This window comes from Lactuca sativa, chromosome 5, assembly GCF_002870075.4.
Source record: "Lactuca sativa cultivar Salinas chromosome 5, Lsat_Salinas_v11, whole genome shotgun sequence".
Classification (NCBI taxonomy): Eukaryota; Viridiplantae; Streptophyta; class Magnoliopsida; order Asterales; family Asteraceae; genus Lactuca; species Lactuca sativa.
The window spans coordinates 360,407,206-360,479,294 of NC_056627.2; the positions used below are offsets into that span (position 1 = coordinate 360,407,206).

The 72,089-nt window shown below is 37.5% G+C and overlaps 1 protein-coding gene and 1 non-coding gene across 2 annotated transcripts; one reads left to right on the plus strand and one right to left on the minus strand.

Moving 5' to 3' along the window:
- Window positions 1-33,013: 33,013 nt before the first annotated feature.
- Window positions 33,014-34,856, plus strand: LOC111902484 (bet1-like SNARE 1-1). Its single transcript, XM_023898312.3, has 6 exons — window positions 33,014-33,107; window positions 33,262-33,323; window positions 34,045-34,195; window positions 34,291-34,347; window positions 34,420-34,479; window positions 34,551-34,856. Exons 2-6 carry the CDS (start codon window positions 33,310-33,312, stop codon window positions 34,638-34,640), a joined length of 372 nt encoding a protein of 123 aa, XP_023754080.1. The 5' UTR covers window positions 33,014-33,107; window positions 33,262-33,309; the 3' UTR covers window positions 34,641-34,856.
- Window positions 34,857-34,946: 90 nt separating this feature from the next.
- Window positions 34,947-35,017, minus strand: TRNAG-GCC (transfer RNA glycine (anticodon GCC)). Its single transcript has one exon. It is a non-coding gene; the product is annotated as a tRNA-Gly (tRNA).
- Between the last annotated feature and the right edge of the window lie 37,072 nt (window positions 35,018-72,089).

Consider the following 72,089-nt stretch of genomic DNA (forward strand, 5'->3'; position numbering starts at 1 on the left):
GATTGCTTAAGAATATGTAACAACATAGTTTTTAAGTTGGATTGCATTGTAAGGACAAATTTTTCCGCAATAAAATAAATTTTGATTTTATATTATTTATTTATCCTTGCAATGACGTGTATGAAACATTGATGTTTGTAAGTTTCTATTATTAGCAATAATGGATTTGATTCTTAATTATGTTATTTGTGGAAAGGTCGAGAATTTACCAGATAAGGAAAGTTTCTCATCGCCCAAGTTTCAATTGGACTGAAACTTGGAATCATACAACTTGGTTGCATGATGAATGAGAAATTTCATATTTGGAAATTAGACTAATTCGTTGACAAAGTGTCAAGTGAAGGACTAGGAGATCGAATACACAAGGTTGTGTGTTGATCAAGTCCACCACAAGAGTGAAAAAGATATTCATCATGATTTACTAAAGGTTTAGTAAATATGATTATACTTATAAGATTAAGTGTAATTCTGAGTTGATTGAAAGAGTTTAAATCAATAGCAGAACGAATAAGAAGAATCAAGTAGGCAGAAAGATAAAAGTTTCTCTATTCTAAGAAGAAGGGAGAGTACTTTTATTATGTTTTATGATAGGTCTTAATGATTAAGAACCATATCTCAATTGATCCTCTAAGTGAGTCTTGGTGAAATTGTATGTCTGAGAAGAGGAATCAAGAATTGAAGAAATGGTTAAATCAAGAAGTTAATCATACTTCGTTCCAAAATAAAGTCTTAGAATCGTACTCCAAGATTGTGAATTGAGTGACACGCATTCATCAAATGTGAAGTAGAAAATTGTTTTCCTACTCTTACGCATTTGAATTTGGTATGTTGTGATGTCTTGAAGAAGCCAAAGACCAACTAAGACCAAATGTGTGTAATGTTTTGTCTTGATATAGACACACACTAAGTCTTGGATATTTGTTTTTCAAGAAATGCTCTTGATAAGAGAATCTAATATGTCAAGAGGTTAGTGGGAGTCTGAAGATCTTGAAAGGATTCAAGAATTAATCAAGAGTAAACACTAGCACACGACTTGAGGTTTGTAACCTATCGTGTTGACAAAATTCTATTTATGTGCCAATCCAGTTGAGTGATTATGCATATGAGTTCTACGAGTTCTCAATAGACTGCATAAGGCAAACACCTTGTTCAATGAAAGTACATTGACTGGCATAGGTAAGGTGCTAGATAACTTGGAAGCAATGGTGGGACCCTTGATGGCAAGAAATTAAGAATGAACAAGTTCTGTCCATATGAGTTTGGATTTGTCGCAAAATTTGGTTTTGACAAATTCGCATGGATATGAACACATACACCATTAAAATCTAAGTGTCATAAGATTCCCTCCTTCATGAAAATGACTGTGAGGAAATGCTTTCGCTAAGAGATATTTTAAGAAGATAGTGATTATGAAAATTGTATTCTCGAATTCGATTATGTCGGTATCCCTTTCCATAATTCGAATTGTGAGATTTGGCAATTAGTCTGAATTGTTTAAGACACACATATGAGCTATCTAAGGCAAAGGTGTATAAGTTTGAGAAACTTAGATAAAGGATTATCAAAGCATTAACTATTAGAAATATGAACTTAAGAAATTCAATAGGTATTGTTTTCTGGAAGTTAAGTTGTTTTCTAAAACATGTCAAAGCTAGTGGGAGCATAAGTGTTATGCTTATATGATAATAATCATCATGATAGTGTGAGCATAAATGTTGTGCTTGTATGATTATTAAGGCAGGTATTCCAAGTTAGCAATATTAATTATAGAAAACAAGAGTTATACTTTGTAAAGTCGTAAGGGTTGAAAAGTTGTTTTGCTATAATTAAGGGAGAGAATATTGTACTTCATTTCAAAATCTAAAGCTTAGATTGAGAAATTTTAATAAATTTAGTCAAAGGATACATAGTGTGTTCTTAAATTTCGATTATGATTACGGTATCCCTCTTCATAGTTCGAATTGTAAGAACGAGACACATAAAATATTATGGCAGAAGATTGATAAAGTATCATATCTTTATTGCCAGTGCTATTATATTTGACCATTCTAAAATTTTCCAAATGTCTAGCGCATTTAGAGGGAAAAATGACTAGAATTGGTTTTGACTAAAATAATTAAACAACTATCAAAGGACGATCCAAACCTCGCTGAGGATTGGTCGCTTGTGAGTAGTTGGAAGTATGGTATTGGATGACATTATTATGAATAGATAAGATTCTATTAAGAATGATATATCATATGGAAAATATGGAAATGTTTCCATATTGGGAGTTGGATATTGAGAATCTATATCTAGATTAGAAACTTTTATGCAAGAAGGATGTTCAAAGGAATGTACTTTGAGTGAGAGACATCATTGATGGGTTTTGGCTATAAGAACATCCTATGTGCTCATACAAACCCTAATGCTTGGATCTAGGTTTCTCTATTGTACATGCAAGTTATCCAAGACTATAAACCCTAATTCTAGCATACAAGTAATCATAATAACATGAGAATGGGTTTAAGATATTACATTGATTGTTATGTAGCAATAACAATCTAATTCCTCCTTGTATTGACTTTAGAAAGCTTAGAGTCACAAATGTCACTCCTCTAATGGTTCACAAACACCATAAGCAAGAGGATGAAGAGGAGAGAGGAAGGAGGCTGCCCTAAAACGTGTGAAACCCTAGAAGGATGGTTAGTCACGTTTTTGGGTCATAAGGGATCTATATATATAGGAGGCAATTAGGGTTATCTAACAAGGAAACCCTAATTTGGATGCTTAAGCCCTAAGCAACCCACAGATTCCTTTAATTAAGGCCTTGGACGATTTCCCCATGGGTTTCCCATAGAATTCGTCCACTCTTTAATTTAAGACAATCCATAGCCCATATTGCAATTATCTTATAATTACAATTCCAGTCCCTTAAGTTTAATTAATCTCTTTTAGTCACAAAACTAATTACCAATTAATTCTTGACTAATATTAATTAAACAATATGATTTCTCCTTTAATATATTATTCTCATAATATATTAATAAATCATATTTAATCCTTTCTCTCCATAATTCATCCTATCAAGTTGCTTTGGTGAAGGCAACCCAAAAGGACCATGCACCATTGGGTCAAGTACATACCAAAATAGTTATGGACTTAGACACTAATCCAACAATCATATCTATAGAATTGTTTCTGATAGAGATTGGCCAAGTCTTGATGATTTTGAGCTATGACTTTACGAAAGGATCATTGCATAAAATGTTAGAATCTAGCATATTCTATAAGTGGCAAGAATTTGATATTCTTATGCTTATGACAAGGATTGAGAGTTGTGAAATGAGTATGATTGGAAATGTGTTCATTTGATCTATTTCACAAAGTAATGACCATAAGTAAACATTGTGTGCATGCTAACAGCATAGGACAATTGTTGTTATAATTCAAGTAAGAAGTTGATTACCCGAAACAACAAATAATGAGTAATCAATATGGTGATTAAATAAAATGTTTTATTTATACCCAGAGTTTGGGGCCATATGGGATTAGTATTGTTCTTGTGTTTCACTTTGCATGTTTTGACTTCCCGAATAATTAAATTGGTTCAGAACAATCAAATTATTCGAACAGACCACAGTCGTTTATATGTTGGAAGTAGGTATGAATGAAGATTGTCGTGAATTGGTGTGTGGATTGTCTAAAGTGTATTAGACATAAGCAAATGTTTGTTGCAACGTTCATGAGTGCTTATGAATATGATTTGAGCATTGGATTAAACCCACGTTCACTTGGATCACTTCATGGATTTTATCACGAGTGATTGGTGAGACGATAATATTTTATATTTTTGAAACCGAGATGTGTGAGTTGTATCTTGCAAGTTGGTTACACATTGATAATATGTAAACGCACCGGTAACTTGGTGTCATAAAACATATTGTTGTGTGTGATTCGGTGAGTGAGTGCAAGCAAGCATTGAATCAAAGTTTATCCTTTCCTTTTATCCAAAGTGGGATGAAAGCGATATCTTTGGGCCTCTCGATGATTTAGTGATGGCACCTAAGCGCTTGGCCAAGCCGGGACTAATTTGATGTGTTCAATTGTAGTCTGTTGTCAGTTGTCGTAAATCGGAAATCGGGAAACAACACATAGATAGAGAGAATGATTTAAATCCATGTCTCAAGTGTATACGATATCTAGAATGGAGGAATATATGATCCCTTATCTAAAGGACACGCTTCTGAGAGGATCAGAGTTGACAGTGGTTTTTGAAAGCTACGATTGCAGATAAGGATCTGAAGTCATACGCAGAATAGTTATTAGACTTATCCAAGTGGGAGACTGTTGGATTAGTGTCTAAGTCCATAACTATTTTGGTATGTACTTGACCCGATGGTGCATGGTCCTTTTGGGTTGCCTTCATCAAAGCAACTTGATAGGATGAATTATGGAGAGAGAGGAGTAACTATGATTTATTAATATATTATGAGAATAATATATTAAAGGAGAAATCATATTGTTTAATTAATATTAGTCAATAATTAATAAGAATTAATTTTGTGGCTAAAAGAGATTAATTAAATAAAGGGGACTAGAACTGTCAATTGTGTGATAGTTGAATATTAGGCTAATGGACTCCATAGAGGATGGAGTGGACAAATTCTATGGGGAAACCCATTAGAAATCGTCCAAGGCCTATAAGGAGGGAGTCCATGGGTTGCTTAGGGCCTAAGCAGTCAAATTGGGGTTTCCTTGTTAGATAACCCTAATAGCCTCACTATTTAAGGATCCCTAGAGCACCAAAAAACGGAGAGAAGAGTTTCCTTAGGGTTTCTACATGTTTTTGGGTGCCTCCTCTCTTATCATTCTTCATCCTCTTGCTCTTGGTGTTTGTGAGCCATTAGAGGAGTGACACTTGTGACTCTAAGCTTTCTAAAGCCATTACAAGGAGGATTTGAGATTGTTATTGCTACATAACAATCAAGGTAAGATCTAAACCCAATTCTTATGTTAATATGATTAATTGTATGCTAGAACTAGGGTTTATATCTTTGGATATTCAATTGCATGTTCATTAGACTAACTAGATCCAAAAGCTATTAGGGTTTGCATGTACACCATAGGAATGATGTTTTGCTCATAACCCATCAAAACCCTCATGATACACTCAAATCCTGAAAATGACTTCAATATGGCCCAAAAGTAACAAAATACAACCCTAAATGAAGATCTAAGCAATAGAAAGCCAAGGTATAAACTTTATATCTCAAGTGAGTAAGAAATTCAGATTAACCTCTGGATCTACTGGCTTCCCTTTGAATCCTTGAGCTTCTCCTTCCTTCTCAAGCTTCAAAATCACAAAGAACACACAACAATGGATCAAGAACACTCAAAAGTGGATTATGGTTTCGTGGCTAGGGTTTGGGGTGATGGAGGCTGCAAATGAGACCAACCTTTGGAGGTTAAGGTGCTTAAATAGGGTGAAAAACCCTGAAATTAGGGTTTCACTTTGGCAGCCCTACTCGTCGAGTTGAGGCTCTCAACTCGTCGCGTAGACTTCAAGTCCCGCATCCAAATTTCATTCCTACTCGACGAGTTTGGGGCGTCCAAATCGTCGATTCCCTTTACAAAAATGAATAATTTGGTTTAAAATGTATTCCAGGATACGGGCGTTACAAATCTCCCCCACTTATTTTATACTTCGTCCTCGAAGTCTGCCGCATCTGGGAATAACTCGGGGTAGTGCTCCCCCATCTCGTCCTCCGGCTCCCAAGTCTATTCTAAGCCCTTACAGTGTTGTCATTCCACCTTCACCAACTCAACCCTTTTGTTTCCCAGATCCTTCTTCTTCCTATCGAGGATTGCTACCGGTCGCTCGTTGTAGTTTAGGCTATCATCCACCTGAATATCCTATAGAGGCACCATTGTAGAGTCATCTACCAAGAACTTCCGCATCTAGGAGACATGAAAGGTGTTGTGGATCTAACTAGGCTCGGATAGCAGATCCAGCCTATACACCACCTTTCCCTCTCGGGCTATAACCCTAAAAGGACCAATGTACCTCGGGCCCAAATTGCCCCGCTTCCTAAACCGGGTGACACCTTTCCAAGGTGACACCTTCAGGAGAACCATATATCCTACCTGAAACTTCATGTCTGAACGGTGCTTGTTGGCGTAACTTTTCAGCCAACTCTGAGCAGTTTGAAGCCTGCTCCAGACCTGCTGGATCCTCTCCATCGTCTTGAATACCACTTCGGTACTCCCCATGACCCTCTGCCCAACCTCACCCCCAACATATCGGGGTTCTGCACTTCCTTCCATATAACATCTCGAAGGGAGGACGGTCGATGCTGCATGGTAGCTATTATTATAGGAAAACTCTGCCAAAGGAAGGTAGGTGTCCCAACTAGCACCGAAGTCTAATACACATGCCCACAACATGTCCTCCAAGGTATGGAAGGTCCACTCACTCTGACCATCCGTCTAGGGTGAAAAGTCGTGCTAAAATGTAGACGAGTACCCAATTTGTCATGAAATTTATTCCAGAATTTGGAAGTAAATCGCACGTCTTGGTCAGGAATCACGAAAACTGGCACTCTAAGTCGAGCTACTACCTCTCTGATGTAGATGTCAGTCAGCTTCTCGACCGAAATGATCTCCTGGATCGGGATGAAATGGTCACTCTTGGTTAAGCAATCCACAATGACCCAAATCGAATCCACTCCCCGTGAGGTCCTGGGAAGCTTTGTGATGAAATCCATAGTGATATCCTTCCATTTCCACACAGGGATATCCAACGGTTGCGTCTTGCCATGAGGTATCTGGTGCTCGGCCTTGACCTTCCTACAGGTCAAGTACCTCTCAACGTACCAGTCTACATCCCGCTCATGCAGGGCCACCAATAATCAGGACGAAGATCTTTATACATCTTCTTCGCCCTGGGATGAATGGGAAACCTAGACTTGTGCGCCTCCTCTATCAGAATTTGGCGCACACCACCTGCGTACGAAACCCACACTTTGTGTTGTAGTGTCAACGGCCTGCAGCTATCATAGTAGAAGGAGGAGATATGGCTCACTATACGCTCACTCTTCCAGTGTTCCTCCTTCATAGCCTCCTGCTGGGCCTCCCGGACCTTCTCTAGAAGCGGAGTCACCACCGTCACCTCAAGCAAATGTCTCTGATTGGGGCTGCCTTGTGGCTAAGTGCATTGGCCATAACATTCTCCTTCCCCGTGTGGTAGAGGACCTCACAGTCGTAATCCTTCACCACCTCTAGCCACCGACGCTGCCTCATGTTTAGATTTGGTTGATCCATGAGGTACCTCAAGCTCTTGTGGTCCGTGTAAATGGTACATCAGACCCCATAGAGGTAGTGTCTCCAAATTTAGAGGATGAAAATAACTACCCCCAACTCCAAGCTGTGTGTTGGGTAGTTTGCCTCGTGAGGCTTCAGCTGCCTCGAGGCGTAGGCGATGACGTGCCCCCTCTGCATCAATATCGCGCCCAAACCTGAGATGGATGCATCACAATACACTATAAAATCCTCCACGCCTTATGGCAGGGCTAAGACCAGCGCCTCGCACAACCTCTGCCTCAAGATCTCGAACGCTGCCTGCTGCTTAGGCCCCTAGCGAAATACAACGACATTCTTCGTCAGTCGTGTCAAGGGTACTGCTATTTTGGAGAAGTCCTGTATGAATCTCCGGTAATAGCCTGCTAACCCGAGGAAACTCCGAATCTCAGATGGAGACTTCGGGACCTCCCATCTCATCACGGCCTCCACTTTGGCCGGGTCAACCAAAATACCGTTCTGGTTGACAAGGTGCCCCAGAAACTTGTCACACCCCGAAAACCAAAGGCGGAAACGTTCCTGGGGTTGACTCCATGTTGTGTATCAAATCCAATGTACATAGTAATCACAGTAAACAACCATTACATTACATATATATATATATGAAAGTTTACATTTGGTTCAAAAGTAAATTGTACAAAAGTTATACATATATCATATGAACAAAAGAGACGAGTCTTCGGAGCACTCCATCTTCACCAAAAGATATCGCCGGGTACCTGTCTAACTTGGACCTGAGAATACAAGCGGTTTGAAAATCAGCATAAAGCTGGTGAGTTCATAAGCGGTTTTGTTTTGTGAAAATGTATCGATTTCCTTTAGTGTTCTGAAAAGATTTGATATCCAAGAAAATCCCATATTTTCTTATGTAAAGTAGTTAAGATATCTTTCATTACAGTTCTATAAGTTAACCCCAGGAAAATCCCATATTTTCCTAATTGTAAGATTGATTTGATAACACATAGTATAGTTTAATTCACAAAACTATAATTTAGACGAACTGTAAATAGAAAGTATTTTGAAAACCTTGGGACTACATCCCGAACCAGTTATAAAATAATTCGATAAAAACCATGGGATCACTAACCCGAAACTAGATATAAGATAACTTGATAAACCATGGGATCACTATCCCGAAACTAGATATAAGATAGTTTGATAAAATCATGGGATTATCATCCCGTATAAGAATTAGTTTCAAAACCATGGGATTGCCATCCCGAACGAAATATAGACTCAAGATCATGGGATTATCATCCCGAACGAGATATAGACATAAAACCATGGGATTACCATCCCGAACGAGATATAGATTACAAGACCATGGGATTACCATCCCGAACGAGATATAGATTCTAAACGGATCCTAGCTGTGAATAAGTTTATATTAATACGTATTGTGAGTCGGGTAACCATACTGATACGACAACGAGACCTCCTTGACGTTAGTCAGACGTCAAATGATATCCAGAATTTGTCACCCCAGGCGTGCCCGCCTAACTGTAGCTAGCAGTTAAGGTGTGGGATTGTCAGTCCCGAATAGATCTATTCACAAACTCTTCGCTCTCCCTCCAGGAGACTCTGGTTACACTTCCGGAGAGGATTTACTTGATCATCCATAAAGGGTAGTGACTATCTTACAAACTAGTATTAAACTATTCACAGGATTCTCATACGATAACAAACATATAAAGACTTTAAAACATGATATAGTGAAAATAGTTACATTCAATGAGACTATCTGGCAAAACATTCGAATGGTATAGAGATAAACTGAACCAGACATAGTTTATCTAATAACTTAATACAGGTATCAATACTTGATATAAAAAGTAACATAGAACCCCAAATTATTCCCATAATAATTTGATTAGATTGTTTATTTTCTTAACTAAAATCCATTTAGTTGTAATTGAAAATCATTCCTTATGCTCAACATAATACATAAGGAGTAAAAGAATTTGTAAGGTTGCAAGATATTATTTATAATACATAAAAGTTATGATTTGAAAGCAGTTTTGGTTTGCTTGTATTCCCCCCTGAAAACAGTTAAAAATAGTGAAAAAGGCGTAGGGGTATGAACTCACCGGACGAGAAGTATGACGATTTGGATGCTAAGAGTTGATCCGGGGCTTGTAAATACACAAGGTTCCTAATTATAATGTAAAGATACACATTTGTATCTAATTAGGACTTAAATTAATTGTTGGATAGGGACAATTGCTTCAAGTCGCGAAAACACTCCGATACAAGTGTTTGGAGGGACCCGGGTGGCGTTTAAGGATGTGAAATGACACTAGGGACTTGGGACTTGAGTTTACTCCCCATGAGTAGACTTTTAAATGAGTTTACAACCACAAAACACACACATACATGAGTTTACGGCCATAAACTCATGTGGGTGTGGTTTTGGGTGTTTAAATGGCTTAAATGGCTTATATGGACATGGGAAAATGATTCTAGGCTTTGTTCTAAATGCATGGAATGGATTAAAATCACTAGAATGATTAATTTATGGGAGTTTACGGCCTAGCATAGGCTCCTGGCCGTAAACTCCTAATTACTCAAGGAAATGGTGCTAAATGGTGCTAGAACAAATCACATGTGATTGGTAAAATTTATCCAAGGCCTAACATGAGTTTGCATGGGATTTTTGGGGGATTTGTGGAGTTTACGGCCCATGAAACCCCCTTCATGGCCGTAAACTCTTGTGTGTGGTGTTCCAAGGTGTTTCAAGGTCTAGAACATGCATGAAAGGACTTCTAAAATTCATCTAAGGGCCTTAGGGGTGTGTAGTTTGCATTCTAACACCAAAAATTTTGGAGTTTACGGCCCAAGAACATGTCTTGGCCATAAACCCTTAGAAACCCCATAAATGTTGTGTTTTAGGCCCTCAAAGTATTTTTGGTTGGTCCCTTGATTTATTCCAAGACTTTTGGTGGTGTTGGATGGCTTTCTAACACCTTAGAATGAGATTTATGCCAAGTTTTGTGGAGTTTACGGCCCAAGAACTCTCCTTGGCCGTAAACTCATCTAAGTCCCTCAAAATTAATGTTTCAAGTGTCCAAATGCAAGAATCAAAGTCCTATAATTCATATCTAAGCTGTAGGGGTGATTTGGAAGGGTTTAAAGGCATGAAAAACACCATTTTCATGAGTTTACGGCCCAAGCTTATGCCTTGGCCGTAAACTCCTTCAAAGTCCACAAAATTATAGTTTTAGGTGTTCTAAGTCCATATCTTGAAGTCCCTTAGCCATATCTAAAGTCCATTTGAGTCTAGGGAGGAGTTTAAGGGCTAAAAACCCTTCAAAATGGTGTTTACGGCCTAGGCTGCCTCCTGGGCCGTAAACTCACATATATGGTTCAATTTCATGATTAAGTGACTAATTTGGAAGCTAAACATGCTATAGATTAAGGCTAGGAAGGTACCTTAAGGATTTGAAGCCTTAAATTTGAGTTTTGGACACTTAATCTTTGCATTTAGGAGAGAGGTTAGAGAGAGAGTAGAGAGAGAAGGAAAAAGCTTCAAATGAGTGCTTAAACATGTTTATATAGTCCCTAAAATTTGGACACGGTGGAATTCTACCCGATACCGGCCTTAAACGATGCTTTAGGTCGCACCCGATTGAGTTTTCGTCACCCGACGAGGATATTTCTAAAACTTATAAAATAAATGTCTTGGGCTAATTTCATGAGTTCCTAAATGATTTGGACCCTCATTGAATGAAAATAAATATATAATTTTGGATAACTATGCCCAAAAATGATAACGGAACATTTCGATTTCCGACGAGTTATTCGGGTAGAACGGGTTTTCGGCGATGAACAACTTCGGGTTGTTACAAAACTGCACCTCACGCAACCAGAACTCGCACTTGAAGAACTTGGCATACAAGCTCTCCCTCCTCAAGGTATCCAACACCTCCCACAAGTGCTCCTCGTGTTGTTCCTGTGTCTTGGAGTAAACCAAGATGTCATCAATAAAGACTATCATATACCGATCCAACATCGGTCTGCATACGTGGTTCGTGAGGTCCATGAACACGGAAGGGGCATTGGTGAGCCCAGAGGGCATCACCGCGAACTCGTAATGGCCATAGCGAGTCCGTAAAGCAGTCTTCTGCACATCCTCATCTCTGACTCGCATCTGGTGGTAGCTTGAATACAAATCTATATTGGAAAACCAAGATGACCCTGTAGTTGGTCGAAGAGATCATCAATCCTTGGGATTAGGTAACAGTTCTTCACCGTTACCTTGTTCAGCTCCCGGTAATCTGTACACATCCGATGCGACCCGTCCTTCTTCTTCACAAACAGGATTGGGGCTCCCCAAGTCGAACTGCTTGGCCAAATGAATCCCTTGCCTAACAGCTCCTGCAGTTGTGTAAACAACTTCTGCATCTCCGGAGGAGCCAAACGATATGGTGCCTTGGCTATTAGAGCCGCATCAGGGACTAGGTCGGTCCTGAACTCTACCTGTCTCTCTAGAGGTATCCCAGGCAACTCCTCTGGGAATACGTCCGAGTAGTCTCGAACCAATGACACATTTCTCACGGTCGCCTCACCCGCCTCCGGGGTATCCATGACGTAGGCGACATAACCCGCGCAACCTTGCTGAAGGTAGCACCTAGCCCTTGCTGCCGAACACAAAGTCGGTCCATGTTGCGGCCTCTCGCCTTGAATCACTAGATCTCCTCCACTTGGGGTCCTGACACATACCAACTGTTGTGCACAGTCGATCACCGCCCCATTAGGGCTAAGCCAATCCATGTCGATAATAACTTTGTTCCCACACAATGGGATGGGAACCAAATCCATGAGGTAATGCTTGTCATATAACCTGAAAATGCGATCTTTGAAAACCTCTGACGCCCAGACAGATCGGTCGTCAGCAATCTCGACCTCTAAGGGACAATCCAACATCCTCGAAGACTTATAAAACCTCTTGCTAAGTGCAAGTGAGACAAATGATCGAGTAGCCCCCGAGTCTAATAACACTTGTACTGGGATACCGTTCACATGGAACGATCCTAAGCATAACACATAAAACATAGAACATAAATATCATAACTAACATGCAATAAGAGTTATGGAGAATAAAACATATTCGTCACCACATCCGTTGTGGCACGCGCCTCGTCGGCGGTCAACTTGAAGGCTTGGCTCCTCACCAGTGGAGCATCTATCTTGCCCTATCGGCCATATGTGATCCACAAGGTCGCTGGAGCTGTCGCCGCCACTGGTTCTCCTGATGTCAATCTCGGGCAGTTGGCCTTTTTTATGGCCCTTCTGATTGCAATGAAAGCAAATCAGGTCTGATGTCTGTAGGGTGGGGTAGGGGCATTACAATCCCTGCCAAAATGTCCAAGATTGCCACACTTATAGCAGCCCGATGACCCTAGTCTACAAACTCCCTCATACGTCTTGCCGCATGATGTGCACGAAAGTACCCACTAATTTTAATATTTATAACCTAACAAACTTAGACTAACTATGCACTTATAGGCAGTGTACCTAGTCAGATTACAGTATAGCTTGGGTAAGTTGGGTGTCGATCACATGGAACGATGTTGTTAATTTATTTATTCACTACTAAATTAATCTAATTATTAATAGGCTAAAAGGGTTTGTATCTAATTTTTCAAGTTAAGATAAACTTAATTCTTTAACAAAACTCAATCAATAAACAAAATACTTCTGTTAGTTCGAATCCACTTTCACTCAATGGTTATACATTAGTCAAGACTATTACCGTTGGTTACCAATTTAAGAAGTATTAGCAGTTTAGTTCTAAACCTACTAATTATTAATCAATTCATGTAAATCTATGTATAGTCACACAATAGTTAACACATAATCAATTATTAAGTAAGATTGGAGCTATGAAGATTGATTAATCAAAACACAATTACAGTCATAATATGAGTTCTCTAACACAGCTTAATTCAATGATTCAATTACTTATCTAAGATTGGTTTGATCTTAGCTCTAATAAACTAGTGTTCACTTTGTTATTAGGTATTCATATTCATGCAGATTTGTGTTCACTAACTACACAGAACAAGAATCTAAAGCAATTAAATAATTAACTAAACATGCTAGGTAAAATCAATCAACACAAGCATATAACCAACAAATAAAGTCTAATCTAATGCATTCAAACCATGAGTTCTAGCTTCATCTAGCTAACAGAAGTATCTAGATTTAGCTGGACATATTAACAACTAAACAATCAAAAGCTATAATCAAACACGTGATAAGTGTACCAAGTTTATAAAGCAATTTATGAACTTTCTCTTCTTTAGTGTTGAAAACCATTTCCAGATCTCTTTTTCCTCTGAAATTCGCCTTCTGGAATCTCTCTCTTCTGCCAAAAGTCTCCTCAATTCGTAATGGTCAAGGATATATATATAGTTTCCTGATTTTAATAATTCACGTCGTGAATAGTAAAATATTCACGTCGTGAATATTTAAGATAACCGTGCTCGGCAAGGATTCCTTCACCCGCGTACATATCTTCTAGAACTTAAACTCACGTCGTGAATCGTCCAGTTCTCACGACGTGAGAACGCGTTCTCCTGATTTTCTTCTCCTTTAATCTTTTAACTCCCAAAGTTTCTTCCTTTAACGTTTTTAGTCCTTTTTCTTCGAAATGTCTTCTTTTTGGCTGCAAATAACATTTAAACTCATAAGTACAATTATTCTAATCAAATTACCAAATTATATACAAAAACGTACTTAAATATTGCCTAAAAATAGGTATAAATACGACAATATCACCGCATTTCCCACAACGGCTACGACCCTGCTGGCCCTTCGACCTAGTCTCGGATCCCTTGGGTTTCTTCCCCGAAACCCTAGTCATATGCCCAGCCTCCGCCTTCCTTTTCCGGATGTGCTCTATATCAATCTCCCGCTCTCTCGCCCTGGTTATCATGTCCTCCAAAGTCGGGCATGTTGAGTAGCTAACATGTTTCCGTATGTCAGCTCTCAACATATCATAGTACCGGGTCTTCCTCATCTCCTCATCACCCGCGTACCGAGGCACCAATAAGGCCCTCTTCCTGAACTTTGTAGTAATATCCGCCACCGACTTAGTCGTCTGTCTCAAATCAAGAAACTCCCTGGCCAGCTGCTGAATCTCCACAGCTGGCGCAAACTCAGCCATAAACCTGGTCACAAAGTCTGACCACATCATAGCCTCAATGGTAGGGGCTCCCAACGAGTCACTGACCGCCTCCCACCAGTATCTAGCTTTGTCTCTAAAAAAACCCGCAACATACTGGACCTTCGACCCCTTAGGACAGAAGCTCGTCAACTGTACATAATCGATGTTTGCAATCCACCTCCTGGCCACAATGGGGTCCTTCACCCCATGAAAGTCTGGCGCACCACATCCTCTAAAATCCTTGAAGGAGAGTGTGTGCGTCCCTGACTGGCCAGATGTCATGTCGCTCCTGAACGCCATGAGACGCTCCTCCATCAGCTTGATGATCCTTTCCTTGATTGACCCGAAAATCACTGGGGTCGCCTCAAGGATGCCTCTCGTAATCTCGGACGCGATGGACTCGCGTAACCCGTCATCAACCGACTCGAAACCTACACTTGAACCTGAACCCGACCCAGACCTAGACCCTGAACCTCCTGCTCCGTGATGTGTCACCACCATTCTGAAACAAAACACATAATCATCAGGGTCATACATAATCTCAAGAGGTCTCATACACTCAACAATTTCCCTGGTTCTATCTCAACCCTCCTTGACTCGAGTACGGATCCTCTGCTTTCAGTAGTACGGGCCCATACCACCTTTCACATCTATCTGTACTTTCTTCAAGGATTTCCTTGACTTCACCAATTCCCTTTCACTACTATTGCTTGTTGCACTAATCTCATCCTAGGCTTACCCTAGGGTAACTCTTCGATCTACTCTCCACCATCAGCTACATAAGAAATCTCTGCTACCTTTACCTAACTAGCTCGCGAATACCATTACATATCACTAAGACCAGATAATTCTTCGAATGAGAGATCCTACCCTACAACGGTTGGACTCAGACAAGAGCTGCGAAATAGGGCTAAACCTAACCTTATGAAATTATTTAGTCCTCGTAATATGTAACTTAACATATTAGTTTACTAATTACTTAAAGATAACTAGAACTCCTAAAAGCACAAAGCAAGCAGCATTCGGGCATTGAGTAACCAAACCAAGCATATCCTATTCAGGCCATCATATCATTGACTAATCATTTCTAGCATGTAATTCAATAAGCACATATAGCAGGCACACAAGGCATCTTCTTAGATCCTTAGCCCTAATCTAGCATGCAGTTCTCATACACATATAGTAGGTATATAAGGCATCCTTCCTAGATCCTTAGCATTAATTGAGCATACAGTCCTCATAATCATATCATATATCAGAACAAACATTTATGGGTATCTTGGGGGAAAACTTACTTGAGCTCGGCCGATTGCACGCATCACACACCTTGTTCTTTCTCAAAACTCTTTATTTTTAATTTTTGAAAAAATTATTTTCTTGTAAAAATCTTTCAAACCCTCGATTTGAGTCCAGACACCCCCGAAGGTGTGTCCGAATCCCTCAAAGCAAGGCTCTGATACCAACTTGTAACATCCCGAGATTTAAGACCAAAAATTTCATTTTCGATTTAACAATTTATAAAACAAATCATAGAAAACATCATCGAGTTATCTCATTTCATAAAAACCATATATCATGTGTTAAAAGCATGTCATAAGATAATAATAATGTCAGGGTAAAAATTCCAAGAATCTCATATGCAGAAAATCGTGTGTGTAATGCGTTGTTACCGTACCGACTCCTTTCCCTTCGAAGAAGAAGGACCTGAAACAAAACTGAAAATTGTAATCACATAGCTTAATGAGTTCCCCCATCATACCACATCCATACAATAAACAAATTCTCTAACATATCCGGGTACTGGACTACCCCTTCGGTCTCTTTCAACCGGTAACTACCTAGCATATCAGGGTGTTGGCCTACCCCTTCGGCCCTGTCAACCGATACCTCGCCTAGCATATCAGGGTGTTGGCCTACCCCTTCCATCCTTTCTACCGGTACCTTGCCAAGCATATCAGGGTGCTGGCCTACCCCTTTGGTCCTTTCGACCGGTACCAAGGACTATTTCACCCCCTACTTCTACCACATAACATCCTAGTACATAAACACACTAGGTGTGAGACCCGTGTACTACACGAGTTTATAAAAAATAAAAACTTAATATTAATAATTAAACATTAAATATTTTATAAAATAATATTTTTAGATAACATAATGTAATCTTTTGGAACATTTATAAAAGAAATCAAATATTCTTTAGAACATTTATGAGACTTTATTATCAAATTAATAGAATGATTCTCTTTCCTTACAAAACTCATTAGAATTTTGTGGAATTTTATTTTTAAAAAAATGAAAATTCCCTAAAAATGACAAGTGGAAAATAATAGTTCTAAAACTCCCACAAAATTACATGTGGCAAAACTCTTGAGAAATTGACAAGTGACAAAAAACCCTTCATTTATTAGAGAGGATAAGTCATCTACTGCCTAGCTTATTAGGGTGTTGGCATACCCCTTCGACCCTTTCGACCGGTATTGGGGTCTATCTTACCCATCCTACCACTATCACATAGCATCATAGCATACTAGCACATAAAGCATAACTGATAGTGACATACCAGATAATTATCACAAAGACAATCATCTCTCTACTATAGCTCTTACTAGTAGGTCGGCATTGGTGCCTTCGACCCACTTCAACTGGAAGGTAACTCCTATCAAACTCCTACACATAAAAATTTCCTTTAATTACCCTTTCATACTCATAACCCCTTTAAGGGTTAACTCTGGTCAAAGTCCAAGACAAAATCAACCTCATGGTGAAACTCAACATCTTGGTTGACTCAACTCGCCGAGTTGGTCCCTCAACTCGTCTTGCGCTTAAAGTGCACCAAAAACTCTGCCCATCTCAGCTGTAGTGGCTAATTGGGGCTTATGGTGTTCCCCAGAGTGTTCCACCAGCTAACAACGCCACATCTGAACTGACGCACTGCAAATGTGGTTTGTAGCCTGCCTTTGCAACCACATGTCATGAAGGCTAATTCCATCTCCGAGATCCAATCCATTGTTAGGTTATATACAAACAATCCTATGTGTGCATGCAACCCTAGTTGGATCTATGTTTTCACTATGAGACATACAACATTATGAACACAAAATAAACCCTGGCATGTTTCTATAATTTTCGAAAATTACATAGAAGTGTAGTAGACATACCTTTGTTGTTATATAGCAATAACAACTAGTTCCCTTGATCTCTTGAACTCTCTTGAACTCTTGAAAGCAAGCACCACAATTGTAGTGCCTCTAATGGCTCACAAACACCTTGAAGCAAGAAGGCAACTAAGAGAGAGAAGGAATGATGCTAATTTCGGCCCTAGGGTTTCCTTGGAATCAAGTGGCCTTAAATTGAAGCATAGGGCATGTATTTATACTATGGGGTGCTAGGGTTTTAGTCTAAACCCTAATGGACAGCTTAGCCACCAAGCAGCCCAATGAAACTTATGGAATGAGGCCTTGGACGAAAATATGATGATCCTTCATCATAATTTCGTTCCCCCTTAGTCCATTAGGTTTCCTAGCCCAAAACTCAACTATCACACATTTGACAGTTTATACCCTTTTATTTAATTAATCTCTTTTAGTCACCAAATTAATTCCTAATTAATTTATGACTAATACTAATTAAATAAATATGATTTCTCTTTTAATATATTATTCTTATAATATATTAATAAATCATAATATCTCCTCTCTCATATCAAATTACCTTGTCAAGTTGCTTTGGTGAAGGCAACCCAAAAGGACCATGCACACTCGGGTCAAGTATATACCAAATATGGTTACTGACTTAGACACAAATCCAACAGTCTCCCACTTGGATAAGTCTAGTAACTATGTCTCACGTATAACTTCCGTACCCGATAGCAATCGTAGCTTTCAATAGCCGCTGTCAACTTTGACCAATAATCTGTCCTTTAGATAAGGGATCGTATAATCCTCTGTTCTAGATATCATGCTAACAATACTTATTGTCTAGCATTCTATTTCTTGATTTCTGATTTGTTCGACATAGAACTCAGTTGAACACATCAACTTTATCCTGACCGGGCCCGGCACATAAGTCAAACCAAATCATCAAGTGGCCGAGATATCGCTTTTATCCTCATAGAATAAAAGGAACAGAAAACGTTGACTAATATGCCTTTATCATTTACTAGTTAAACCACACACAATAATACGTTTTATAACATCAAGTTACTGATGTGTTTTCGCATTATCAATGTATAATCAACTAGCAAACAATAACCATATCTCTAGGTTTAAAGATTATATGATATTATCATCTTGCGATCACTTGTGATAACATTCATGAAGTAATACCAGCAAGTGTGGGTCTATTTCAATGCTCAATACAAATTTCATAAGCACTCATAAACTTTGCAGCAAACCTTTGCTATGTCTAAAACTTTTCAGACAATCTACAAACAAATTTATGACAATCTTCCTTCATATCTACTTCCAACATATGAGCGATTGTGAACTGTTCGAATAATCTTATTATTCAGGAAGTCAAAACATGCAAAATCGACACAATAGATAAATAATCAACACAAGATAGAAACTTTCTTATAAATAACACACCTTTATTTAATCATCATTTGTTGAATATGACATTATCTATTACAAGATTTTTACCTATCTAATCTAAACTAATATCGTCCTTCAGCCCTACGCTCCTAGCGTGCTGCAAATGCTTGACCCTACTCAGTCCCTTTGTAAGGGGATCTGCTGGGTTATCTTCTGACGATACCCTCTTCACAACGAGGAGTCCCTCTTCTACCCGATGTCTAATAAAGTGGTATTTCCTGTCGATATGTCGAGATCTGCCATGATCCCTTGGTTCCTTGGTTAAGGCAACCGCTCCTTCATTATCACAGAAAATTTCCACGGGCTCCTTTATGGATGGCACAACTCCAAGGTCTCCAATGAAGTTCTTCAACCATATAACCTCCTTTGACGCTTCGCTCGCCGCAATATACTCTGATTCGCACGTTGAATCAGCTACGGTCTCTTGCTTGGAACTTTTCCAAGTCACTGCTCCTCCATTTAGGGTAAAGACCCAGCCTGACTGCGATCGGAAGTTATCCCGATCCGTCTGAAAACTAGCATCACTGTACCCTCGTACCCTTAAGTCATCACTCCCACCGAGGACTAGAAACCATTCCTTGGTCCTCCGAAGATACTTAAGAATATTCTTAACTGCAATCCAATGTGCTCTACCAGGATTCCCTTGATATCTGCTGACCATGCTCAAAGCGAAGGCCACATCAGGGCGAGTACAAGTCATAGCGTACATGATAGAGCCTACTGCGGAAGCGTAAGGTACTCGGCTCATATCAGCTATCTCTGTCTCTGTACTCGGGCTCTGAGTCTTACTCAGCTTGGCATTGCTTTGGATTGGCAACTCCCCTTTCTTGGAATTTTCCATACTAAAACGCTTTAGTACCTTTTCCAAGTATGTATCCTGACTAAGTCCTATCAGTCTCTTTTCCCTGTTTCTTACTATTCTTATTCCCAGAATATAAGCGGCTTCTCCGAGGTCCTTCATAGTGAAGCATTTCCCAAGCCAGGACTTGACTTCCTGCAAGGTTGGGACATCGTTTCCTATGAGTAGTATGTCGTCGACATACAATACGAGGAAGCTTACTATACTCCCACTGGCTTTGACATACACACAAGATTCATCTTCGCTTCGCAGAAAGCCAAACTCTTTAACCTTCTCGTCAAAACAAAGATTCCATCTGCGAGATGCTTGTTTCAATCCATAAATAGATTTTTCAAGCTTGCATACTCTATTTGGATGCTTCACATCGACAAAACCCTCTGGCTGATTCATGTAGACATCCTCAGCCAATTTTCCATTGAGGAAAGCGGTTTTCACGTCCATCTGCCATATTTCATAATTATGAAACGCAGCTATGGAAAGCATCACCCTAATAGACTTTATCTTCGCAACTGGTGAGAAGGTCTCATCATAGTCAACTCCGGGAGTTTGAGTAAAGCCCTTCGCAACCAATCGTGCTTTATAAGTATGCACTTTCCCATCCATGTCCGGCTTCTTCTTGAAGATCCACTTGCACCCGACTGTCTTACGACCCGGTACATTATCAACCAAATTCCAAACTTGGTTGTCGTACATGGACTGAATCTCGCTGTCCATAGCCTCTTTCCATTTTGCAGACTCCGGGCCTGCCATGGCTTCCTTATAGCTGCTAGGTTCATCCAAATTTACTAGTATACTGTCACTAATAAATGTATCCCCTTCAGTAGTAATATGAAAACCATAAAACTGGGGTGGAACGCTAGCCCTAGTGGAACGTCGAAGAGGTAGGGACTCGTCAATATGTTCAACAGGAGTTTCCTCCTCAAGTTGAGTGCCAGTGTCCGAGGTTCCTTCATCGCTTTGATCTTGAATTTCTTCAAGTTCAATTTGCCTCCCACTGTCTTCTTGGCTTATTAATTCCCTTTCTCGGAAAACCCCTCTTCTAGCAACGAAGACAACATTGTCACTCGGTCTATAGAAAAGGTAGCCAAAAGACTTCTGCGGATAGCCGATGAAATAACACTTCTCACTGCGAGGTTCTAGTTTGTCGTGAGTCTCTCGTCTTACGAAAGCCTCACAACCCCAAACCTTGATATGTGCCAACGAGGGAGCCTTCCCTGTCCATATATCGTGAGGAGTCTTGGAAACCTTCTTAGTGGGAACTAAGTTAAGTATACGGGCGGCAGTCTCTAAGGCATACCCCCAGAAAGCTATTGGTAACGAAGTCCGACTCATCATAGAACGAACCATGTCCAACAAGGTCCGATTACGTCTCTCAGCCACACCATTCAATTGTGGCGTTCTCGGAGGCGTCAATTGCGAAACGATTCCACATTCTTTTAGATAGTTGTGAAATTCAAGACTTAGGTACTCTCCTCCTCGGTCTGACCGAAGCATCTTGATTTTCCTGCCCAGTTGATTCTCCACTTCATTCTTAAACTCTTTGAATTTTTCAAAGGTTTCCGACTTTTGCTTGATCAAGTAGATATATCCATATCTGCTATAATCATCTGTAAAAGTCACGTAGAAGCGGCAAGCATCCCTTGTGGTGGATCTAAAGGGCCCACACACATCGGTGTGTATGAGATCCAATAAACCCTCACCCCTTTCACAAGTGCCAGTAAAGGGTGACTTGGTCATCTTCCCAAGTAAACAAGACTCACACGTGTCATCGTCCCTAAGGTCGAATGACTCCAACACTCCATCCTTTTGGAGTTGGGCTATGCGTTTCTTGTTGACATGGCCAAGACGACAATGCCACAAGCATGCTTTGTCTAGACTAGTAGACGAATCAATATTCAAAACATTATTTCCAAAATTATCAACAATCATCACTGATTCATAAATCCCATTACAAGGTAATGCATTGAAATAAAAGACACCATTCAAATAAACATTAATAGAACCATTACTATTATCAAAAGAATATCTGAAACCTTGTCTAAACAACCCATGAAAAGAAATAATGTTTCTTGCCATATCTGGCGAATAACAGCAATTCTCTAAATCTATTCCTAACCCATTACTTAACACTAAAGAATAAACACCGACTTTGGTCACAGGCGACGATCTTCTGTTTCCCATAATCAGGTTCATCTTCCCATGCTCCATCTCCCTACTTCCTTTTAGGCCCTGCAAATCAGAACAAATGTGGTAACCACATCCTGTATCAAGAACCCATGAAGTAGCAAATGATGAGTTATTAGATTTAATAGAATACATACCTGCAAATGTGGGCTTGATCTTCCCATCTCTTATGTCTTGCAGATATTGTGGGCAGCTTCGCTTCCAGTGGCCCTTTTGGTGGCAATAGAAGCACTCTGCTTCTTTAGGATCGGAAGAGGGTTTAATGGGGCCTGCTTTGGTCCCACTTGACGACGAACCATCACGGGGTTTCCCCTTATGGTGGCTCTTACATGGAGCCTTCCTCTTTTTACCCTTTCCTTGACCTATCGCCATCACGGGAGCGGCCACAGCAGGTGACGGTGCAACGGATTTGTCTTTGAGGTTGCTCTCAGCAGTCCTCAAGGGTCCTTGGAGCTTGCTCAAGGAGACCTCCTCTTTGTTCATATGGTAGGTCATCCTAAACTGATTGTAGCAGGAGGGCAAGGAGTGGAGTATTATGTCGATAGCCAAATCCTCATCAAACTTAACATTAAGTTTGAGAAGACGATCAACATACCTCTGCATTTTCTGCAAATGAGAGGTTAGGGATTCTCCACTCCCCATCTTAGCGGTGATCATGTTAGTAATGATCTCATAGCGCTCTTGCCTCGCGCTCTGGTGATACCTGTCCAGCAAATCCTGATGCATTTCATATGGATACATGTCCTCATAGGACTTTTGGAGTTCGAGGTTCATGGTGGCCAGCATGATGCAGTGAACTTTCGTGGCATCACGCTCGTGGGCCTCAAAGGCGGCCAGTTCCTCAGGAGTAGCAACATCTGGGATGATCTTCTCAAGCTTTTCATCGAGGACATATTCTTTGTCCTCGTAGCGTGTGATCATGCGAATGTATCTCATCCACTCGTTGAAGTTTGAACCATCAAATGTCACTTTCTGACACAAGTTCATCAACGAGAATGACCCAGAAGCGTTGTTGTTGTTGTTGTTAGCAGACATCTGAAAAAGAAAGGGACAAAGCTTGATTAGAAATGAATCCCTAATTAAACACCCAAATGAGAAATTAGGGCTAGGATCCAACAACATTATTTACAACTTAGAAAGGGATGCCGTACTCTAAAAGTAAATAACTTGAAGGTAAGTGAATGACGATTCACTAATTCTCACCATGAAAAACGAAAAAGCAATTTAGGTTTTAAATGTATTGAAAACTCCTAGATCTTTGAGATTCATTGAACTTTTCAATGGCATGTTTAAATCTCGATATGCATTTCACATTTGCGACTGGGATGCCGAGGATCGCAAACAAATTTGTGAATAACCATGCGAATTAACGTGGTGCACTCAAAGTCACTATCACCTAATCAATGTGCCGGTAAACCACACACGCTCCATTGATCTATGACAAACGTCGAGTCACCCTTCGCTACCTATGTCATCCCCAAATTGATGTGCCGGTTAACCACACGCGCTCCATCAACGTTTGACAAGGGTACGAAGTGTAATTCCATGGATTAGCATCATTTTCACATTTTACCCTAAAGTAACTAAGAGTGGGAATTTATAAAACAATGTAGTTACTTTAATATTTCCATTATACTTTTAATGAGGAATTAAGTGCCCTATCCTATCCGTTCGGCTAACGACCCTCCACCAGTCAAGCAAGCGGTAGATGTGAGTGTACATCCATTAAGCGCCATTTTATAGGCAACAACCTTATACCCACCTTATAGACCGGCTTCGTGAATGAGGCCTACTAGCGATAAGACTAGCTTATTCTTATACATATATAATAATTAATCTTATAATATCATAATTGTATAAGGGTGTATTTCAAAGCATTTCAAAATACTAGTATCTTAATGTGTATTTAAAATTTTCGAATATTAAGGCTATTTAATTTAAAAATTTTAAACACCAAGAAAACTTTGATTTAATAATTATCAAAATTAAACAATTGATTTGAACTATTAAATCTTTAAGGTTTATCATAAAATTAAATTATTAATTTAATTAATCCTTTTATCCCCTAGATTTTTTTAAATATATGGAAAGGATAATACAAGATCTTCAATTATCTAGTTTAAACAATTAAATGGATAATCATAAAGATAGCAATATCCAAATCCCTAAAATCTTGGGATCTTATCTTGGGGGGGCAAGGGAATTTCGAAATCCCTAGGGTTTCTTAACCCTAATTTCGAAATTTGGAGGCTAGGCAAAAAGAGTTTAAGAACCTTATCAAAAAAAATCGCCAACTAGGGTTTTGCAACCCTAATTTGCGAAAATCACCAAGCCTTAGGGTTTACTTGCCATAAACCCTAATTTGTCAAATTCATAATATGCATCAAATCCAATTGAAAACAAAAAACCAATGGCTCTGATACCACTGTTAGGTTATATACAAACAATCCTATGTGTGCATGTAACCCTAGTTGGATCTATGTTTTCACTATGAGACATACAACATTATGAACACAAAATAAACCCTGGCATGCTTCTATAATTTTCGAAAATTACATAGAAGTGTAGTAGACATACCTTTGTTGTTATATAGCAATAACAACTAGTTCCCTTGATCTCTTGAACTCTCTTGAACTCTTGAAAGCAAGCACCACAATTGTAGTGCCTCTAATGGCTCACAAACACCTTGAAGCAAGAAGGCAACTAAGAGAGAGAAGGAATGATGCTAATTTCGGCCCTAGGGTTTCCTTGGAATCAAATGGCCTTAAATTGAAGCATAGGGCATGTATTTATACTATGGGGTGCTAGGGTTTTAGTCTAAACCCTAATGGACAGCTTAGCCACCAAGCAGCCCAATGAAACTTATGGAATGAGGCCTTGGACGAAAATATGATGATCCTTCATCATAATTTCGTTCCCCCTTAGTCCATTAGGTTTCCTAGCCCAAAACTCAACTATCACACATTTGACAGTTTATACCCTTTTATTTAATTAATCTCTTTTAGTCACCAAATTAATTCCTAATTAATTTATGACTAATACTAATTAAATAAATATGATTTCTCTTTTAATATATTATTCTTATAATATATTAATAAATCATAATATCTCCTCTCTCATATCAAATTACCTTGTCAAGTTGCTTTGGTGAAGGCAACCCAAAAGGACCATGCACACTCGGGTCAAGTATATACCAAATATGGTTACTGACTTAGACACAAATCCAACATCCATTACTCCGATGGGGTCCTCTTTCCCAGTGAAAGTCGACGTCTTGCAAGTCTTAAAGTCCTTATACTTGCACTCGTTCCTCTCGACTCCGTCATCTTGGTTATTCCTCCTAACCACTAGTTGTTCAGCTTGACCAACGGTCCTACTATAATTCCATTCTTTTGAGTGTCCATCATTCAGTTCGGTCCGTTCAACGGGCATCGAAGGTTCATCCCTATCATTCAGCAACAGTGTCTCATATCTTCCCCCTGTTCGGCCACCATATCTGAATCATGGCTTGTACTCCAACCATTGTGAGTGGCTTAGGTGCAGCTTCTACTATCAGCACTTGCTGAATCACTTGGGGACGAGGCTGCTAATTTTTGTTCCCTTTGCGTTTCCGAGTCCACTTCGGGTTCTTGCCATTTCGATTTATACACCAAAGTATGTGAATTTATATCTTTATTTACGATAGACATTTAAATCCTCCTTATCACTCCGAAACGTTACATGCTAGTTCTAATATCGTAATCGAACGCTTAGAATCCTAAACACATAAAGTTTTCAGATCTGGTCGGCAATAGACCATAGATCCGAAAAAATATTAGCATATAAGGAAAACATAAAGCATTTAGCACATAAAAACATTTTAGGCATCTTTCCTAAAATAAACTAGTGCTCGTGTCTAAAATAAGGTAGACACTCACCTCACGATCATCGCTTAGCATTCTAAGTTTACGTCTAGAAATTCTACAAATTCCTAGTTCGCTTAAACTAATGGTCTGATACTAACTGTGACATCCCCAATTTCGCGGCCAGAAAAGACCGAATTGTTTATGCTTTATTTGAAAATTGGAATATAATTTTAAAGAAAAATGTTGCGGAATTTGTTCCCAAAAGAACATACGATAATGTTTTATCAAAGAATTTCCGAAGAAATGTGTTTTCATTACATTACAAACTTCAAGATGTCATTGTCAATACGAATCAAAAGCATAAACAAAACAACATATGCCAAGAAACAAAATTGGCCTAAAAAACAACATACGCCTTACAACATTCTATTTATTACTACCAGGCTATAATCCATAATCTCTCATCAGATCATCACATCTATGGTCTTGTGTTACTATCTGTAATACAAAAACTGAGTGGGTCAGGCTGGGGTGCCCGGTGAGCACATAGGGTTTTCAACCCACAATAAATAAGTTTATTATTTTCATCAAATCATTCAACCATATTACCCGTTCCCGTTATCCTCACTTTACGTCCTTAAAGCATCTATTATAATGGACCTAGCCTAAGGATTTTCATCGAGATGGACAACATTGCTTTAGGGGATTCCTCTACAATACATGTCAAATAAGGCAACCATGGTGGGATGGAGTACATCTGGTGAACACGTAGTTCAAATAAATACCTACATGTTGCGAGTCTGCTAGCGCTCCATTGGATTGCCTAGAATAGTCTGTGATCGTTATCTATACTCCGCTAGATGACTGGATCATTGTAAACTTCGAGACCTCTCATCATTTCATTTCATCACTCATCAACTAGTTCATCTACCCATGTTTTACCCAACATATTTGTAGATAAAAATACATATAAAGTTCAGATCTGAAGAAAAAAAAGTTTAGATCTGAAAAAAAATGCATATACAGATTAGATCTGAAAATAAAGAAAAGTTTAAATCTTTCATCCATCATAGATCTCAAGATGAACAAATAATATGCACACATAGCACGTAATTTATATAAAATACTCCATATCTATGTATAAGATGAAAGTAACTATGCACTCACTTGATAAAGTGGTGATTCCAACTTGGATAGCGCTTTGCTTCTTAAAAAAAAGATTTCTTTGATGAAACCGAGAGGTTTCCTGAAAACCGGGTTCTGCGGGGGCAGAGTTCCGAACTGAAAAACTCTTTTTCTCGGAGCCTTCGGGCGCTCCGGGGCTTTTCTCTAGTGCTAGGGAGATTTCCTAGGCTTGGGGGTGTTTGGGAGGTTTAGAGAGAGTAGAGAGAGAAAGAATGAGTCAGAGGTGTGAGAAATAAGGTTGGCCTCGCACCTCCTTATATAGGCTGAAGCCTCGGTACGCAAGGCGTTCCCGCGAGGAGCGTAGCGTGTTCCTCTGGGGTGTACCCGCATACGTAGCGCGTAAGAGTGGGTAGCGAGGTTCGTACATTACGTTTCAGTCATCGGATGGAGTGACGTGGCCAAAGCGAGGCTTAGTCTTTGCGAATGCGAGGCGTTCCCTTTTCCTGCGCGAGGCGTTCCCTCAAACACAACTTTGCAAATTACACCCTCGACTTCTAAAATTCGTAACTTTTGCATGCGATCTCCGTTTTCAACGTTCCTTATATCCACATGTAGGTAGAGACGTACTCTACAACTTTCGTTTAGACTCTGTCAGCTACTTTTGACTTTATTTTTAAAGTTATATTTTTAACAGGCTGGGCAATGAAAAGTCCGTTGAAAATTCATAACTTTGTCGTCCGACGTCCGTTTTCGTTTGTCTTTTTTATCGTTGAGATCCTATTGACGAGATCTTAGATTCTTGTTTAGGTTGTTTTGGCTAAAAATCGCTCGATCTAAAATTCGAACTCCGAGTTGTACACTGTTATGCCAAATTTTAGAAAATTCATAACTTCCTCATACGAAGTCAGATTTGGACGTTCTTTTTATGCACACTCTCGGTTTAACGTATACTATGATTTTTATTTAGATCCTTAAGGCTAAAAATCACTTTATCATAAACTCACTTTTTTCGTCACACAGTGTCGTGCCGGTTTTGTCGCGAAACTTCGACAGGTCATAACTTCTTCGTTATAACTCGGATTTCGGCATTCCTTATATCTTCAGAATACCTGTCATTACCACTACAACTTTCTTCATAGATATCGGGTTTTCTAACATTTTACTTTTGACTCTTATTTTCATTCTTAATTTATTATATTATTATAAACAGGTATAAAACACATAAATTTACATAATACTCAAATAATTCTTTTTTATTACTTCAAAATGAGTTACATTTGTTGACCCTAACTATTACATCATCGCATCAATGCTTAGCCTCGAAACATGTGCGTTACGGTCCCGAATTATGAAATGACCCGAAATAGGGTGTTAAACAACTTATGGTACTATTGAAAAACCGTGAACTCACCAACCATTTTATTAGTTGACCTCTCTATTTAACATGCTTTTTAGGAACTGGTAAGTAAGATGACACTTAAGAACACACCACTCATAGTTTCATCATGCATGTGTTTTAAAATGTACAAGATCTTTTGTAACGACCCGATTTTCATAATAAAATTTTCATTTTTAATTAATCGTAACCATTTGCATAAACCATAAATTTCCAAAAACATTTGTTTTCAAATTCACATTCATTACATCATTATCTTCTGTAGGAAAACATCAGAGCGTCCCAAAACACTAGTAAATGAGAGATAGAGTGCACGCCGCGCCATCACACCTTGCCCTTGCCCTTGGGCTCAGATGTACCTGAAACAAATCCACAAACGGTAAGCTTGAAAGCTTAGTGAGTTCCCCAGAGCACACTCACACTCAACACATATAACATATCATACTAGCTAAACAGCCAACCAAAACATATAAACCTTGCATGCCAATCACATAAGGAAGCCCTTGAAACCCTCCAGGGTCTTACTCCGGGTGCCATGGGAACCCCTACATGGTCTTAGCCTAATGCCACGGGAACCCTCCAAGGTCTTTGACCTAGGATGCCAAGGAAACCCTCCAAGGTCTTACACCTAAGTGCCTTGGGAACCCTCCAAGGTCTTGCGTACAAACATAATCACATAACATATCAAATCACAGAATGTATAACACATATATCATAATCACATAATGGGTCGGCCTTGGTGCCTTAGACCCATTGGTCTGGTGAGGAGACTCACCTCAGTCTGCTGAATATAAATACTGATCTCCTAACAGTCCGTAATCTCCCGAGTTGAATAATAATAATAACATAAACAATATTAGGGCTTTAAATTAACAAAAGGGGAAATCCAAACCTCCAATTCCTCACTCAAGGCCCCAAATACCCTATCCTTGCTAATGGGCCCAAAAGTCCAAGTCCAAAATCTTTAATGGGTCTCTTAGCCCAACCATTAAATCCATGGCCCGTAACAGATGTCAAGCCCCTAATTCACAGAATTCAATCAAGCCCACCAATCAAATGGGCCCAAAGGCTCAAAGGCCCAAAACAATTTAGGCCCCAACTGTTGCTGCGTATGCCCAACGTATCATCTTGGTACGCCCAACGTACTAAGGGTTGGGGGACTACGCGCCGCGTACAACTGGTTACACCCAACGTTCAACCAGTTTAAGCACTTTCTCCATTAAGTGCTTAATGCTCGATTTCCTTACGACCAAAAGTCAGATCTAGGTCTGCTAAAACGTCCTAAGGCATAAAGTTGCCAACTTTATGCCCTTGCATGCCTAAAAAATGCCTAATACTTCCATTAAGACCTTTCCAAGGTCCTTAATCCATGCATGAGACCTAAACATCCATCAAGATCCCATTTTTATGCTTCTAAACGACCAAGGGACCTCAGATCTGCCATCCTTATCTTATGGAGTTGCTTAACTAATCAAAAGAGGTCCAAAACCAACCAAATGGGCAAAACTAGAAATCCCTAGCTAGATCTAAGGATATATATGGAAAGGTGCAAGCTTTTTACCTCCAAAAGCTTTGTAAGGTGAGCTTGATGTAGGATCTTGAAGCACCTACACGATCCAAACTTGCTTGACCACTTCTTCTTCTTGCAATGAACACCAAAAGGTTACAAATGCACTCTTTTAAGCTCAAGAATGATCTCACAAGGTTCTCTGGGGCACAAGGACGCTCTAAGGCTATGGAGGCTCTCTAGGGTTAAGTCAAAGGGACTTAAGATCATTTAAATAGGCCTCATGCCCGAAAATTAGGGTGTTGCACCTCTAACGCGTACGCCCCGTGTAAGGCTTGGTACGCCCAGCGTACCACAATTCTTCCCGCGACCAGCCATGCATAGTACGCCAAGCGTACACTTAAGTACGCCCAATGTACTTAAGGGACCATCCATGCAAAAAAATAATTTCCTTAAGGTTCCAAGACATACCTGATTTTTGGGTGTTACATCTTTTTTTTTGTTGAAACCTTGTTTTAAAACTCATTTAAAACTGTAATGCTTTTAAATACTATGGTTAGTATTGTCTTTTACCTTCAACAATGGAACCTTAAGATGTTGTACCTCTTGTTTTCGTTTTAGCGGGGTGTGACATATCTTATGGGAAATGCATAGCATAATGATATATTAGGTTTTTGAACTAATGCTTATTTCAATGTGTTTTTTGGTTTATGTTTGGCTTTTAAATGGTGTTCTATATAATGCGAGAAATCTTAAAAGTTGGTTAAAAGTAGATATCCAGTCACGTGTAGAAGCATCTTAAAGGTGGGTTAAAAGTAGATATGAGGATTATCTATTGAAAATAAAATAATATACATGTTAAGTTACGTATGTTAAATACAATCCAAATACAAGTTTCTTTAAACATTATAATCTCCGACCTAAGATATTAGAGTAAATTACACGAATGGTCCCTATAGTTTGGGGTAATTTGCGTGTTTGGTTCCTAACTTATTTTTTTAACTCGGAAGGTCCCTATTGTTTGTTTTTATTACGCGTTTGGTCCCTACTATTTGTTTTTGTTATATGTTTGGTCCCTGTCTTACCTATAAAAACTATTATTTAAATAGGGAAAAATGGTGGGATAGGTAAGGTAAGGTGAGAGGGTGAGGTTAGAGGTGTGTTTATTTAAATAAATTTAAAAAATCAAGTACAAAATAGTCTTTTTAGGAAAGACAAGGACCAAGCGCGTAACAAAAACAAACAGTAGGGACCTTCCGAGTTAAAAAATAAGTTAGGGACCAAATGCGTAAATTACCCTAAACCACAGGGACCATTCGTGTAATTTACTCAATATATTAATATAAATAGTGGATAAATAAATATATCAATACATTTAAGTTATTTTTATAAAAAAATAGAATTAATACAAATTGATACATTTAACTGTTTTATAAATAAATAAATGATTTAATACGTTGCTTGTAATAATAAGGTGCAGGCCCGAACCAAACAGTAGGGAACACGGGAAATCGCTTTGGTCTGTCTATGAGAGGGACAATTTTTTTTATGTCCAAATTACATATAAGTATTATTTGATTATTGTTCTTAATAAGAATATAGTTTCATGGGCCCAAAGTTTCTGATATTGATATTATATTGTACACCACGAGTTTTGTTTTTTGAAGAATTAGATATTCAACACAATGATCAAGAACCAAAGAAAAAACGTGTCATATCGGAATTTAGATGGAGAAAATTAAAAAAAAAAAGGTGAAAGCTACCAAATATGAGAAACGATATGAAATATGAAATCAAATCCTCTCCATATCACACTATAAAAACAATATTACATCTCATTAACAACTTGTTCATCTCTAAGGTCCTAATGACCATCACATAAGTGAAATTGTTTGATACCAATTTTCTATATTAGTTGTCAAGTTAATGGAAAATTGGGTATGTATTTTTCATTTAAATTCTGAGAGTTATCCGAAGTTGAAGGCCAAAAATAAAAAATATCGAAGACAATGATTCTAAAGTTAAAAGCAGCAAAACATAGACATGAAATATGAAGTTAGTGGTTCCGAAGCCAATACTTCGAGTACATTTTGAAGATCCAGTTTAGTGAAAAATCCTCCAACAAAATTGTAAATAAATTATAAAAACAAAGTTTAAAATAACATAATGTTTTTTATTTCTTAAAAAGAATATGGATTTAATAGTAAATTGTATAGAAAAAAATATTATTAGTGAGCAAATATGTACAAAAACATATTTTGTTATCCTATATATAGAACATGTTTATTGTATTTAACAAGTCATTATAAAAAATGGTCAAACACCAATAAAACAATAATCTAATAATATAAAACATATAATAACTAAATAAATATATGGAATATACTGTATTTAACATGTCAAAATTTGTGATGATATATATCACTATTAAATTAAATTACATGTTATAAAGTAAGGTAGTGTTCGTTTTTTTTTTTTTTTTTTTGACAAAATGTTTTTTTTTTGACCTTTCATGTTGCAGGGAAGGAAGATATTAAAGAAAAAACATTTATTTTCAGAAATAAAAAAAATGTATTTTTGATATTTTTTAGAAGACAAAAAAATAATTTTTAATTTTGGAAGACATTTTATAATATCTAATCCTAATGTGATTTTATTTTTCAACCAACGTCACCACCTCCACCGTCACTGCCACCGCCTCCGCCACCTCCACCACCACTCTTGTCACATCATCTCCACCATCACTATCTTCACTACGCAACCCCACTTCCAACCAACACCAACATCACCATCACCGCCACCATCGATACCCGTCTTTTTTTATAAAAACTTTAAAAAACAAACACTTTTTTTAAGACTAAAAAAGTGAAAAAAAAAACTTCTTATCCACATCTTATTCAACAGACACAAAAAAAAATTACCAGAAAATATGTTATCTTCTTCAAAACAAACTACACCTAATTAAAAATTAAAAAATAAAATATAAATAAAGATTCGACTCTTTTAGAGAAAAAGTGCAAATTTCGCTGCCCATTATTTTTATATATCTGTTTTCATAACGGTGTACGGTGGTTCTTCAAGTTTCCCCAACAGGTAAGCAACCGATCACTCCTCCATTTTGATTCATTTGCCGCAGATGCGTGTTTCCCCTTTTGTTATTCGATTGATGATTGTAATTTTGAGTTTCATTTTAGCGGCGATTTATTAAACCCTAACGAAGACAATTGAATTCTGTGATTTTCTACAGAATCATAAACATCGACGGTTGCCTCCACTGATTTTGGTATCGTCAGCTATGAATACGCGAAGGTTTTTCTTCTGTTTTATTTTCTACACCTTGATTTAATGTTGAATTTCATATGTTCGCATGGTTTGCTGATTAGATCAGTAGGTTATCGTTTCGGAACTGCTAGGATTTAGTTTTAGATCTAGTAATCTAAGTGTGTATTCAAGTGAACATAATTTTACTCGATTCTCATGGAAATTGAGAATTAAGCGTATCTTAGATTCGATTCTGGTTCTTGTTTCTCGCATGAAGGAAATAACACATCTTTGCTTACATTATTGGTAGAGATTATATTCAACTTGCGAATATTCTGCTTCCTTTGTTGTTTGTTGGAATTAGTTTAGGTGTTGTTTGGACGCCTATTTTGAAAACGATTATTGCCTATAACCAAAATCATAATAAGATGATGATACTAAGTTGATAAATTTTAGGGATAGATAGATAATCATATGTTTTTCTGACGACTTGTTATCTGTCCATTCACATACTGATTAAATCTTAGTTTCCCAAGATAAATTCATTAATCAACCTCTTTTAGCTTCCATAAGTAGATTGAAGATTCAAACAAAATGTGTCTTAATATGTTATTGCAGTTTGCAAACATTTAGAAAACAAATTATGCTGCATCATTTTCTATGATATCACAAGAACAACAACTGCATATACAACTGCTTGTGACTGGAGTAGATGCAACATGATTGATATATACAAAGATTTTGAAGTTTAAACATGAATACTATGCAGAGATGTGCGTGGAAACAGAGCTGCTCTATTTGATGAAATTGAAGATGGTGGAATTAGAGCCTCATCTTCTTACTCCTCCCATGAAATTGATGAACAGGAAAATGATAGAGCAATGGATGGGCTGCAAGATAGGGTTCTTATGCTGAAAAGGGTAAGCATCAAAACATATTTAATAAAGGAAACAAGTTTTACAAATTGTTATAAATAAATCCAAGATATTAATAATGTCATCAATCATCTCAACAGTTGACAGGTGATATCCATGAAGAAGTAGAAGGTCATAACCGCATGTTGGATAGAATGGTATGTTAAAATTACAAAAAAAATCTTCTATCTCTCTTGATAAGTTTTATAATTTTTTATTTTAATGATTAGGGGAATGATATGGATTCTTCAAGAGGTCTACTCTCTGGTACAATGGATAAATTCAAGACGGTATGTTGTATTAAAATTAGCAAATATTTGTTAATATTAATAATTAATAGTTACACAATGATGTTTTTCAGGTATTTGAAACAAAATCAAGCAGAAGGATGTTTACACTTGTGGCTTCATTTGTGGTGGGTTTTTTGGTGATATATTATCTGACTAGATAAATAATTTGGGATTCAGAATCAGATGAGAACCAAAATGAATGTTGGAATGTTGGAATTTGCAAGTGGTTGTTTGTGTAAAGAAATCCGGATGAAATAGAGATTTATTTGTGTGCTGTGTTGTGGGTTTCAAGTTTGAGGATAAAGTATATCGACTTTTGACTGTTTTGTACTTTGTATATGTAATCTGTTGGCTTCTATTGTTTATTTTTTCCATCATCACACTTTTTCATGTTTATTTCATAAAAAAAAAAGGAATAATTAGAAAAAATTAATAAATCTAATTGATAGACCAAAAAAAAAGGTAATTGCACCAGCCGGGAATCGAACCCGGGTCTGTACCGTGGCAGGGTACTATTCTACCACTAGACCACTGGTGCTTTTGTTTTAATCATTGAATGTTAGAAGTTATATATTAATACTAAAGCAAAATAGTTGGTGGTTATTTCCAAATTATTTATTTTTAAATGGTTAATTTGGGTTGTTTTTAAAAGTGATGAATCAAATGAGTAAAGATTAAATAATATAGATAGATATAAAGTTATTTAAAGTCTAATCAAAATGTAACTTTTTGAATTTAGGCTTTCTCAAGATTGAGATACAAACATTGTGTAAAAAAAAATCGGCGACCTTAATTGTAGTTAAATTAAAATGTAAACTTTCAACTACAAGGGTGCGATGATGATGATATGGCTACATGTGATTAAAGCACTCAAAGGAGAATCCAATGAGTCAAAGAAGAACCCAATGAGTTGTCCATGTCAAGTCCTCATTGGCTAGTTGTGAACTATGCAAATTGTTATTGTTGGCTTAAACGAATGAGATTTATTCTGGTATAAAAAAAATAAAATAAAATGCATACATCCTTAATTGTTTCATTAAAGAATTACACTGTAATAAAATTTTATAATCATGTTTAATATTTTAATTAAACTAAAGGAAAATCGTGCCATAAGCCATGATACAAACCCTTCTTATTATGGCTACCATTTTGGAATTTAGACATCTTGGACCAAGGAAAATCATGCCATAAGGTCTAAGGGTTTGCACCGACTATTTGGTAAGTGAATTTTAATGTTAAAGTTAAATGCTTTCATCATCTAATTTTAATTTATGCATGTTTTTTTGATTTCCAATTGAAGAATTAAAAAAGAAATGTAATTTCTAGAAATGAGTGGATAAAGAATTTAAAAAGAAGAAGCATAAGAGATAGCAAGTTGAAGCAAGCTCCTTTGAACTGAAGATTTAAATATACAAGATAAAGAATGATCACGAGTCTTTGAGCTTTATAAACGAATTGGGTCAAATTAGTAGGAATTTGTTTACTTATAAATGTTGTGCGTTTTTATGTTTATTTTGTCCATAGTTGAAGTCTTATATTGAATCATGCAAGATGGTGCATTTGATTGTTATAGTCCCTTCAAACTGATCATAATAGCTCACCTCTACAATTTCCATTAAAAACAACCATCTACACCAATTACTTTTCTATATTCTGCAATCTAACTATCATTTACACTCTTCAAATAAACATATATCTTTGAAATAAGATAGTGGAATCAGGCATAACATCTAAATCAATCTTCATTATTGATTTTGGACTAGACTTCAATCGAGGGTTTCCAAAATTTCATTAATAAATTGTTTTTTTTATCCATGCATAGATGACATGGGTGGTTATCGAGGCCAACAAAATAAATAATATAACCTTAATAGTGTATAATGGCAAGGAGATCAAATCCACGAACATGTTCAATTTATAACTTTATGAAAATCTTTTTGTACCAATACTTGCGAAACGAAAATAAAAGTAAAAATATGGGTTTTAATATGTTGGTTGTTTAAAGAAACTAAAATTATACCAAAACATGAAAATTACAATTCAACAAGAATAAAGGTTTGATGTAAATCTATAAGAGAGAAATGGTTGATTTTGACTTTCATCACATGTACACTTAATTATCACTAGACATTATGGTGCAAGACTTATGGTTTAATTTAATTTGACTATAGTAATCCAAGAAGCTTGAGATTACTTAGATTTTTTGTTAGTTAGTAAAACAACTAGAGGAGCTCATAACATATTTCCTTAGTTAAAGTCACAATTTCCATAAAACATATAATTAGTGAACGTTAACTAGCATTAAGAATTAAAAAGTCACCAAATCCAAGAAGAGTCAATATGCTTTCACTACCATGTTGGAGATTTTTTTTTTTTTTAATGATTGTGTGAAGTAAAAACTAACACAAGAACCATTTGTTGCTTGCTAATTTGAAGATCCATTACTTAATCAAGAAATTAGCTAACTAATCACTATATATACATTTAAACTCATGAATAAATACATATAGATAAATGAGGTTCAAATGAAAAACACTTTCATAAAAATCACCAAAATCTCATAATAGTCTCCAAACAACTAATCATCCATGGATTTTGTAAAGTCTCATTTTCACAACAAAAAAATTTCATTATTATTAAGGCAAAACTTCCCAATTATGGATTCATTCTAAGAAAATCATTTATTCCCAATTACATTATTTGAAAATCAGAGTATTATAATAAATGCAGAATCCTCAATGCTGCTGATGAGTTTGTACAGTCCCGCCTTCGTCTTTCCATAGTCACCGATGATACCTGAAACAATAAACAGCTGGGTAAGCATAAAGTTTAGTGAGTTTCCCCTAAAATACCCCATACGATAAACATATAAGCATGCATAACGATCCACAACCTCCTAGTTGGAATTCCCAGACCCAATCAATCCTCGGACTGGAATGCTAACATGCAACGTGTCCAATCAGCCATCAGACTGGAATACCCAATGTTTGTTGGCCTACTGCTCTGCCCGAGCCTCCGTGCCTACGGATTACAGTCGGACCGCACTTGGTATCATGACCTACAATACAAAGTAGGACCGCCACAACCCACTATTACCATATGTTGACATATATACAATCAAGGATCAAGTAGCCACATAATACAAGAAAACAACAATCATAGAACTCACTACCGCATACTAGTCCTCAGATAACACATTGTCCTGCTACCAGCTAACCTCCATGAAATGTGTAACTATAAGTAATCAGTGGTGAGATAGTCACCCAAACAAATTATCCTACTCTCGAGCCACAACCAAACAAGGAATAGACACGAAAGCCTAGATCAAGAGTTCTCAGGCTATCCTACATGACTACATACATCCCCTAGGGAACTCCACTGGTTGATAACTAGTCTATTATGAGTAGTCATACAGATCTACATATCACTACCTCATAACAACATCCTATATACCAGGATACAAATCTAACATGTCACTACAACATAGCAACATCCCAAATACCAAGATACAGATCTAACAGTACACTACAACATAACAACATCCTAAATAACAAGATATAGATCTAACAGCTCACTACATCATAACAACATCCTAAATATTAGGATACATATCTAACAGATCACTACAACATAGTAATATCCTAAATATTATGATATAAATCTAACAGATCACTACAACATAGCAACATCCTAAATACCAGGATACAAATCTAACAGATCACTACAACATAGCATCATCCTAAATACCAGGATATAGATCTAACAAATCACTACAACATAGCAACATCCTAAATACCAGGGTCCAAATATAACATATCACTAATGCATAACAACGTCCTAAATACTAGGATACAGATCTAACAGATCACTACAACATAGCAACATCCTAAATACCATGATACAAATCTAACAGATCACTACAACATAGCAACATCCTAAATACCAGGATACAGATCTAACAGATCACTACAACACAACAACATACCATATATCAACAATCCAAGGAATGCATAACTGTATATACTCAGAGGTGAGATAGACACCCGGACAAGTGATCCTACTCTAGAGTCACAACCAAATAAGAAACATGCAAGAAAGCCCAAATCAAGAGTCCTCAGTCTATCCTATGTGACTACATACAATCCCTATGGCATCCTTCTACTAAAAGATAACCAAAACTAATGGGCCGGCATTGGTGCCTTCGACCCATAGGTACAATGAGACAAAACTCACCTGAATCGAAGAACCTTGAAACACTGCGATATGCTCCTTTCTGTATAGCTTGCTTCCACGAATCCACTAACACCAAAACCAGATAAAATCTTAATTAATATCCCAAAATACTCAAGTTTGACCCAAGTTCAAACTTGGTCAAAAAGTCAACGGTCAACGGAAGTCAACAAAAGTCAAAGTCCAAGGCAATTGAGTATGCCCAACATACGCAACCTGATCCCACTCCTTCATTAAGCACTTAATCCCTTAAGGACTTTTCACCCAAACTCAGATCTAGCCTGAAAACATTGTCTTAAGTCATAAAGTTTCCACATTTATGACTTTCCATGGCCAAGGAAGGTCCAAAAGCTAAAACCCTAACTTATTAATCCATTAAGACTTCACAACTCTTGCATAGAAGGGATAGAAGGACCAAGATCACATTTTTATGGTTCCAATAGCTCCATAATGGATAAAGTTTCCAACTTTATCCATTTGAATGATCCAAACAACCAAGATATAGTCTTTTAAGTTCAAAGGGATCAAAAGTGTATCTTTCTTACTTAACCCAAGTTTCCAATATTTAGATCCAAATCAAAATGATGTTTAGATGGATAAAGTTTCCAACTTTACCCATAACAATATCACAAACTTTCAAGATGTAAACTTTATGCACTAAAGTGACCAAAAGCTCATAACATCGAAAACTAGTTAGATCTAGCAAATACATCATCAAGATTCAAGTTTTATACCGCCAAAAGAAAGATCAAGGTGAACAAGGTCTGGATCTATAAGATTCAGTGCAACCAACGCTTCTTTAATGATTTTCTTCTTCTCTAAGGTGCACCAAGAACACTCCTAAGCACTCAAGAACACCTTCTTTTGCTCACACGGCTCAAAATAGGGTTAGGGTTTCAAGGGAGGGTGATGGAGAGGTGGAGGCTGAGAATGGAATGAATTTGGGGAAGTTAAGGAGCTTAAATAGGGCTCAAACCATGGAAATAGGGTTTGAGTTCTGATCGCTTATGCCCAACGTACTCAATTTACGCCCAACGTACTTAATTTACGCCCAACGTACTAGACTAAGCCCAAAACCTTCCTAACTTCTAATAGTTATAACTTCTTCATTTCAACTCATATCCAGAGGAAAGGTATTGAAGATCCTCACAATATTATCTAAATATCTTGGACTAACGACTTCTCGTACAAAAATCCATATTTCAAGCAAGAACCCCGTCCATGACTTCTATCGTTCTACTCTTCGGACCAAAACACAATTCAAAGGTTTTAGATCTCATAACCATCATTTTCTACTTCCAAAAGGTCTAAACATTACCTCCTTAAGGCCTAAAGCCTTTACACAATCTACTTCCGGCCCACGACCCTGAAATAAGAATGACAGGAAACAGGATGTTACAGATTTCACTAAAATCAACTAAGAGTAGTTTAGCCTAGCATGGCTAAACTCATGAAAACAAAATAAAAGTTAAGTATACCAAACATGTATCAAGAATCAAGGATAAAGGATGAAGTTCTTCAAGCCTTCAAGTCTTCAACAGCTACAAAAACTCCAGAGAAAATGCTTCAAAATTAGATCCTCAAAAGTGTGGAAAAGAACCACACCAACCTTCCCCATATAGCACAAAAGGTAAAATCCCGGAAAAGCCCCTAGCAGGGTCTGTGCAGCCGCGCACAGCTGCACGGGTGCGTTGCACGAGTGACCTGCAAATTAGGATTCTTTGCATCTTGGACCTGCCCTGGTTTAGCCCACTAGCCCATTTCGCATTCTAACAACTTTTAGCCAATGATTCCTCAAGTTTTTCTTCAATTTTTGGCCCAATTCACCTTCTCTAAATCACGCATAGCTCATATACCCACTCGGTTAATCAATTCGCAAGCTCAAATATTTATTTCATCTTCTTTTAAGTTCAATTTCATATTTCTTCAATCTTCCACTTATCAACAGGCACATTTTTTTGCATCGTTCCACAAGTTTCCAAGCCCATATTTCCTCATCCTCAAATTCCATTTGCTTCCCACGATTCTCGAACATCTCCACACCATGCTAGTCTTCCAAAAATCTACAACTATGCTACAAGACAAAAAAAGTACCTGATATAGATAGAAAATAATAAAAAAGGAAAATATGCATGATGATTAACAAATTTTGCAATGAAATATGCTAAAATAAACTATAAAAGGAAGTAAATAAAATAAAACTATCATGGTAATTGAACCAAAACTGAAAGTTCTAGCACAAATTATGTTTTACACAATTAAACTTTAGGACATAATCTAAAAGTATTTTTGGTTACTCATCCAAGTTGTCGATAAGTTAAAAGGGCATAATTCTTCATTTCAAAAACCCCATCATCCTCTTTGCAATCAACTAACAATTCATCAAGACAAGACCGGGTTCATATTGTCTTTAGAGTATTCACTTTCACTACCTCCATCTTCTGGTTTCTCTTGCTCAAGTTCACAAAAATGATCAATATGCACATTAATCCTTCCTTTATTCGCATAATCAATGTCAAGCAACCTAACATCATCATCATCATCATCATCATTTGTCAATGATCTCATCCCATCTCTCTTTGATCGTAGTCTTATTGTAATCAACTGATAATTCACATTATCATAAGTGTATTCACTTTTACTAACTCCATATTCTGGTTGCTCTTGATCAAGTTCACAAAAATGATTAATATATACCACTATTAAGAAACCTAACATAATCATCATCATTTGTCAATTATCTCATTGATCATTTTCGAACACACTAGTACACATCAACACACCTCTCATAAGTCAGTTTTGAAGAAATAAAATGAGCTTATTGTAACCCATTCTTCTACAATAAACATCCATCATAGAAGATTCAAGTGTTTTAAAGTAAAATAGGATGGTTTGGGACAAACAAGCCTTTATAGTGAACATCAACGATTAGAAACTCTAATTCCTCTTCATTAGACGAACTAGCCATTATCATATTCCTAGTAAGATAGTTTGAGGGTGAATTAGAGAAACTGTAACGTACCAATCAAACAAACATATTTTTTTCATTTTCAATTAAGGTAAAACACCATTTTCATAAAACCCATGTTAAGAAAACTCATTTGTTCCAAAATACAATTGCTTGAAAATTAGAGTAATATAATAAATACAGAATCTCCATTGCTGCTGAAAAGTGTGTACAATCACACCTTCATCTTCCCATGATCACCAATGGTACCTAAAAAACATTTAATCCATAACTGTAAGCCAAAGCTTAGTGAGTTCCCCCAAAATACCACATATATCACAACATAATGAACAACTATGGGTTATCAGCAACCCTAGGACTATCAGTAGTCATGAGGACTATCAACAGTCGTAAGTATCACATGCAACACAAAAATATAAACACTTATGGGTTATCAACAACCTTGGGACTATCAACAGTCCTACAGGCTCACAACAACCCTATAGATTCTTAGGAAATCTGCAGACTATCAATACTCCTGGAATTATCAGTAATTTAATAATACTAATAACAACAATCAACAAATAAGACTAAGCTAGTTTAGCATGCATGTAACAGCCCGGATCTCCAGGTATTTTATTGTTTTAATATTTTGAGTTTTGAGAAGGGACTCGGCGAGTTGGAGCTCAGACTCGCCGAGTAGGGTCGCGATTCTGGACGCGGGATTCGTTCGGACTCGGCGAGTCCAGGATATGGACTCGGCGAGTCCACGCTGTTTAATGAAGCCCTAATTTCTCGGGTTTGGGACCTATTTAAATGGCCTTATGGCCGTCATTTGCATCCATCAGCCCATAGAGAGGAACCCTAAAAGTGCTTTAGCGATTTGAGAGTGAAAGGAGGCATTTCTTGACATTTGTGTGTTGTTTAGCAAAGAAGAAGGAGGCTCTAGCCAAGAGGAGGCAAAGGGGACTGCTATTTGGTGGATTGGAAGCTTGACCCTTCAATCTAAAGGTATAATTTCGACTCATCTCCTGTTTTGTGAAGTATAACCGATTTTAGGGTTTCTTGTGGCCTTGTTGAGTTGATTTGATGGCCAAATAGTCCCATGCTAGTGATGAGACTTCGGATCTGGATCCATAGAGGTCCAGAGAGTCTCATTCTTCAAGCTTTATAGAGAACAATGGAGGTCATGACCTTGTGTAGTGAGATTTGTTGAAGATTCTTCATAATTAGTCATATAGAGGTTGTTAATGCATCAAGACTAGGACTTTACGTGATGAATCATTCTAGGAGGGCCAGATCTATGAATTGTTGGAGTAGATCTGACCTTAGAAGCAAGTTTGAGTGATTGCATGGAATGGACTCGCCGAGTCCGATGAGCAGACTCGGCGAGTAGCTTGAAGATTGCCTTGGACCGGCCAGAGAGTGGTCCAGACGAGTCAGGAGTTGACCCAGTGAGTCAGGGCGAGTTAGAGAGGATTGTCATGTGGTCTGAGTCGAGCTGGGACTCGCCGAGTCGTTCTTGAGACTCGGCGAGTTGAGTCGGGGTGGTCCCGCGATTCTTCCAGGTGGAACTCGTCGAGTCAGGGGGAGTACTCGACGTGTAAAAAGGGAATCCTAGAGAGTTGGTGAGAACGTCTAGACTCGCCGAGTTGCCGCGTGCACTCGCCGAGTCCGGTCAAAGTTGACCGTTGACCATTGACCGTTGACCTGTGTTGACTTCTTAAGGATAGTCAACCTTAGGGATAAAAGTGTTAATTAGAGTCTTGTGATGTTATAGGAGGATTAAAGCTCGGAGGATCGAGTACGAGGGATTTTCAGGGATCGTGAGATACCGAGACACGCGAGGTGAGTCTTCTCACTATACTTTACCTTGAGTAGGTAATCAGAGTCATGTGATAGAGTATGTGTATGTTATGTGTATGCTATGTGTTGTACTGCATGATGTCTATGTGATTTTTGTTGTGCATGCTTATAGAGTTGGAACCGGAAGGTTCCCAGAGTTAGAACCTGAAGGTTCACAGAGTTGGGTGCACGGACCCATAGAGTTATGGCCTCGAGTGGCTAATATGTGTTTATGTGTGGTATTTTGGGGAACTCACTAAGCTTTGTGCTTACAGTGTTAGTGTTGTTGTTTCAGGTACTAGCAATGACCATGGGAAGGCGCCGGCTTGATCTGTACACACGTAGAGGAATTCGATATAATTATGTGATCTTGGGATTTGTATGATACATATTGGAATTTGAAATTTGATGTTTTATGAAATTAAGAGAGAAATGCTTTTATAAATTGTGAAAAATAAATTTTAAAATTTTAAGTGTTACAAGTTGGTATCAGAGCCTTGGTTTGAGGGATTCGAGTACACCTTCGGGTGTATTTGAACTCAAACTAAGGATTTGAGATGTATTTTCAAAAAGAGTAAAAGATTTTCGAAAGACGCAGAGCAAGAGATGTGTGTACGATCAGTCAGCGCCCGAACGGTGATTTCCCAAAATACCTTTATATATTATGTGATATTGATATTGATATGATGTATCCACATGCTAGAGTAGGCTAGGTATTGCTATTAGGACTAGAGTGGCCTGATGTGTGATGCCTTAGCCTAGAGGGAGGTGAGCTGCTATGAGATGCTTGAGAGTGAGTAGGTAGCAGCAAGGGACTTATGAGAAATCTATTAGAGAGTAGTCTATGCATGATAAGGTACTTGAGACCTGGGATCCAAAGAGAAGGACTTGGAGTGTATTCTGGTGTGGTGCGGACGGTAGTATTGGGCCCGTACTACTGGAAGCACCGGAGCAGTGTGCAGCCTAAGTCAGAATCTTTGGAATGCCAAGAATCAAGGAGAAAAGAGTTGTCGAGTGTGAGCATACTCGTGTGGATTCTAATTTATCGTATGTTGTATTTCAGAGGTAGATCATGGTGAGGACACGTTTGATGCCCGAGAGCAGTGGTACCAGTGAGGAGGAGATCCGCCGGATCATTCAGGAGGAGGTGGCTGCGGCCATCAGGGCAGAGATACCGGAGATGTTTGGGTCTATAAAGACCACCTTGATTGAGACGTTTGATGAGCGTTATGCCGCTCTTTCTGAGGCTGCTGCTGCAGCAGCTACCGCAACGATTGCTGCTGCGAGGCCGCAGGGTGGGGATGCATTGCTGTTCCGTGAGTTCAGCAACACAAAACCACCAGAGTTTGATGGTACTCAGGATCCGGTGGCAGCTATGAGGTGGATATCTGATATTGAGGGGTGTTTCTTCACTTGCTCGTCTCCTGAGCATCTGAAGGTACGGTTCGCGCTGAACCAGCTTCGCTTGGGAGCGAAGGACTGGTGGAAGTTTGTGACAGCGCATTATTCGCCTGCTGAGCTTTCTGCGGTAACCTGGGAGAGGTTCACCACTATGTTTCGGGATGAGTACGTTCCCCAGGTGGAGAGGGAGCGTTTAGCACAGGAGTTTCTGACCCTCAAACAGGGTACTGAGTCTGTTACAGCGATCACGAGGATGTTCCACGAGAGGGCGATGTTCTGCCCTGAGCACGTGTCCACTGAGCAGGCACGTATGAGCCGCTACTTGAGCATCTTGAGGAGGGATATTCGGGAGTTCGCTGCGAACTCCTCGTACTGGACATTTGCCGAGCTTCAGGCAAATGCCCGGAAGAGAGAGATTGAGCTTGAGACCCAGGCCAGGGAGGAGGCAGAGTCTCAGGGGAGGGATCGGCGACCGGCGCTGTCGCAGCCGGCCGCCAAGCGGGCCAAGCCTGCTGATCCCAGACCAGGGAGCCAGAAGGGCCGCACTTGCGGAAAGTGCGGCAAGGGTCATGACGGAGTCTGCCGAGCAGGGTCTTGCTACAAATGTGGCAAGGAGGGGCACATGGCCAAGGACTGCCCCAAGGGGTTTGCAGTGTGCTTTCACTGCAACCAGACCGGACACCGGAAGGCCGAGTGTCCGCAGTTGCGCGGAGCACCTCAGGGGTCTGCTCCTGCCGCCACCAGAGTTACAGAGAGTCGGCCTGTGAAGACCGAGACGCCGAGAGCTCGAGGGAGAGCCTTCCAGCTGACTGCGGAGGAGGTCCGCGCTGCGCCCGATGTTGTGGCTGGTATGTTTCCTTTCGTGTGTTTATTTCGACATATGATGTTATGCTTATATTATGTTATGTGTAGGCACTTTTCTTGTGAATTCCGTACCTGCTTTAGTGTTATTCGACTCAGGTGCGAGTCGGTCTTTTGTATCTTTGGCCTTTAGCCAGCATATCAGTGCTAGTCGTGAGGCATTGAGTCGGCCTCTGAGAGTCTCCATAGCTGATGATAGAGTGATTTGTGCCGCAGAGGTTTTCCGGGGATGTGTGTTAGAGATCTTCGGGATTGAGTTTCCGATTGATCTGATTCCTATTGCGATGGGTGATGTTTGTGTCATTGTGGGCATGGACTGGTTGAGCCGATTCGGCGCGATTATCGACTGTGAGCGTCAGCTGGTGACTATACGAGACCCTAGTGGGGGAGTTCTTTCGGTGTACGGTGAGGGTACACGTTCGGGATCAGCCTTTTGTTCGGCCGCCAGGGCGAGGCAGTGTCTACAGCAGGGCTGTAAGGGTTTTGTGGCGTATGTGATGGATACGCGAGCGACGTCCGAGAGACCGAGTTCAGTTGGGGAGGTACCAGTGGTATGTGAGTTTCCAGATGTCTTTCCCGAGGAGCTGCCGGGAGTACCTCCTGTGAGGCAAGTAGAGTTTGGTATTGATTTGGTTCCGGGGGCTGCGCCTATAGCTAAGGTGCCTTATCGTCTTGCACCTCCAGAGATGCAAGAGTTATCCTCGCAGCTTCAGGAGTTGCTGGGGAAGGGATTTATTCGGCCGAGCAGCTCGCCGTGGGGAGCACCTATTCTGTTTGTCAAGAAGAAGGATGGTTCACACCAGATGTGTATTGATTACCGGGAGTTGAACAAGCTGACGGTCAAGAACCGTTACCCGTTGCCGAGGATCGACGATTTATTTGATCAGTTGCAGGGAGCATCTTGGTTTTCCAAGATCGATTTGAGGTCGGGATATCATCAGGTGAGGGTGCGAGATGGGGACGTCCAGAAGACAGCTTTCAGGACGCGTTATGGGCATTATGAGTTCGTGGTGATGCCTTTTGGGCTCACCAATGCCCCGGCGGTGTTCATGGATCTCATGAACAGGGTATGTAGGCCGATGTTGGATCGGTCGGTGATTGTATTTATCGATGATATTCTGGTGTATTCGAGATCTAGGGAGCAGCATGAGGAACATTTGAGGGAGGTCCTTGGGGTACTGAGATCGGAGAAGCTTTATGCAAAGTTCTCCAAGTGTGATTTCTGGTTACGGGAGGTCCAGTTCCTAGGACATCTCGTTAACCAGGAAGGGATTCTGGTCGATCCGGCCAAGGTTGAGGCGGTGATGGGTTGGGAGGCGCCAAAGTCACCCTCTGAGATCAGGAGCTTCCTTGGATTAGCAGGGTATTATCGGAGATTTATCAAGGATTTCTCCAAGATCGCAGTGCCGCTCACCAGGTTGACCCGGAAGGGTGTTGCATTCTCATGGGGTCCCGAGCAGCAGACCTCCTTTGAGACACTTCGCCAGAGGTTGTGCGAAGCCCCGGTATTAGCTCTTCCGGAAGGGATGGAGGATTTTGTAGTATATTGTGATGCATCGATTTTGGGGTTGGGTGCGGTGTTGATGCAGAGGGGTCATGTGATAGCATATGCATCGAGGCAGCTGAAGCCTCATGAGACAAGATATCCCACGCATGATCTAGAGTTGGGGGCAGTAGTGTTCGCCCTCAAGATTTGGCGCCACTACTTATATGGGGTTCGATGTACGATATACACGGACCATAAGAGCTTGAACTACTTGATGGATCAGCCCAATCTAAACATGCGTCAGAGGAGGTGGTTAGATGTGGTCAAGGATTATGATTGTGAGATCCTGTACCACCCGGGCAAGGCCAACGTGGTGGCCGATGCGTTGAGCCGCAGGGCGGAGAGCGCTCCATTGCGAGATGTATTTTTGAGATTGACCATGATAGCTCTGGTATTGGATGCCATTCGTGGGGCACAGGCCGAGGCTGTGCAGCCGGAGATGCAGAAGAGGGAACGGGTCGTTGGTTTGGTTTCAGAATTCGTTACGGATGGGCGAGGGCTTATGACTTTTCAGGGTCGGATTTGGGTACCGTTTGTGGGTGGTACGCGCACTTCCTTGATGGAGGAGGCTCATCGGTCGAAATTTTCGATCCATCCGGGGGCTACGAAGATGTATTTGGATTTGAGGAGAGAGTATTGGTGGCCCTGTATGAAGAGGGACGTCGCGTGGTTCGTTGAGAGGTGCTTGACTTGCCGTAGGGTTAAGGCCGAGCACCAGAGACTGCATGGCAAGTTGCAGCCATTGGAGGTTCCCGAATGGAAATGGGAACAGATCACTATGGATTTCATCACCAAATTGCCGAGAACTGCCAGGGGAGTTGATGCAATTTGGGTGATTGTGGATAGGTTGACGAAGAGCGCTCACTTCCTTGCCATCAGTGAGAGTTCTTCAGCGGAGAAGTTGGCAGAGTTATATGTGAGAGAAGTGGTATCTCGGCATGGGGTGCCGATCTCGATTGTTTCAGACCGTGATGTGCGCTTTACTTCCAGATTCTGGAAGAAATTTCATGAGGAGTTGGGTACTAGATTGCATTTTAGTACCGCATATCATCCCCAGACAGACGGTCAGAGTGAGCGGACGATTCAGACGCTTGAGGACATGCTTCGAGCATGTGTGTTGGATTTTGGGGGTAGCTGGGATGCGTATCTACCCTTGGCAGAGTTTTCCTACAACAACATCCATCATTCGAGCATTGGTATGCCACCCTTTGAGCTGCTGTATGGTAGGAGGTGTCGGACCCCTATTTGCTGGGGAGAGGTCGGGCAGAGAGTGATGGGCAGCACCGAGATCGTGCTTCAGACGACAGAGCAGATTCAGCAGGTCAGACAGAGGTTGTTGACCGCCCAGAGTCGACAGAAGAGTTATGCAGACAGACGCCGGTCCGAGCTTGAGTTTCAGGTCGGTGACTTCGTTCTCCTGAAGGTCTCTCCTTGGAAAGGGGTGATTCGATTCAGGAAGAGGGGCAAGTTGGGGCCCCGGTATATTGGGCCATTTCGCGTGATTGCGAGGGTAGGCCGGGTAGCCTATCATTTGGAATTGCCAGCAGAGTTGGGGCAAATCCACGACACTTTTCATGTGTCGCAATTGAGGAAATGTATTGCCGATGAGTCGGCAGTAGTTCCATTAGAGGATATTCAGGTAGATGCGAGCCTGAATTACGCCGAGAGACCAGTAGCCATCAGAGATCGGAAGATCAAGGTTCTGAGGAACAAGGAGGTACCTTTGGTGTTGGTTCAGTGGCAACACCGGAAGGGATCAGAGATGACCTGGGAGCCGGAGCGCGAGATGCGGGCTCAGCAACCGGAGCTATTTTAGAGCGAGACTTCGAGGGCGAAGTCTAATCCTAGTGGGGGAGAATTGTAACAGCCCGGATCTCCAGGTATTTTATTGTTTTAATATTTTGAGTTTTGAGAAGGGACTCGGCGAGTTGGAGCTCAGACTCGCCGAGTAGGGTCGCGATTCTGGACGCGGGATTCGTTCGGACTCGGCGAGTCCAGGATATGGACTCGGCGAGTCCACGCTGTTTAATGAAGCCCTAATTTCTCGGGTTTGGGACCTATTTAAATGGCCTTATGGCCGTCATTTGCATCCATCAGCCCATAGAGAGGAACCCTAAAAGTGCTTTAGCGATTTGAGAGTGAAAGGAGGCATTTCTTGACATTTGTGTGTTGTTTAGCAAAGAAGAAGGAGGCTCTAGCCAAGAGGAGGCAAAGGGGACTGCTATTTGGTGGATTGGAAGCTTGACCCTTCAATCTAAAGGTATAATTTCGACTCATCTCCTGTTTTGTGAAGTATAACCGATTTTAGGGTTTCTTGTGGCCTTGTTGAGTTGATTTGATGGCCAAATAGTCCCATGCTAGTGATGAGACTTCGGATCTGGATCCATAGAGGTCCAGAGAGTCTCATTCTTCAAGCTTTATAGAGAACAATGGAGGTCATGACCTTGTGTAGTGAGATTTGTTGAAGATTCTTCATAATTAGTCATATAGAGGTTGTTAATGCATCAAGACTAGGACTTTACGTGATGAATCATTCTAGGAGGGCCAGATCTATGAATTGTTGGAGTAGATCTGACCTTAGAAGCAAGTTTGAGTGATTGCATGGAATGGACTCGCCGAGTCCGATGAGCAGACTCGGCGAGTAGCTTGAAGATTGCCTTGGACCGGCCAGAGAGTGGTCCAGACGAGTCAGGAGTTGACCCAGTGAGTCAGGGCGAGTTAGAGAGGATTGTCATGTGGTCTGAGTCGAGCTGGGACTCGCCGAGTCGTTCTTGAGACTCGGCGAGTTGAGTCGGGGTGGTCCCGCGATTCTTCCAGGTGGAACTCGTCGAGTCAGGGGGAGTACTCGACGTGTAAAAAGGGAATCCTAGAGAGTTGGTGAGAACGTCTAGACTCGCCGAGTTGCCGCGTGCACTCGCCGAGTCCGGTCAAAGTTGACCGTTGACCATTGACCGTTGACCTGTGTTGACTTCTTAAGGATAGTCAACCTTAGGGATAAAAGTGTTAATTAGAGTCTTGTGATGTTATAGGAGGATTAAAGCTCGGAGGATCGAGTACGAGGGATTTTCAGGGATCGTGAGATACCGAGACACGCGAGGTGAGTCTTCTCACTATACTTTACCTTGAGTAGGTAATCAGAGTCATGTGATAGAGTATGTGTATGTTATGTGTATGCTATGTGTTGTACTGCATGATGTCTATGTGATTTTTGTTGTGCATGCTTATAGAGTTGGAACCGGAAGGTTCCCAGAGTTAGAACCTGAAGGTTCACAGAGTTGGGTGCACGGACCCATAGAGTTATGGCCTCGAGTGGCTAATATGTGTTTATGTGTGGTATTTTGGGGAACTCACTAAGCTTTGTGCTTACAGTGTTAGTGTTGTTGTTTCAGGTACTAGCAATGACCATGGGAAGGCGCCGGCTTGATCTGTACACACGTAGAGGAATTCGATATAATTATGTGATCTTGGGATTTGTATGATACATATTGGAATTTGAAATTTGATGTTTTATGAAATTAAGAGAGAAATGCTTTTATAAATTGTGAAAAATAAATTTTAAAATTTTAAGTGTTACAATGCACATCACGATGACATAGGTAATAAAGTGAGAAGAATCACTACCGTATACCAAGCCTCATACAGTACTCTACGTCACCACTGGAAGATCACTAATGAAGGCATAAATATATATAATCATAGGTGAGATAGACATTCAAACATGTGATCCCACTCTAGAGCCACAACCAAACAAGGAATATGCAAGAAGGCCTAGATCAAGAGTTCTCGGGCTATACTACATGACTGCATACAACCCCTTGGGCACTCAACTAGACGATCACCGACCTCCTTGTACTCTAACCAGCATACCACTAGTCCTATATCCTAAAACATGAGGATATATATTGTAACACATAATATTATGAAAAAACTCACCTATATTGAAGACCCAAGGAACATAACAACACCCTCACTCCCTATACCGAATATCACTAAAGTAAGATGGATCCTCAATCAATAACCCAAGTCCTTTAAGTTTGACCCCAAAGTAAAACTGGTCAAAAGTCAATGGTCAACAGTCAACAAAAGGTCAACGGTCAACCAATTCAATACCCACCATGACGTGAAGACCTCTTGGCTACGTCATGGGCACGTCAGGACAAAATAATGGACAATCAGGACACCACCACGTAGTGGAAAACCCTTGGCAATGTCGTGGTCCCTGATAGAAAGCCATAATCTTTATTAAGAGCTTAATCCTTACAGATCTAAACCCATAACTTCAGATCTAGTACTTTTCAATGGCTTAATGGATAAAGTTTCCAACTTTATCCATTACGACATCATCCCAAGGCAAGATCTACAAGCCTAAGTCCATTAAGTCCTTAATGAGGCTATAAATTGAGCATAGACACAAGGTACTCCAAACATGACTCTCTTTCTTATTCATCAAAAGCTTATTGACCTTAGAAAGCCACCACAAGCTCTGGAGTTATTCAAACTCCAAGCGCATTCAAGGAAGGGACCAAAATCATATAAAATGAACTTAAATTTGCATTAAGAAGAACAAAGGTCTAGATGAGAGCTTTATGCCTCCAACAACTTAGAAATCTGAAGAAGATGATGGATCCAAGCTGGTCCTTTGCTCCCTTGCACCAAAATGATCTTCCTCATTCCTCAAGCTCCATCAAAATCCAAGAACAAGGTCTTCAATCAAGCAAAAAAGCTCTTGATCATTCATGGAGGCTAGGGTTTCGTTTTGAAGGGTTGGAGGCTGAAGAAGATGCGCTAATACTTGAGATTAGGTGCTTAAATACAGAAGAAACCCTAAAACATCATGGGATTAGGCTGTCGTACTTGCCACATCGTGGCATTCCTTTTGCCACGTTGTGGTGGCCATCAGATGCGCGATTCATTCATTTGGCATGCCAGATCGTTGTGCTTTATTTAGCACGTCGTGGTACTATTTTTTTCCTAATAACCTTACCTTTGATCTCTCTAAGTCCCAACTGATCCATCCTGGAAACCGGGTGTTACAAATCTCCCCCACTTAAATTAGATTTCGTCCTCGAAATCGGTCCTTACAAATTACCTCTTATATACACTATCACCCTCTTGCGAGTTTTCTAATCCCACTTCAATGGAACTGACTGACACAACTCTCTTACCATGGTTAGCAGTTACCAACTCAAGGCTTTCACGAATAGATGCAAAGTCTATTATTGGACAAGACATCAAACAATCGATCTCTCAACTGTCATAACACTGAATCAATGCCCTACCTAAATGACCACTTTTGAAACCAAAGAAAATTAAATCTTTTAGAGAAAATTTGCGCCCAGTCAGGGAAACGACAATTAACCACATTGCGAGGAACTAATTCCATAACCATAATTCGAAGACTCCAAGGTCGTGTCCGACAATCTTACAAAAAATTCCATCCTATAAATCAACCATGTTGACCAAAAATTCACAAATTTGATTTGTTAAAGATCTCCCTGGCCTTGCGCCATCCTACAGATTAATCGAATTATGGAAACCACAGCCGTCCACTGTCACTGATAATCTCACATACAATGCACTAGTGAAATCCTGGACGGAACCCAATCAAACATACACTAAACCAGACTATATACCCACTCGACTCTAACAACCCTGATCCGCTAACCACTAATAACTCTCTGGCTTACCCCTGATCTGCCAACCACTAATGAATCTCGGGCTTACCCCCGATCCATTAAACACTAATGACTCTCGGGCTTACCCCTGATCGGTCAAACACTAATGACTCTCAGGCTTACCCCGATCTACGAACTGTTTCCAAAGCCACTCGGCCTAACATAGGCATACACCAAACCTATGAAACTTAATCATCCCAATCAAGCCTTTGGGTCATGATTCAGACTCCCATGTACCAATCAAACAAGAACAGACAAAGAGATCCTCATCGCAACCCTCGGCTTAAGCTTTTAACACCCTAGGACCCTTAAGAACGATCACATCCAACAAAACACTAACACAAACTGCGATTAAGAACATTTGAAAGGAACTTCGTAAATTAGGAATGACCCCAATGCGGAACCCTGAAGATTAAACAGTTGCACCAAAGTCTTTAACTTGAGCAATTTTTAGCTAAAGACTGTATCCTGGTACAAGGTTCTCCTACTACAAAATCTCCACTTTCCCCACTTTGAATATACAAATTATTGGAACGCAACCAATACGAGTCTAAAGCTCCAAATCGAACTAACTGGAGTACTACTGATAGATGCAATTTTATGCATCTTTTAGGATAGTTTTTATTAGAATGCTGCATCATATTTTATGTCATTAGTTTAAATAATGTTCAGCTCATGACTTTCTTCAGAATTCCCATACTGCTAGCGTATTTGTGTCGTTTTCAGATAATTCGAGTGGAACAGTACTTTAGGAGCAGTTGGATGCATATTTGGAGCCTAAATGGAGTTTGAACTGAAGAAGGATGCTAAGGAATGACTTGGAATGCTTAAACTGAAGAATCCTGACCGAAAAGCCAAAATATATGATTGCATTTTTGGACATTTGTGATCACATTTGTTGATCGAGGATTGTTTAAGTTGAAGAAGTCATTAGATGGAAAAATCACAAAAAAATGAGTTAACATTTCCTTTATTCTGCGATCGTATTTCCATGATGCAACTCAAAAAATGTTGAAAATAGTATTGTACTTCATTAACTGATAAATCAGGAGATTTTGAGAAACAATGTAATCACACACACACACACACACACACACACATATATATATATATATATATATATATATATATATATATATATATATATATATATGATCGTGGCTTTGGATAACTTGCTCCGGAAGCTTCAGACATGCATATAAATATAATTCTTCTGATCAGATTGAACCCTAGTAGATTCCTGAAGCTCTAGATGACGAAAAAGACGATTTCTGAGGCAATTTCTCTCCGATTTCAACGATTTCTGAAGATATGAGAAATGAGGATCATCTCCTACATTTAGTTAGCAAGATTAATCAATTAGTTTCTATTTTTTATTACTTTAATTCGTTTTTAGCCATTTCTGGCTAAAACCCTAGTTTTCAGTTCTATAATAGACTAGTACTTTTTATGTGATCAGTTATCAAATTTTGTTTTCGTTGTGTGCTTCTATCTAGTTATTTCAATTTTGAGCTTAATGAATGTTTGATTTTTAATTCTTGTTAGTCTGATCACCTATATAGGGTTTAATAATTTCAGTTAATCAGTTAATAGAATTCGTAATTGTTTTTGTCAATTGGTAATAAGTAACAAGTATTAGATTGGTTGTGTTGGGATTTAACTCTGATATAAACTGAAATTTCATAACTTTACGCTTTTGAGTTTATGAGAAGTATTGGGTATTGCTGGGAATTTTACACATATCTTAATGCAACTTTTATGATCTTAATTAAGAGCTTATTTAATTAGACAGTAAAAAGTTAGGGTTAACTGAAGAGCTTGTTTTGGTTAATTTAACTAGGTCAAAGAGATTATGCTAGAGCTTGTTAGTTTTTCTCAGTATCGGCTTAGATAGAACACATTTTGAATAAACAGGTCTGGATTGATTGCATGATTAGGAAAATCACACGATAACTTTTATTATTGACTTTTATTTAGTTTCTTTTCACTGCTATTTTAGTTTTAGTTAATAATCGAAACACCCCTTTTTATATTTTCCCTGTTTTGACTAGAATGTTCCTTACGCAAGGAGGCATTGACCATTAGGTCCCTGACGATTCGGTCATGCTTCCCTTTGCTATACCATTAGTGCAACTAGCAGTGATATTTTATTTGTTTAAATTATGGGCAAAAATGGTTTAACAACTACCCATTCCTGCCCCTAAGAAACAACTAAGAGTGTATTAAGATAGTCCATCGAACCATTCAACTCAACTTCAAAACCTTCATCAAACAAGAACAGGTAGAAAGGTCAATTTGAAAGTTTCAAGTCTATGTCACCCCAACACTGCAATCTACCAAGCTCTTAATACCGCCTCAAATGAAAATTCTTACACAAGACAATAATAAACCAAAATGAAATCCTTCAGAGCAAAACTTAATTCATAAATACAAACATAGAAAATTGGAAACATACCCGCAGTCTACATAGATGCCACACCTGGATTCTCTACAACAAGTTGGTATGCTCTTCCATCAGTCCTAGGCGTCTCATCCCTCCCCTGGAGTACATCTGGCATCTTCCAAAGTAAAGGTGTAGTGTTCCGCACTTCACCAAAAATGAGAAGGGGAGAATGAGCTCTGATGTGTCCCTCCTGGTTGCAAAGAAAACAAACATGCGTACTTTGCCCGCACTCCCTACTGAAATGCCCATCCTTTCAACATTTGCGACATGAAAAAGATCGACACAGTCCATTGTGAAACTTCCCACATAAAAACCAATCCAACCGAATTGTAATCTGGTTGGATTGGATCAGATTTGAATTTAGTTTGGATTATTCGGATCCATGTTTTGAAAACCAAAATCTATTTGGATTTACTTGATCGGATCGAATCAAACCGATCCATCCAAACAAACACCCCTAACTAACGCCACTTCAAAATCTTCCTTTGAAATCTCCCTACATATGCCAAGAGAACATGTTTAAAATTTGTATACATCCATGTAAAAAACTTCTATAGTTCTATTTGACCACTTTTCACAAATGTAAGTAAATTATTCTACTATCTATTATGTTTTTTGGTAGTATAATTAAAATTAACCTTTTTCATATCCAAAATCATGCAAATCATGTTCATGTTCTGAAATCATGAATATATTCGAAAATAATTGGCAAGAACATGTTTTAAAATTAGCAATATGTTCGCAAAATGAAGGACATGTTCGAAAATAAAGACTTATATTATTCTTGTTTATAAAAAATTTCCAAGTTGTTTGTGTTCGAGTGATCATCAAACAAAGAGAAATGAAGCCAACCTCTTAGAGATTTATGTATATTACATGATGCCTTTAGTGAGCATGATTACTATCAACAATGATATTTGAAGTCGAAGATGAGTTATATGTCGACATTCAACACCTAGCCCTGGTGATGTGACGACATCTAGAGAAAGGTCTATTGTTGTTCATTGCTTAAATAATGAGACTCTTTCTATTCATGACTAAATAATGAGCCCTTTCTTGATGTCCTTGAAGATGTTGTACCGATAAACAAGTAATATTTAGTTATCTCTTGCTTTGAAGATTACTTAGATGTAATGTGTCATATGTTAATGTAACGCCTGTGTTTCTTGGCTTGTCATTAATGTTGATGTAATAGTCTAGGTTAACCTTTGTAACCCGTTTTGGAAATAATAGAAGTGTATTATTTGAGTATTATGTGTTTTGTGCTTAATTGTGTGTCTTAATGTAATTGAGAATAAAAATAAGAGTCAAAATAACATGTTAGATAAAGCTGATATCTATGTATAATGTTGTAGTAGTTGAAATGAGGTTTCCGAATATATAAAGAATGCCAAAATCCGAGTTATAACGAAGAAGTTATGACCTGTCAAAGTTTTGCGACAAAACCGGCAACGCTGAATGACGTAAAAAGTGAAGTTTACGTTAGAGCGATATTTAGCCTTAGTGATCTAAACGAATGTCGTAGAGTTCGTTAAACCGAGAGCGTGCATAAAAAGAACGCCCAAATCAGACTTTGTATGAGGAAGTTATGATTTTCTGAAGTTTCGACTTAGCAGTATGCAGCCCGAATACTCGATTCGAGATCGAGTGCTTGTTGGTTGAAACAATCTAAACAAGAATCGAAGATCTCATTGATAGTAGCGTATTGGTAAAAAGATAGACGAAAACGGACGTCGGATGAAGAAGTTATGAATTTATAACAGAGTTTTCTTGTCCTGGCCTACTAAAAATAAATAATAAAAATAAAGTCAAAATTAGCTGACGGAGTCTAAACGAAAGTTGTAGAGCGTAGTCTCACCTACGCGTGGATATAAAGAACGTCGAAAACGGAGTTCGTATGAAGAAAATATGAATTTTCGAAGTTTATTAAATAATTAAAATTAAAATTTAATTATTAAATTCCGATATTATCCAAAGGAAGGGGGGGAGTCATCGATCCGATCCGAACTACGCCCAGCGTACCCCGATGCATGCACTGCCTCGGACTCGAGTGCTCAGATGACGCATGCAATGACGAACCGAGGCGTACGCCCCGCGTACTGCGAGGCCTCAGCCTCCTATAAAAGGGCTGCGAGGGCAGCCGACTCCATTTGCCAAATTCTCTTCTCTTTCTCCCGTTTTGCCTCGTTTTTCGTGCCAGAAGTATCCCCAAGCCCCGGTATCATTCCCGAGCCCCGAAGCAAGTCCCAAAGCCCCGAAGATCCCGAGAAGTGTGATTCCCGAGCCGAAGCTCTGCCTACGAGAAGCCAAGTTTTGTGAAGATCTTCCAGATCTACCGAAGAATACTACTTCTACAAGTCGTAGTGCTGCCCGATCATCTTCTGATCAAGTGAGTGTGTAGTTACTTTCTTCTAACGCATAATTATGAAGTATTTTATACGAAATACGTGTTATGTGTATAATTTTGTTGTTATGTGTGTGAATGTATATTCACTTTCTTCTATCTCATAGATCTGATTTATTCTCTATGAAATACGTGTTATGTGGGTGTGCCTCATCTGTTATGTGGAATATCTATTGAATGAGAATGCTATACAGGTTTTAAACTATGTATAAAAATATATATTTTTATCTACTATTATGTTGGGTAGAACATGGGTAGATAGTTGATGTGTGATAAACAGATGAGAGGCCTCGATGTTGTTGTTGTTGATCTAGGTTTCTCCAAGTGATTATCAATGAGAAATTCCCAGAGATCGTAAAAGAAGGAGAAACTTTGGACATGAAGTCCCTTGGATCAAACACCATTGGGTTAATTAAGCAAAACCGTAAGGGTAAAGTTACATTTCAAGGCAAATACCCTCTGGTGAAGTTTGGTATGTTTGCTGAATCGAGTGAAGCATCTGAGTCTCACAAGTCTTTTGACCGTATGGCATATGAGTCTCACGAGTCTTCTGATCGTATGACATCAGAAGATGATGTCATAACAGTTTCGGGTCATGAAGAAAACAGAGCTCCTCCGGTCGCAGTCATGGCCGAGGAACATGACTTAACGTCTGTACATGTTCAAAGCGATTTCAATGAGAGTATAATGGAAGATGTAACTGTGAATGATGACGAAGAGGATGAGGATGATTCTTTTCATGATATTGATCTCTCAGTTTTTGATAAGTATGAAATTCCTTTAAATTTTGAAAGCAATGGGGGTTTCCTATCAAATGCAGACCTCAACACTTTCTTTGACAATATCAATGATGTTGCTCAACAAGCAACGAAGATAGGGGAAGCTGAAGATGCTCAAGAAACGATGCCTCCTACGTCAAAACAGATGGCTGATACCTCAAGTCATATGGATGCAACTTCAGGGATTCCTCCCCTTGATGGTGCTATTCCGACTATTGTGCCATCTGTGAGTGATCCTATGACGACTCAAACCTCCCAGCCTTCATTAAAAAGGAGAAGACGTGATCCAAGGCCAGGAGTACTTATTCTGGATCAAGCCCCCCCCCCCCCCCCAACACAATCAACAACAACAACAAGAACTGATGCTGCATCATCCATGCCAACCCAAGAAGGTCCAAACATTGTGTATGAAATTGGAGGTTCATCAGCTGCTCAGGGATCGTCTCTTCCAAGACCTTCACATGATGTTGCCTCTGAGAGGCTTGCAATGCACTTGGCACAACAACAAAGTTCAGTGCCTTCCTCTCGCGCCAAAGGAATATCTATTGAGGAAAGCCATTCAAGGGATGATGATCCTTTAGTGTCCAAGCTTAGAGAAGAAATCAGTGTTCTCAACAAAAAAAAAACATAGAGAAAGACCTCCTAATTGGACAACATGATATTCGAATCGTTGAGCTTGAAGCAGATAATGGTTCGAAGTCAAAGAAAATTTTAGAACTACAGACACATCTTAGGACTCTAATTGCATGTTACTTTGATCTAAAGACCAAGTTGGCAGAGGAACTTAGAGACAAATTCAAATCATCAGTTAAAGAGTTCAGTGTTGGATAGTCTTCTCAAGAACCCCCTGTTGACCCACCCATTGTGAGAACAACTCAAGTCGTTAATCGATTCGAAAAAGAACCAATTCAAGCTCCTCACGTAGTTTCTTTAAAACGTGCCAAATTGGCAGCATCTGCTAAGAAACCACAACTGCTATTCAAGAAGAATTCAGATCAAAATGCTCGTGGAGATTAACCCAAAATCACTGTAACTGATCTTGAAGAGAAACGATTTGGTCACAAGTATGGTGATAGATCAGGAATTGTGTCGTGGGGTTTTCATGACAGATTGAATGTGTAAATTGTGAAATGTAAAAGTTCAAGTGTGGAGTATTACAAATACTTTCATGATTTTAGCTCATGGACAAGAGTTGACCTTTCTGAACTTGCTAATGCTCCCTTTGCTAATCCATCCAACGATCCACGAGCAACTCACTTCAAGCTTTACCTGGAGAATCAAGTAAGGAAGGGATTTACTGACATGAAGACTGTTGAGTCCATCATCAAAAGATTCCCTAACATATTGGATCCAAAGACTAACAAGCCTTTCTAAACGGTAATGTGGCCACCGATCAACCAAGTGAGACAGATTCTTGTGTTGCAGAATTTTTGCGATGGTTCTATGAGAAATATGCTCTACTGGGTTTATGTTGAATCCAAAGCTTCTGCTGTCATCAAATTTCCAGATGGTTGCTTTCGCCTGTTTGACAAGAGAGATCTATTTCAATTTGGAAGGTGGGATATTCACCAACTGGCTCAACATCAAATCAAGGTAGTTGAAGAGATTTTTAAGAATGCATCTAAAGAATACAGTGCAATGGTTGCATAGATTATTCAACAGGAGATGTGGTTTGGTGCCATGGGGGGGTCAAATGTGCTTATCATTGAAAAAGACTGAGTCAAGGCTAGCCTCAAACCAAGGGGGAGATTGAAAGGTCTTATCTTTATGGTTTGGGCTAGACAATTATATGTATAGATCTTAGTGGGTTCATGGTTATGTTTTGTTGATGTTTGCAGTGTTTACGGCTAGGTATGTGTGTACGACCGTAAACCTGTTTATGACCAACTATTCCCTATATATAGGGTTTGTCAGAGTCTGTCAGGGTGGTTGACAAATCAAGAGTGTCTCATAGTGTTTACGGCTCTAGTGTGTGTAACCAAGGTGTATTTGACGTTTTTATGATATAAACGTGTGCATGCTTGGCTTAATCTTTCTCTACTCCATTCTCGCTTTGTTTGATTGCTATTTGTTTGACTGGTTTGGATCCTCAGATTTAAAGGACCTTACAAATAACTCACGTGAACATAATAAATTATTGAAATTAATGCGTACATATCACCACCCGAAATGAATGTGTATATCTTACAATCGTTTCCCTATAAAACATGTGTTTATTTAACAACAATTTCTTCATACTATAAGGATAAAATAAATACTTTTTTGATGATGGCAACATGTGATAAATTAGTCTTTGAAACACATTTATATGGGTTGGCATCAAACTAAGAAGTATATACAAGTTCCTAAATCTTTGGTAATCTTGTTGTCTTATATACCACCGACAAGGATGAAACTAGTTAACTAACTGTTTCTCGATCATTATGAAATCTTGCAACCACATGCCAAATCATATGCAAGAACCTACTTGAGGTTCTCTTAGCTAAATCATCATTAAAGCTGACTTTATAATTTACGATTAGTTATTACAAACTATATTTTACAGGTCAAGGACTTGAAAATGTCTTCTAGTTCTCTTCTTGACCAGATGACATATATTGATTTAATGATCACTCAGTTGTCTGTGATGCCATGTCTCACATAACTTCATCATTAAGATGAAGTTTCACTATGGAAAAGACAATATGACATTCTATACAAAAACTATTAACCATGTCATTATAAGAATTTTGAAATTTGGATTTGCATTTGCATCTAATACAAATAGGAAACTATACATAAAAGGAGGAAAATATACTTCGAAAATTTAGAAAAAACAATTTTCAAAAATTCTTTATTTTAAAGAAAAATCTTACTGGTTCAATTCGTAAAATTTAAAGATGTTAGGAAATTCATAAAACAATTTTTTTTCGAACAAGATTTACGTTATAAAGCATGTTCTAAAATTTTATTGGCTTATGAAAATTTAATATTTTCAGAAAAAATAGTCATTTAATGTTTTTTTGTGTGTAAAAAAATAGTTATTATGTCATATTGATTTAGAAAATATGGTTATTGGAATAGATATCTATTGCTATTATAATAAAAGAAGCGAGTGAGGAAAATTTATTTGAATAAACACTTGTTCAAAATAATATATAACGACATATGTTTATTATTATAAGAGATATCGACCTTAATGTCCTTAATAGAAAATCACATTGGTATGCATAATGACCTCTTAACTTTGAAAATTGCAAAATAACCACGACATTCGAAATATGAAGATTTGGAAATGAAAATTTTGAAGTAAACTAATGTTGGTGATTTTAGTGTCATCATGACATTTTGTGTAATTGGAACTTACATGTGAGCTAAGGGGCTTCATAATTTGTACTTTATTATATGTTTGGATATGTACAGAGTGCACGCATGTATAAGATCGAATTAGAAACCGATTTGATGACAAGTCGGGGGTCTGGGGGTGGCACCCCTGGGTCTGGGGTTTCTAAAGGGGCAACGCCCCTTTAGCAGGGTCTAGGGGAAGCGCCCCTAGCAGGGTACAAGGGACTGAGCCCTTGGTTGGGGTCTTGCTAATTAATTTCGAATTTTACAAGTGGGTACATAGTGGAAAAATCAAATTGTTGAGGGTGATTATTAGGGCTGTTAATCGGGTTAACCCGATCGGGTTTCGGGTTAAACGAGTCGGGTTAGTCGGGTTTTTTTAGAAAAAATATTCACCCGAAACCCGACCCTAATAAGGTACGGGTTAGTCGGGTTCGGGTTAATCGGGTTTCGGGTTTGTAGGGTCGGGTTAATCGGGTTAGTCGGGTTGAGGTTGAAATGTAAGATGAATTTATGTTGTGCTATTTTAATACATAATCCACATGTATAGGGACTTAAATTGTAAAGTTGGTATACCATATGAAATTTTGGAGTTTATTTTACCATATTAGTAATATAAACAGTGAATAAAATTCGTAAAACTGTTACAACACAACCATACTGCATTAAGAAGAGAGGAAAGTTGTGTCATTTTATACATCTCTATACATAGTAATTTTACTGTCTGGTTTGTTTAAATAAAAAATATGTATTAGTTGTAAAATCTCATGGGATCTTGAATTCATGTCATTCAACGAAGTAAAAAAAATTTGGTAATAAATTTTTAATCGGGTTATTCGGGTTGACCCGAAACCCGAATTGTTTTGAAAAAATAAACCCTAAACCCGACCCTAATAATAATTCGGGTTACTCGGGTATTATTAGGGTCGGGTTTAGGGTTGATTTTTTCAAAACAATTCGGGTTTCGGGTCAACCCGAATAACCCGATTAAGAGTTCTGACCCTGTTAAGACCCTAATTACCTTATTCGGGTTCGGGTTGGGTTGGGTTAATCGGGTTCAGGTTTTTTTGACACCCCTAGTGATTATGGTAAAACTGAGTAAGATCGTCAGTTTTGGAAACCACTGATTTCCTCATTAATTTCGGATTCCATTGATTTGTTTCCTCATTAATTTGTATTCACTTGATTTGTTTCCTCATTAATTTGGATTCCCTTGATTTGTTTCCAAAGAAACCCATGACGGCCAACCCTAATTCGAAACCTTACATCTTGTTTTCTATATAAACGACTCTTTTCTTGAGGAGAAAGGATCACCGTTTTTAGCTATTGTTTTTCTTCATACGAACTTAGAATTCTCTACCAATTTGGCTTACGGGTTCTGTGCCTAGATTCGTAAGTGTCCCTTTGGGATTATCCAAGATTGAATTTCTTGTAACCCACATATATAGTAGAAATATTAGTTCGGAAAGTGTTTACACGATCCAAGGGTTATCCAGATCTCCACCATAAACCCTACCAAATTTCTAACAACTAATTTCTAAATTGCTATTACTAACATAAAGTGCTTTGTAATTATCGAACGTGTGTAAAATATTTCAAAACTAAAAGGTGAGAAGGCATTTTGAACTAAGTATATCTACTTCGAAATTTTGAAAATTTGAAATTCGGAAACAATTTCATACCTTATGGTAAAACTATGTTGTAGATGCCAACAATTGGACCATACTCGTCTAAACTATCCAACTTATATACCGATTAAATCATCAAAGTCAGGGGTCTCAAGCAGTAAGGGTAAGGCTAAGGCTAACATTGCAAACAACAATTCACAAACCGTGAGGGACAACATCTATCTTCAAATTCAGATGTTTGGGTTGAATTAACTCATGTAATAATAACATATTGTCGTAGAATCATATGAAAATGTTGGGATACTGTAACTTTTTAGCATAATGCAATCTATTACAACATAATTAAACCAACTTTCTAAGCTTTTACGATGCAATTATGTTATTTATAATGTTATAAAAAATTCACAATGCTTTAAAATTTTCCGAAATGATTATTTTCTTTAAAAAAAGTTGAAATGCTTCTTCTTGTTCAAAATGATTCTACTATTTCTGAAGTTCTTCTTTGTGAAAATTTGAAGTTGTTCTACCGAAAATTTTCGAACTAGCTGTGTTTGTTCTTAAGTTTTTCGAACTACTCATGGTAACTTTTTTTGGACTGTACCTTAAGTTTTCTGAGAACATCTATGATTTAGTATTTTGAAAATAAAGTAATTAATATTTTTGAAAAACGATTTTTTCAATATAAGTGGTTATTTCATTAAATTTCATTTCAAGGGGCAATATATAGGAAGTACATGATTTTTTTGGCCAGTTAGGTCAATATCTTTTGTTATACAAAACTAAGAGACCGATTACCTAAAATTAGAATCAACTTGCTTGCTTATAAACTTATAATACATATTTCTACATGTTTCAAAATGCATTCTATTTAATACACATTTTTACATGTTTTTCAACATACGTTCTTTAACGTAGAAATTGATACAAATATATTATAATGTTGTTCGCAAAGAAACCTTTAAGTTTGTTTATTGGTTTTACTCCTTCATTATCGTTATACTTTACTTTTGGCTTTTATTCGATTTTGGCCACATTTCCGGGAACACCCCTCCGACATGGCACATGGTACTTTCGGTAACTATATTGGTGACATTATATTCTGGGTCAACACAAAAATGTAAAATGAGGAGAAATGCCAAGAGAAAAGCTCGAACTTGAGACCTCTTACATATAAGCCTACGCTCTTTAGGTAAACCAAGTCATAATTTTGTATAATCTTTTACATATTAAATATAATATTTATAATAGTAAGTTAGAATGAAAGATGACAAAAATACTCACACCCAATAGGGAAAACTTAATCCATATTTTTAAGGCAAATAAATGGTTATGAGATTTTCTCTAAAGAAATTTTACGGGTTTTGATGGGTTATGATATTAGGATTATACATGTATTGTCCGGATACACAATCCCTTTTATCCAACCCAAACCATTTATAGTGTTTATACTTCAAATTTTATTAGTAGTATGTAAATATTTCAAATTATATTTTAATATTATATGTGATATTAGAAATATGATCGAAGTTGGGATCTTAATCAATAGTATTAAGCTCAGATACCTAATAGTGCATCATTAAAATCGCAAAGTGTGCGAGACCTTGACATTTCTGTCTTCAATACCCAATTCGATAGTATGTCTACTCATCTACACAAACATTTGTTAGATATTAAGTTTGTTATGATGTTGTTAGAAAGTTAAATTATTAAAAGATCAATTCATTTTTGGGATGGGATTGTGATAGTTTTATGTGATAAAAATTCAATAGGTAAATTAACCTATTAAAATCATAAATTTGATGACCAATACCCATGTATACTTGTAAACGTATTTGATTTTATGTACTAACCGGGTATCTCGACATGTCGCCAAATTTGAGATATGTTTTATAATCAAATACAAGACTAAGATTACAAATACTCATTTTCTATTTGTCCTATTCTCACCCGTAGTTAAAGTTAAAGTTTAAAGTGTTAGAAGAAGAATTGAACCCAATACTTTAACGGTGTGTGACAAATAGTTACCACCAAAATAAATCATTTTTTATAACATTAAGAATCATATTTTTTTTTTATAAATACAGTGTAAAGGTGCTTATATATATATATATAAATACACAAAAACAAGAGCACCACTACATATAAATATGATTTACATAAAATACACATTATATAAATATTAAAATGTATAAATACAAAGATCCTATATTTAAATCTAAGTATGTAATTATATATATATATATATATATATATATATATATATATATATATATATATATATATATATATATATATATATATATATATATATACACAACTTTAGGTATAACAAAGTAGTAATATGTATTTTTACCAATAAAAAAAAATTAAAATTACATTTTTTCAAATAAACAAACTAGAACTATAACTATTTTACGAATAAAAAAACTACAAATATTTAGTTATTTGTAAAAATATGTATTTTACATAAAAACACTATTGACATTATATTTAAAAATGGACGGTTTTAATTACAAGAATATTGTCCAATGATAATATGCTTACTTTATACTTCTAATGTCTCGAGTTTGAGCCTTCTACCGTCATTTCTTCATCGTTAATTATTTTGCGACGTTGGCATGCCAAAAAGAGCAGTTACCACCTAGTAACGAAGGGTAAACTTGCTAAAAGCCTATAATAAAAGTCTCCCAAATTTAGTTTATTTTTTCTTGCTATTCAAAAAGCAAGTCTCCTAAAAATAAAGAATAAAGAGTTAAAACTAGAAAAAAAAATTGTTTAAAACCATAAAATTTAGTTTATATTTGATACGCTACGACTAGCTTATAAGCTAATGTAGTTTTTGAATTTTTTTAAGTTGTACTGGTTTTCAAATAAAAGAGTAACTTATAAGCTAATTTTTTAAAAACTTATTATGACTAGTTTTTCAATGAACTTATTAAGTTATCTATTTATTTATTTTAATTTCCCAAATATATATTTTATTAATTATTAAAACTTAATCTTTTGTATTATTTTATGTCATTTTATATATTTCAACAATTTATCAATCAATTTTACAAAATATCATTTTTATCAACTAGCTTATGGCTATAATAACCAACTTTTCAACTATTATCTAAATTTTCAAGTTTTTCGGTTGGCCGTTAAAAATAGTTTTTTCTACTTACTTTTTTTTAGTTTAGTATGAATTGTAGGGGTGTTCGCGGTACGGTTTGGTGCGGTTTAGAGTTGAAACCGCAAACCGCACCGCACATGCGGTTTAAGTATTTTGGAAACCGCAAACCGCACCGCAAAATCTCTAAACCGCATTATACGGTGCGGTTTCATGCGGGTGTTTTGTGCAATTTGATAAATTGTTCCAATTCATAACTTTTGTTGTTATTCATTCCATTTAAACACTTTCAAAATTTATTATTTATATTGCATACCCTTTAAAAAGCATAGATATTGCAAACAAAAATACCACAAAATGTTTTGCTAAGTTGTTGTGACTTATGAAATTTGATATCATAGTCTTTTAAGACTTTAATTACCATATTTCACCATTGTGATATAGAGAAAAATTATTCAACAGTATAAAGTATTTGGTGATTGGAAAATTATATATATATATATATATATATATATATATATATATATATATATATATATATATATATATATATATATATATATATATATATAATTTTTATTAATATGATGCGGTGTGATTTGAACCGTAGTTTGGTAACTATAAACCGCAAACCGCACCGCATAGTGCAGTTTGACAAAATTACGAACCGCAAACCGCACCGTGAAATTCTAAACCGCATTATGCGGTGCGGTTTGGTGTGGTGTGGGCGGTTTGTACAGTTTATGCGGGTTTTTGCACACCCCTAGTATGAAGTATAGAAAATTAAAGATAATGGAAAAGCGTTTTGCATTATTTTGTAGAAAAAGAAACCTGTTAGGGACGGGTCTACAACAATAAAATTTGACTTATAACTTATCTTTTATCCAGCTTAATTTGTATATTCATGGATCTACAAGACTACAACAATGGGATTCCTAATTTGTATGTTGAGGCCAACATCATTGAGTAGTCTTTAGCATTCAGTCAAAAAAAGTTTTCTAAATTTATCACCGGACCCCACACCCAATAAGATAGTAGAAAAGGAAGTATAGAGATGGTGATGAACGGTGACATGTAACCAATAAAACTCCTTTATCCCATACTTCTCTATTGTCTTTACACTAAAACATCCATATTCCCTACTTCCCAAGTCCCTCTCTTTCTTACCCTTTGAATTTGATTTCACCTGTTGTAGGGACCCCCCTACCCACCCTACCCCTACTCTATACTTTCTCTCTATATGTATTTATAGAGAGAGAGAAAGAGATAGCATAGCATATTGGGAGTGTTAGAAGCATGTATGATGAAACTGATACAAATTGTCTGGTTACCAATTAAGGAAAAGGACATCATGAAACTGACTCACAAATACTCCTAAAACTTGTGTTGGGAACTAGCAAAAGGTGCATCTATGTGTTGGAACCACATCCACATGCATGCAACCATCATCATTCCCGATCCAAGTAGATTTTCCATCAGGCATAATAACAAAGTTTTCTTTTCGGAGTATGCAGAAGATATATGTTGTGTTTTACAACTTTATATGCTAAGCTAGATCCTGTGAAAATGAATGGTTGGGATAATTTTAAAAAATGAGTAGTTTTAGTACCGAATGAAATGGATCGGGTCAAGTTAACCCATAAACATTTTTTTTGCTCTTAGTTATTTATATGGTCAAGGAATATATTGATTGAAGAGGTTGCCTCATTTGCATTTACAGGTTCTAGTAATTATTTGTTTGTTGTATGATTTACCTATGTTTATATGTTACTACTCATATTGACTTAGTTTATTACTTTTTGCCCCATTAAAAGATGGTATGTTTGGCTCATGCGGAATGTCTTAATTTCATGTGAAGTAGTCCGTTTGCCCTAACGGAGACATGATTGTCAACATCTATATTCTTCTATTTAATGTGATTGTTGGAGTTTTACTATTGTTAATTGCCGACTTTTGCCTGATTTAGATACGCTTTTAAGTTTTGATATAAAATAATCTAGGGATTTTCTAATATTTACCCTAAGACATATATAAGAAACATTAATTAAAATATCAATTATAAGAAATATTATCATAATTAAATGTGATAAAAATTAATTATATATAATATTATCATAATTATATATAAAATACATTAATTATAAAGAATATTATTTATAATTAATGTTTATAATATTTAATTATGATAATATTCCTCATAATTAATACTTTAATTAATTATTTTTATATGTGCACTTAAGACCCATGATAGAAAATCTCAATAACCTAAATTAACTGATTAATGAATCAAGATTATTACCTTTATCGGAACCGAGAACCATTTACATTTGATCACTTTTTCTTGTCCATAAATATACTAATATGGGGAGCTATCTATTATTAAAGATTAACATTTGAATTGTAGGTTGCATCCGAACGGAGCAAAATACACGGAGTTACGTCTTTAATTTCATTAAATGAGCTTTAAATATTACACATGTCACCATTTCATTGGGTAAGATGATATATAGGAATAAAAAGTAGAAGGATATTTCATTTCTCATACACTAAGTTACGGTTACAAAAAATATATATTATAACAAAAATAATCCAAATTTTGAGTAGATCGAATTAGGAATGCGTACGTATTTTTATATACATTTTTTAACCATTTCCTTAATTTTTAGCCAAACTTTTGGAATTCACCCATTAGAGGGGAAACATACATTGTTCAGATCGATTAATTTAAAAATACATGAGTTAAATTGTGATCACTTCCCGACCAAAAAAGTGTTTTTGATGATTAGAATCATAGGAAGGAACTTATGTTTACATAAATACGTACATATATATATATATATATATATATATATATATATATATATATATATATATATTTATATATATATATATATATATATAATGAGTTGACAGAGGGCATGACATAAATATAGCTTCAAAGACATACCACAAAGAGTGTTTTACTTGTTCTTTTCCATGAAAAAGATATGGCATCATATCTGATCTAGTGATCTAACAGTGTGTGATGTATATATATATATGTATTCGTAGACAGTAGACACTCATGTTTCTATCCCCTACTCTAGTGATTCGTTGACTCATAAATGCAATCAATTTTTGAGCATTAAATTCAGTAATTTTGCAGCAACATTCCACTTTATATATATATATATATATATATATATATATATATATATATATATATATATATATATATATATATATATATATATATATATATATATATATATATATATATATATATATATATATATATATATATATATATATATATATATATATATATATATATAAATTCATTAAGGATATGATCGTTATCTTACCAATATCATTTAATGTATTAATTTTTTGTGCTATTGATCATATTAATAAAAATGTTTAAAAAGTTACATAATAAATCAAAATTTCGATTTTTTTTTTAAAAAGTGTAGATTTTTTTTTATAGAAAACATGAATTTTTAAAAAAACAAACTGAAAAAAAATATATTTTTTTAAAAAAACTGCAATTTAAAAAAAAACTGCAATTTTTTCAAAAAAAGCTGTAATTTTTTTAAAGAATACTGTATTTTTTTTCAAAAAAAAGCTATTTTTTTTTAAAAAATGCCATTTTTTTTTCAAAAACATACTGCATGTTTTTTAAAGAAAGCTGCATTTTTTTCAAAGAAAAAATTGCAGTTTTTTTTTTTTGAAAAAACTGCATTTATAAAAACAACTGCAATTTTTTCAAAAAAATCGTATTTTTTTAAAAAAACTTAAATTTTAAAAAATTAATAAATTAAAAAAAACTAGAATATTTTTAAAAAAATACTCTTATTTTTTTAACAATAAAAATCAAAGTTTTAGATGCATATATGCAAATTTTTTCAAATGCATATATGCATATTTCTTATACTATAATATTCGTAAGTAAATCATAAAAAATCTCATTTTTATTAATTAATCTATAAACATAATAATACAAATATTTTATTCGATACAAAATAAAATATAAAAAATAAAAAATGCTACAAATTTCAAAGTGTTTTCATGTCTTCGTGTCAATATTTCCTTATTTTGTTCAATTTATCATTTTTCACCTTTTTAATATTCATCAAAATTTCTTCCAAATCTACAAGAAAATTAAAAAAAATTATTGATGCAAAAACGCTCACAAAAATACATATGTGATTTTCATTTAATTAACATATGAATCACATTTACATATGACATCATATGTAATCACATGTAAATCACATGCGATTCACATATGAATCACATGTGAATCATATGTGATTCACATGTGAATCACATTTTATTCAAATGTGAATGACATATGATTTACATTACATTTGATTTAAATGTGAATCATATGTGATTTACATATGAATCAAATGTGATTTACATGTGAATAAAATGTGATTAATATCTGAATTACATGTGATTTTCATGTAATTAACATATGAATGTGTACATATATACGTAATTCATATGTAATTCACTTTTGATTTACATGTGATTTACATGTGAATCACATGTAATTCATATGTGAATCACTTGTGATTTACTTGTGAATTACATGTGATTCATATATAAATTACTTATGAATCACATGTAACTCATATGTGATTGACTTGTGATTTACATGTGAATTATATGTAATTTATATGTGAATAACTTGTAATTTACTTGTGAATTACATGTGATTAATATGTAAATTACATACGAATCACATGTAACTCATATGTAATTCACTTGTGATTTACATGTGAATTACGTGTGATTTACATGGGAATCCTACTTTCATTTCTTTCTATTACAACATTGCACTTTCAGTTCTTTTCTTATTTAGGCATTATCATACTTTGAAAAATCTACCAAGTATAACATTGTACTTTCACTTTTTAAAAGTAAAATACTATAATAGGAAGAAATGAAAGTAAGATGCTATAATAAGCAAATTATGAAAGTACATTACTATTAAGTAGGAGTTGGATTTATACCATTCATGAAACCGGAGGCATCATGTATACCAAAGCCATTAAAATTCTTCATTATGGGTTACCTCATAAGTCTCACCATCAAGAGTCACCTGTATAGATCAACACAACAAAAATTAGCATGAGTTAAATGATCGATTCTTGAAGGCTAATGACATTTTTCAAGATTTGAATGTATACATTGTGAGATTTTATTAAGTTGAGAATTTACATAAGCAATTCAACCTTTATGGTAACTGAATCCGTATAGAATGCGCATAAAAAACAATTGTGAACATATAATTCAATAACTTATAATTCAAAACAAACAAATTAGCATAAAAAGAGAGCTTACTGATGGAGTACTTACATTCAACATAGAACAAAGATTTCAAGCAAAAAGATTCAAATCGTATCCCAACATCAGATTTCAACATCA

What these genes read in the sequence shown, in the direction of transcription:
- LOC111902484 (XM_023898312.3), top strand. An exon ending in ACCGCATGTTGGATAGAATG is followed by an intron (nt 34,348 to 34,419) that starts GTATGTTAAAAT and finishes TTTAATGATTAG; the next exon opens with GGGAATGATATGGATTCTTC. An exon ending in CAATGGATAAATTCAAGACG is followed by an intron (nt 34,480 to 34,550) that starts GTATGTTGTATT and finishes GATGTTTTTCAG; the next exon opens with GTATTTGAAACAAAATCAAG.